The sequence below is a fragment of the Neoarius graeffei genome, chromosome 1 (assembly GCF_027579695.1).
Source record: "Neoarius graeffei isolate fNeoGra1 chromosome 1, fNeoGra1.pri, whole genome shotgun sequence".
NCBI lineage: Eukaryota > Metazoa > Chordata > Actinopteri > Siluriformes > Ariidae > Neoarius > Neoarius graeffei.
This window is the reverse complement of record NC_083569.1, coordinates 120,619,858-120,691,946: the sequence shown is the minus strand read 5'-3', so window position 1 is coordinate 120,691,946 and position 72,089 is coordinate 120,619,858. Positions and strand designations below refer to the sequence as shown.

Below are 72,089 nucleotides of genomic sequence, written 5' to 3'. Positions count from 1 at the left end.
TTTTGGATTTGCCTGCCTGTGATTAATAAACTTCTAGCTGCATTTGCATCCTCCTATAGTCTGATTTCCTGACACAGAGTTACTGTAACCACCCTGAAGATGATCCTGAAGCATGTCCTAAATGTGTTTTTACTCTTATACTACAGCAGTTTGCCGAGAATTGTAATTTCATATTTATTCAATATTGATATACAATTCTTGTTGATAATTGCAGTTCAATGCATATATGTACTGCATGTAGCTATGAACAAATTAAACATAATTTGGCAGATAAACAGGAGCCGATATATACGAGAAAATAATATGGAAGAATTAAAAATACTGATTAGCAAAGAAAAAAAAGGTCTTTTTGTATTTCAAATGTTGCTATCAAAGATGAGATTAACAATAAAATACCATGGAATGTGACCATCAGTTTAATTTGGGTCATTCAATCAAAAGGGTTTCTTTTTTTTTTAAATGGATATACAATGAAAGCTTTAGTCATTCTGTCTAAATACATATATTTAACAGAGAACACCATCACCTACACGACATGTATATCGATATGGGGTAATCATGCGTAACCTCGGCGCTATGGCGTTAGCCATGCTAAGGTATGCTACATAGCATTATATCAAGAGCATGCTAAATCACAACAAAGGTGAAAGAATTATGTACGAGTTCTTTGTCAGATGGGAGACTGGAAAAGACGTGTTTTAGAGATACCAACAACGATTCACTTCGTATAATGTAGCCGGTGACTGGAGATGGAGATGGTTGCACGCATAGCAGCTAACTGCTAGGTGAATAGTGAAACATACATTGCATCATAGAACTCAAACAACCAGAATAAAATAACACATTACCTGATCGCACGTACTGTAAATCCAGATAACGTACACTGGTGCTGGTAGTTCTAAATCCAACAAGGAGACTCGGTGAAATTTTCAAATAGCTAAATAAAAGGGCTATCGTAACATCCATTAAGTCCGCCATTTTGTTATTTGCCTTAGAGCTGTTTGAAAGCACAGAGAATTCTGGGTAATGTGCATCGTATAGTTCTCAGAACAACAAAAAAAACAACCAAACATAATGTTGTGTGGAGGTTATAGTGTAACCAAATGATAACGTTTCAGTTGGTTAGTTACCTCAACGTTTCGGGGACGTTTGGCTTCGTTAGGTTTCTGCATAACCATGAGGAAACGTTCTCTAAATGTTAGTTGTTGGTTAAGTTCTAACAAACCTTTAGAGAACCATAGGCTAATGGTACATTAACGTTCTGTGTTACTATGAGCTTCTTTTTGACACTAACAGTAAAGACACGGAAGATGAGTAGTACACTGACCACAGCATTATCATCACACCTTCCTGTTTTAGCTTTAGTCTCTTCCTTTTCTTTACATGAGAACACACATTTCTTACTCTATATTCCTTTATTTTCTGCTCTAAAAAGTGCATCTTTATCTTCATTTTTTTCTAAACCTATAGTTAAAGATGTTCTGTGTCCTGATTTTAGTTGTTGCCTCTCTTTTGTTTTATCTTTTATTCAGTTTGCTCAGACTGTCTGCTTCTGAAATTCTGAAGCTTGATTTAACCAGTATGTAGTGGAAGTTCATTATGTCCGACTGTTTAAGTATTTTTAAGTTCGTTTCTTAGCCAAGGATTTTAAGATCGTTACCTTGTTGACGGTTTCAGCGTGAATCTTCCGCCTTCCTGAGGAAGGCGGAAGATTCATGCTGAAACCGTCAACAAGGTAACGATCTTAAAATCCTTGGCTAAGAAACGAACTTAAAAAAACTTGATTTAACCAGATCTGGATCCAGAGCCTTTATTCACAGACATGAGGGATTGAATTTGACCTCACAGCTCTGTATGCTTTTAGTAGTTTGTGAGGGTTTTTTCTTAAGAAGCACTTTGACACTTCTGACAACACACACTTCCTTTCTGCAAGAGGAACTTGACCACATCAACCAAGTCTGTTTTAGAATTAATGACATTCTGATGCTCAACACACACCACTTTAACACACATTTTCATGACCTTTCATTCGTGTTTTAATGACCTTTTATTCCAGGGTCACTCCGATAACTGTTTGAAAATTCAATAATAATAATAAAACAGTTTCCTCATCATTCTCAGGTAATAACAGTAACTTTAGACAGGTTATTTATTGAGGAATTCACCTGCAGTGTTCAGGTTACAGCACTCATGTGCTGATGAGGACCTCATAACTGATGTTGTCGTGTCTAAACCCGCTCAAGACTCCAAATCCCAGAGTTCACTGCGGCCTTCAAACATGGCCACCGCGGACTACAATAACTAACATGCACCGCTCCTCCCTCCATCTCCGGAATTCTGATTCGCGCCAAACCTGTTCCACATTTCCCACAATCACAGCTGAAGTATATCAGGACTCTCAGAACACATGTGTGGTGTGAAGTAAACGCTCAGTGTTCCAGGGCTTTACCCAAAGCACGGATACGCGGCGCTCCGCCCCGCTGTGTGACGTCAGCACCACGCTGTCAGTTGCAATCAATCAAGGGAGAAAAAACAATTCGGAGTATTTTCCGCACCTAAATATCTCCTATTCCCTTCTGAAAATTAGTAATAACTATAGAAAGAGGAAGATATTGTAATATATAGGTCTAGACCAGCGGTTCCCAAACTTTTTTGGCCGCGCACCCCCTTCTATACTCCAACCAGGTTGACGCACCCCCAGTTCCCCAGTTTCAAAAAAACACACGCTTTCTTATAAGGGAAGCATCTTTAATTGTGCTAAATGATGATAAACATCGTTTGCCACACCTGCAGGAAACCACAAAAGTGGAAAAAAAACCCACCAAAGCTTTCTTACAAAGGCAGCACGTCATGCTCGAATGAGAACATTGAATCACATTAACATATTGTGCACTCGTATTTGAATTAGATAGAATTTGATTGAAATGTAACAGCTTTAAAACGTTGCAACACGGTAAATGCGCAAATTCATTACAAAGGGAGATCACATCAAGGCATGTCTACCAGCCAGATATGGGGAAAATATATGATTTTCATCCGTGTTTAAAACACTAGCAACACAACCCTGTCATTACAAGGTTATGAAAATGAATTGAGAATGAATTTAATTTGCAAAAAAAGTTAACATATAATAACAGTAAAAATAGCAATGATAATTATGAACATATGTATTTTAAAGAGATACAACAATTAAGGAGCATATCAGGAACAGATAAAGAAGAGGATCCATCTGATTGTGAAGTGCAGCGCTGGCGGCTCAGTCTGCAGCGAGAGAGAGAGAGACAGACAGACAGACAGACGGTGGGTGGGTCAGTAGCAGTGGCGGCTGCTGGTTTTTAAAACAGGGGAAGCCCATTTTACGTATTCATTGTAAAACCTGTAGGCCGGATATCAAAGCATAGAAAGGTGTGCCCCATTAGCATAGTGAACTAGACAACCCCACCTAGTGGCAGAAAGTATTTTTGCTTGTACATTTCATGTTATAGTCTGGCTTGCCAGGCTAGTGCCTCATATCCTTGATCAAAAATATCAAACATCCAAAAATCACTGGCTATTCAACAAAGAGCCTTGAACATCATACCCTGATATGCAACACAGAGTCTTTAACACAACACCCAGCTGTGCAACACATCCTTGAACATCTTCTGCAACACAGTCTGGAAATTCATAACCAGGTAGGCTATGCAACACACAGAACCTTGAATATTATACCCAGGTATAACCTATAACACAGAGCCCACACTGCAAAAACCTGGCTTACAAAAATGAAAAAAAAAATAAAATTAGGAATATTTTTACTTAAAATAAGCAAAATTATCTGCCAACAGAACAAGAAAATTTGACTTGGCAAGATTTTTAAAAAACAAGTAAATATATCTACACTGCAAAAAATAGGGGTCTACAAACAAGATAAAAACTAAAACTAAGGGAAAAGGTACTCAAAACAAGTGAAATAATCTGTCCATGCAGCAAGATAATTTCACTTGGCAAGATTTCTTAAATTAAGATTGTAGGAATACTTGTTTCTAGATTTAACAAAGGTATTTGGAAGGCTTAAAATAAGACAAATATGCTGATTATAAGATGAAATTACTTGAAATTCAACTTTTTATAGCCCTAAATGAAGTGAAATATACTAAATACAACCATAAAAAATGCTGGTTTTTAGATGAAATTGCTTAAAAAGTCAAATTTTACAGCCTCATAATACGTGTAATATACTGAATACAAGCGTAAAATACTGGTTTTAAGATGAAATCTCTTAAAAAAGTAACTTTTTACAACCTCAAAATGAGTTAAAAATACTGAATATAAGCAATCACATTTTTTTCTTTTAGCAAATTAAGCTCAATATTAGTTAGGGATAATATTAAATGTAGAGAAAAATATTATACTATTAGTTGATAATGACAACGCTGTCTTAAACCAAGCATGTTTATCTTGAAACAAGGCTGACTTCATTTTAAAACTAAACCTTAAAACCCAAGCCTGTCCTTATTTTTCAATATAGACATTACAGAAAAACAACCAGAATGACTTGAAAACATGTTAAACATTTATTAACATTCAGTATGTCAGAGTTGCCATGCATTCTTGAAAGCATTGTTCAATCATGTTAACACAAAACATTTGAATATTTTTTCACATTCCACAAAAAAACACTGTATCCTGAAATACAGGCTTTGATTGCGTAAAACTTAAAGGGATACCCAGGTGAAATTGAGCCACTCCCGAGTTACATAAGTGAGCAGAAGCAGATTTGCACACCTGCACTGGAGTTAATTGAATTTAAGCTCGGCCGATGCCATAATTCTTGAGAGCAGTGATGACCTATAATGTTTTTGTTTATTTGTTCAACAAATACACAGAACAAAAACAACAAATAAACAAAAACATTATAGTTTCATGACATGACTAAACATTTTTTAGATGTGCACACCTGCACTGGAGTTGTCCTCACTGAAGTCATCACTGCTCTCAAGAATTACGGTATCAGCCGAGCTGATGCTTGTGTCTGTCAAATCCGTCTCCATGTCTTGCTTGTCTGCACTGAAGAGAGTCCTGGCTGCTCCTTTCTGTGGAACGGAGCCCTGCCTCCTTCTTGGGGATCTCAGTCCCTAGAGTTACATAAGTGAGCAGAAGCATTTTCCAGGCGACCCAGCCACTGCCTGAATCTGGCAGCACAGAATTTTGAAACGGTGCCCTTAGAGTACAGCAACTACTCTAAAATAATTTAATTTAGGTGGCGTTAGCTTTGCTGACTAGTTGTTGTGATGGTGGTTGATCCATCAAAAAGCAGAACTGGGGAGCAGAGAGGACGCTTCTGCAGGTACAGGACAGGGTCTTCGTCTGTCTTCGTGCTGCCAGATTCAGGCAGTGGCTGGGTTGCCTGAAAAACGCTTCTGCTCACCTATCCAACTCGAGGGACTGTGCGGAGTGACTCAAATCTCGCTTGGGGGTATCTGTTTCAGACTAACAACTTAAATTACTCACATGGGTCCCAGTAGATCTTAAGCAAGTAACACTAATAAACTTGTGGAATACACAAAACTTTTCAACTGACAACTGACATACAACTGACATACAACTACTTCTCTATAGACCCCTTTCACTGACATCACCCGAAACCGGAAGTAAACAGACCCTGCGCCATTTTGGAAGACCAACAAACTCGTGATTAGGGGGAAATAACGGCAGCGGTATGTGAACCCACGAGAATAAAGTGGAGTGGCAAACGACTTAAAAGCATTTTGTAAAAAAAAAAGAAATAATTGGTTATTACTGGAGAGGATTTATTCACTCAGCTGAGTTTAAGACAGGATTGTAAACTAGAGCTGGTCAACTAATTTCATGATGTTCTTCACCCACTCGTCTTCAGGATCTGCACACACCTGATGGCCGTTCTTTAGAGTAAAGCTGCAGAGGAGAGAGAAGATTTACATCAGTGTGAAACTGCAATAAAATCAGAAAATCAAACACTCTCACACGTCCCAAACCTCCAACATCATTTAAAATGATAATCTATTAAAGTTAATATTATATTATACACAACCATAAAGCAATGACTGACATGGAAATAAACTTTTTAATATTAACTGAAATTAATAAAATATAAATGAGGGGCTGAAAGCTTACATGACTCCTGGTTTTTTACAGCCAATGAGAATTACTTTATACGCTGTAATGATTTTTGCAGGGATTGGTTTCTGATGGTACCTGTAACAGCATTGCTTTGGTCCATTCACATCTGTGTGAAAACATTTATACATTTAGTTCTGTGATTAAAGGCTCAAAAAACACCATCAAATGGTTTTACGTATATCGACTAAAAGATTCTGCTTGTAGTGTTTATTAAATTGTCCCACAGCGCTGTGGAGTTCTGGATTGTGATTGGTCAGAAGGTGTTGATTAGTTTTCTATAACAGCAGCTCTGACAGTAGTGCAGCTGCCAATCACAGGTTTATATTAATGCCCTCGTTCTAATACGTTATCGTTTCTATGGTAACAGCTGGTGAGTGAACGACTGTTTATCGCTGCTCTAATGTCAGTGAGAACAGTTGCTCAGTGGTTTAAATGTTGGACGACCGATCAGAGGCTCATGATTTCAGATCTCACCACCACCAAGCTGCTACTGCTGGGCCCCTGAGCAAGGCCCTTACTCCTCTTATGGTGTAATGTTGGAACAGTTTGTAAACTGGTTTGGTTTCAGAGGAATGAAACACTTGGGGATGCACTATTACAGGAAAATAATCAACTTCAGGGTGGGAACAGGAGCTCTGCTTCATCACACCACCGTGTCACTCAGTAATTTACTGTAACAGTGTGACAAACACACAGTGGTTTATTAACGCTGGTTATTTTCAGCAGCCTGGTTGTCTTTTCAGGAAATTCAGTACCATTATAAAGCAGGGGAGTGGTGGCGAGTAACAACACCAGTCTAGTTTATTTTAAAGAAGTCAAAGTACACAAGGACCTCAATTAATGAAAATATCTTAAACATTTATTATTATTATTATTATTATTAAATACTGATCAGGTCACAGTCTCTCTGTAATTGACTGGTCTGTTCTTACTGTTGCATCTCCATCAGGTCTCCAGATCGACAGCACCTTCCACAAGATGTTTGCAGTTCTGAGCAATGCAGATTTCTGAATAAACCCCAACATTATATTTGATCCAAGAATTGTGGGGGTTTGTGAGGAATTGAGCCCAGTGCTCCGATTACTCCAAGGATTACTATAGTTTTCCTCTTCCACATCCTTTCAATCTCCACTCTCAGGTCAGCATAGCTGTTGATCTTTCAAATTCTTTCTGGCCAGCATTACTGTCTCCAGGCACTGCAACATCAATATGGAAACAACGATCTGCCTTCTTGTCCACCAAAGTGATGTCTGACCTGTTATGTTCATTTTTCTGATCTGTCTGTATAGTGAAGTCCCAGAGGATTTTTGCATGCTCCTTCTTTAATATCTTATCTGGTTCATGGAGATACCACCATGATTTGGCTTGAAAACCATATTTCTGCCACTGGCTCCAATGAAGATTTAAGCATACCTTGGCATGCCGTCTCTTGTAATCTTTTTGTGTGAACATTTTGCAAGAGCTTACTACGTGAGTAATGTTCTCAACTCTTTCTCCACATTTGTCACAGTGTTCTTGTTGATATATGGCCTTCTTAACTACGCTAGTATTTTGAGCTCGAGTCCTGTCTGAGACTGAGACAAGACCCAGTAAAAATACGGTCAATTAAGAGACAAGACTGAGACTTTCAAAAAATGGTCTTGAGACCAGCTTAAATTGAATATATTAAAACCTGCATGAGATTTTTGGGTGGGTGGCACGGTGGTGTAGTGGTTAGCGCTGTCGCCTCACAGCAAGAAGGTCCAGGTTCGAGCCCCGTGGCCGGCGAGGGCCTTTCTGTGCAGAGTTTGCATGTTCTCCCCGTGTCCGCGTGGGTTTCCTCTGGGTGCTCCGGTTTCCCCCACAGTCCAAAGACATGCAGGTTAGGTTAACTGGTGACTCTAAATTGACCGTAGGTGTGAGTGTGAATGGTTGTCTGTGTCTATGTGTCAGCCCTGTGATGACCTGGCAACTTGTCCAGGGTGTACCCCGCCTTTCACCCGTAGTCAGCTGGGATGGGATCCAGCTTGCCTCCGACCCTGTAGAAGGATAAAGCGGCTAGAGATAATGAGATGAGATATTTACATGATGATAGGATTGGATTTCTGTGGAAGTGATTTCTCTTGTGCTCTGTGTGTGTGTGATCACATTTGATTTGATCTGAAATACTCAATGAACAGATGTACAAACACACTTTCACTGGTAACATTATGCCTTTTAAGCAACCTGGTATGTTTTTACAGAATTCAACAACAGACTCCTGAATGAGCAAGAAAAATGCATCCTACCCTAAAGATTAGTGATTTTTTTTTATAATTCTGCTTTCTGCATTGTGACACAGAAGAACAAAACTGGGAATTTTATGAATCAGAATTTACAACAATCCCAAATAAGTGCAAAGCAATTATGCGCCAATTTTTGTTGGATTTAGCAAATACAGAATATAATACAAATTAAAAGAGATAAGAAATTCAAAAGATGGACTTTATCTTACTGTCGGCCATTGTGAATGACTGAAGGCAGGCAAGACCCAGCAGGAGAAAAGGGAAGATCATGACTGCTGCTGCTGCTGATGATGATGATGATAAGGATGATGATCACGATGTGAACAGAATCGTATGAATGCAAATGTCACCTCGGCAGTGGTTTTATTAGCTGCTTAGAGGCGTGGGAGTATGTGGTTTCAGTGCATGTGTGTGTGTCAGTTTGTTGGCAATGAAATGTCCTCAGAGGGGTAAAAAGCACCTCTTCCACTGGAAACCCGGCTGTTGTTTTCACCTTAACTAACACAGAAATGAGCAGCGTTTAACGCTTCATAGCCAAACTCACATACCATGGATAAGAATAGTTTCAGTTTTCTTTGAATAACGAGCATCATTAAGTTTATAATCAACACTGCAAACAATCTCACACAATAAATACATAGAGACAATTCATTATTTTAACCAAACACACAAGCAAGTCTTAATACTTCTTAAAATTGTGTTCTTAGAATTGTTTTAAATGAAAGTAGGTGAAAAAGTAAATCAGAAAAACCTGATAGTTTAACTTCATGGATTGCAAATCAGCAATTCGAATAAAAAATAATGAAGTGATCAGCATTTACAAAGCAGAAGCGTGTGTGTGTAGCTCATGTGTAAACACCTCTGTTTTTTTACTTCGGACATTCACCTGTTCATCAGCTGCAGGCCTCAGGCCTGTATACTTCAGGGTGTGTGTCGGAGTTCAAAAGTCCCTCGGTGACCCTGTACTTCAGTTGCACACACACTCCTGTTCAGTGGTGGAAATTTGTCACGGTATGCCCCTGTCTAAAAATGACATTTGACCCCGACTCACTGCCTTTGAAAATAAAGTATTTGCATGTTCATTTTCCCAAACTCTGAATATTTCATATTAAGTAACCCAGTAGCCTGAATTTGGCCAGTCGTACGATCAGGCTTGTAGTACTCGAGTCTGACTCATGCCCTAATTTGAAGGACTCATGACTCGACTCAGACTTGAGCACTGACCACTCAGACTTGGACTCGTGCATTAACTACATTAGGACTCCGTAAATGGAGATGAGAACTCTGATTTTTTTCTTTCTTTTTTGTAACATGCCATCATAATTTGATAAAAGACATTTATATCTACATTAATTTTGTACTAATTTCATGCAAGAGTGTCACACCTGAGCACCTTGGTGCATATATCAGGTAGACTCTCAGGTGCGCTCTGGATAGCGCGTGCGCCAAGCGGACTCTTGCACATGCGCCATAAACGACTCGCACCTGCACAGGATTAAGGCACAATCAGCGTGCCGATATAAAAACTGTGAAAACACACTTACTTTGTGAAGTATTGAGTTGCGTTGCTGACACATTACTGAGCTTTATTTCCTTGTTTGGTTTCCTGATCCCTGATTTCCTGTTTCTCGTCTTTGATTCTGCCGAGTCTACGATAACCTGTTTGTTCCTCGCTTGACCTGTTGCCTGTTTCACCATTTTACAATTTTGCCTGCCGTTCTGGATTGTTTACCATCTTCACTTGTATTAATAAACACACCTTCTGCACTTGCATCCGTCTCCCAACCATCTCTGACAGAATACTTCACACTCCCTGACAAAGAGAAGCACATTCACCTGTTCATACACCATGTTCAGGAACAAACTAATGTTAAAGGAGATACGCAGAACCTTTATTTTTAAATACATTTCTGAGTGGATAGTATTTCAATCCTTGAGACGTCTATGCTGCATAAATGGGAATTAAAAAAATATATATTTTTGAGAGTTAAAATCGACTGCAAAGTTGGCATTGGCACTGCCCCGCTGAGCCAGCCAGCCTTGAGTGCATGACGTCACAGCGGTAATGGGTTTTAAGGCCAAGGCCTTTTACAGCTATAGACCAAAGTCATATAAATAAAACTTTATAGTGAAAGTAAGAAATACCGTTACCGACTTGCTCAACTAAGACTGATTTGACTCCATTGATTGTGGGTTGACTCTCATTAAAACAGGATGGGTGTTATAACTCATGCAACATACATGTACATGCATGCATTTTCACTGATAAAACATAAAATGCTAATTAAATAATCAAATGAACTAAGAATCACATTCTGAAGCAAATTAAATAATCTTATACTGCTAACTTAAACACACAATTCAAGTTACATGTATTAATCTAAATGCAGGTAAACAACATGTTGTTTTGTATCCAAATGAGAGTTGGAGCTTATCCATCTGTGTTCTCGCTTCTTGAAGGCTGATTGTTTCAAAACAATCTGACTTTCAGTTGTTCATTCAGTTCTCTGTTCATTCACTTCTTCCACGTAAGGGCAAGATGGCAGCAATATCCAGTGGAGAAATCAAACAGCTGCTCCACTCATTCTCCATTTTTTCCATACTGTGTATTCCGCCATTACTGCTCAACTCAGGCAATCACTAAAACCTGGGATGGGATGGAATGTCACTGGTTTTAGCAACAACCACAGGGAGGTCACTGCCCAAGTGATGATATGTGACGTCCCGCTCCATCTCGGGTTCCATCCCATGAATGCAATGTAAATCCACCTTCTGTTGTGTTGCTGCACCGGCCAGCAACACATCTACGTGGCATAGCGATAAAATTAGCTCAAAATGGAGGATCAGAGTTGCAGTCAGCTCTGTGTTTTAGTATAGCAGAAATGGTGATGAGACTGATAGACTTCCTGCTGTGATGTTACAGACATCAAGGTCATTCACTCAGACTGCTACCTATATAAAATCACTTTAATCATAAAAATTACTATATTAGATTTATTGTTAACGCTTAAAACTATTCCTGTGCCATTCTTGAGGCCTCAAGGCATTTGTCAACAAAAGTGAGGCCAGGGCTCTGCATATTTCCTTTAATGGCACTAAAACAGCCACTGTCAAATGGTGCAGTTGGAGTCTTGGACTCAACTAGGACTCAACTTGAATCAATACTGGACTTGACTTGGACTCAACTCTTTTTTTTCATGACTTGGACTTGACTTAGATTTGAACACTGGGGACTCAAGACTGGACTCGGACTCGAGGTTTAGTGACTCAACTACAACACTGCTGTGTACATCTGCTTAAGAACTAACACAATCATTGCAATGCAGTAAATAAATCAGGGCTTTGAACTGGTTCAAGGAACGAAAACGAAAACTGGGAACTTTTTCTATTTCACATGGAACAGAAACGAAACCAGAAACTTTATTATTTTTTATGTTCCGGAACAGAAACGCTTATTAAAAATAATGGTAACCAGTTAAAACCGGCTTTTATTTCGTTCCTCAAAGTTTCCGTAGCCTACAAATAAAAAAGTAATTCTTCTCCTGCGCAAGTTTCTATGACCCGCTGGGGTTCACTTCCTGTGTGACGTTCGCTGACTGAATGGAGAGAGCGGGAGGGTGGACTACTATCACATCTCCACATTTTAAATAAGAGGTAAATATTGCAGTCTATCATTATTCAAAAACGTCAATTTCAAACACGATATCAATATATTTGTCCACGTTAATGAGAGGCTCGCAAACATTAAATGACGTTAACCTCTGTTAGCCTATCAATGCATAGGGCCTGACTAGCCTTTGGTAACACACTAAACAAATTATCTTTCATTTTTGGCACTTTTTCTGTTTGTGTAGATGGGAAGACATACTGAGAATCCAAATCGCCAACATTTGAAATAATAATTGTTTTGAATTATTTCTTGTCTTATTTAATGAAAGTTGTAATAGAATTAGCCTACATTTGGCTTAAGCTGGATGAGACAGAGACATAATTTTATAGCCATTTGTTAAACAGCTGACAGGGAACGTAATTAACCGTTCCGGGAACGAATTTTTTTTTGTTCTAACTGGTTCGGGAACGTCTATTTAATGGTGGAACCCAAAACCAGAAATGTTAAAATTCTGTTTCTGTTCGGAACAAACCAATAGGAAAAAAATTCTGGTTCAAAGCCCTGAAATAAATATGTGGAAACAAATAATGTCATTTGCATTCATTGCACTCATTGGCACTGCTGTCTGAGTTTAGAGAATGATGGCCATGATCCAAACTGCTAGAAACAAATACCTTCAAATAAATGAAGTGATGAGTGACCTCTAAATCATCTGATTTGCTCATGAGATATCCAATAATATCCTGCAATAAGTAGTATCATATTGGATGGAATGCATGTTTTCAGACATCCTGAATCTCTACAATAATAATAATAATAATAATAATAATGTTTATTACTTATATTGCACATTTTAACATTTGGTGATTGTCGTGGGGTGCATATTCACATTCTTTCTCCCCTCCACTAGGAGGAGTCAAGTCTCGGTCTTAACACAGGAACTAATTTTGGGCACTCTGGACTATTTAAGGGACGGCACGGTGGTGTAGTGGTTAGCACTGTCGCCTCACAGCAAGAAGGTTCTGGGTTCGAGCTCCGTGGCCGGCGAGGGCCTTTCTGTGCGGAGTTTGCATGTTCTCCCCGTGTCCGCGTGGGTTTCCTCCGGGTGCTCCGGTTTCCCCCACAGTCCAAAGACATGCAGGTTAGGTTAACTGGTGACTCTAAATTGACCGTAGGTGTGAATGTGAGTGTGAATGGTTGTCTGTGTCTATGTGTCAGCCCTGTGATGACCTGGCGACTTGTCCAGGGTGTACCCCGCCTTTTGCCCGTAGTCAGTTGGGATAGGCTCCAGCTTGCCTGCGACCCTGTAGAAGGATAAAGCGGCTACAGATAATGAGATGAGATGGACTATTTAAGGAAGTGGTGTGTGTTGTGGTGGTAGGGGGTCGTTAATTCCTGGTTGATGTGGTGGGACGTGCGGAGCAGCCTTGTTTAACTTGCAGTTGCTGCTGTGCTTACATTAGTTACTCTACAACAGGAGTACGCACTGGCTCTGGAGGTTGCTTTTTAGCGGAAGTTGTTTTCTTTCTCTCTGGTCTAGTGGAGTGTGGAGCACTGTTCATGTGGTATGTATCTGTAAATCTTCCTATCATCTTATGAGACTTAGTGATTTAATATCCATTCTTTTCGCTTTGTTAGCCTGTCCGATTTAGTCGGAGTATGTGTTGGCTCAGAGTTTTTCTTCCGGGTCCGTAGTGGAGTGTGAAGCACTGTTCATGTGGTATGTATCTGCTAATTTTCTTATCGTTTTATATGGGATTTATAGTGATCTAGTAATCGTTCTTCTTGCTTTGTCAGCTGGTCTGATTTAGTTGGAGCCGGTCTGATTTAGTTCGAGCACGTATTGGCTTCAGAGGTTTTTTTTCTTCCTGGTCTGTAGCGGAGTGGAAGTATTGTTGGCGTGGTATGTACTGTATGTACATTTTTTTTTTTAATCTTGCTATGTGTGGCTTATAAAGCAATTTAGTATTTTAAGTTTCATTTTGTTTTTCAGAATTGCACGTGCTGGAAGCTGCTCGCCTACTGTTCCCATAGCTTTCACTGCTGCTGTTTTGTCTCCCGTTTGATTTTCCACTTACAAATGGTGGTTGTTCGGCTTGCTTGCGGCTGCTTCACAGTTGCTGTTAGCCTGTAGGCTACTGTACACTTGGGGGCTTGGTGCAAAGCGGCTAAGTTGTAGTAATTAAGTGCCTGTTGTGTGTGGTTTTCTTTTTGGTTTTGCTTATTTGTTTTGTTTGTGAAATGTACTACAGAGTGGGCTAATGTAGCTGTGCCTGTGGTGTTTTTTTTTTTTTGTCTTGTGTTTGTGGGTGGATGTGTATGTGTGGGCATGATTCCAATTAAGTACATGTAGAAAGAGTGTATGTATGCTTGTGGATCTGTATGACCTGTCTAAGTTTGTCTCCTGTGACCAGAGTAGCTGTACTTTTTTTCCGTCCAGTGGGAGCGCTTCGGGACAATGTTCAGCCCTAGCTGTGAGGAAAGTTAAGTCACATTACTGTGCTCTAAGTATATTTAACTTTTAAGAATGCCAGTAGCTGCTGTAGGTATTTGCCTGATTTTGTGTATTTTTCTCTCCCTTTTTGGACAGGAGTGTAGCAATCCAGGCAGGTCCTTGGCTGACCTAGAGGTGGTGGAGCCTTCTCACTTTTTCCTTTGTTGTGTCCACAACGGGTGATTTTTGTTGTCTTAGTTGTGTGCTGTGATTTTGTTTGTTGTTTCTTTTCTGGGCCTCTGCCCCTTTTCTCTTGTTTGTCAGCCTGGCGCGCTTGGTAAGCCCTAGCTCTGTCCTAGTTCCATTTATTAAAGTAAGCAGTAGGTACTATGGCTATTATGTATGTGCAGTGTCCTGGGTTGTCTGGAGTGTTTAAGTGAGGTGTGAGTGGTTGTTTTAAAATTTGTATTTGTTTTATCAGTGGTTATCTATGTGCTGTAATATATTTTTTTGTGTGGAACATATCTCCCTGGCCTAAGAGTGTTTGAACCTAAGTGTGTCTATTTGCTTGTTATGGTTAATGTCCTAGTAACTGGTTAATGGTGTCTGGGAACATAATCCCCAGACTGGCGTAGTCAACTACCAAAATTTACATTTATTGCCTGGCCTTCGCTACAGTAATATGATCAAATGCGCATATTTGTGTGCAACACTATGGATTACTTTTTTCATTCTCAAACTTAACTTACAAATGTAAAATTTTTGCACAAAATAATGCAGCGCTTAATTATATTTGAGGAAAGTCTCAGTTAAATGTTGTAATAGATCAAGAAGAATTTGGTATAATTGAAAAATAAATTCTGTAAGTAAGTCACCATAAAGTGCAGTGATTACACTTTCATTATCTACATTGAAAAGGTGAAAACACTTAAAGCCAACAAAACCCAAAGAATAAATGCTGTTTGCCAAGTGCCCTTGAGCACGGTACCTAAGCCCCAATCTCAACGTTTTTCATAATTATTTAGGTTCACACTCAGTAACTTAGTTTGACACTAAATATGTTAAGACACACACACACACACACACACACACACACAAAAAAAGAAAATCTGGGGGCTAGTTTGAGGTTTTGCTTATTATTGTCAGTAACTGTGTGGAGAGCGACAGCTTGAAGCAGACTTCAAACATGGCCTCTCGAAACTACAACTCCCAAGAATCACAGCACCTTCTGTCTCCTGCATATTAATTACACCTGTCTCTCATTTCCCAGTCAATCAGCTCAGCTAGTTAAACCCCTCTCACTGTAGTTGTGAAGTGTACAGGGATGTTGTGTTTTGTAGAAGAGCCTCCTGAGTGGCTCGCATGGTCCTGAAATGTAGGAAATGACAATGTTCTTGTGTTTTGTTACTGTTTTCTTCCTGTGCCCTGTACTACGAAGTGGGTTTTCTGGCTTACCAGGGTAACTTCGAGAGTAACTTGATCACGTGCAGCGTAACTTCCCGATTAACCCATACTACGAAAGTTGGCTATGTTCAAACTGAGGTATGCTGCCATGGCAATTTACGCTGCATCTCAAACCTGCTCATCTCAGGTTATGTTCTTGGTTAACCCGAGGTTTCCGATTAACCACACCCTTCTTAAACACCACCTCTCCACCGACATTTCCTCTAGACACTGCCAGCGTACCTGGATGACCCGTGCGATATCGGAGCGCAGATTGTGAGGGGCTCTCTCCGGAGGGCGAGGGTATTTAGAGACCGCCAGAATCCGCTGGCATACCCGGACGATGTTCTTCATGAACGATATAGATTCTCAGCTGAGGGAATTCGTTACCTTTGCCAGCTGATCGAGGCAGATGTCTGCAATGTAACCCGCCGAAGCCAGGCCCTCACAATCGAGCAAATTATGTACTTGTCATTGCGTTACTTTGCCAGTGGACAATATATGTATTCCATCGGTGATGCTGAAAACCTCAGTAAGAACACTGTATGTCGTATGATTCGCAAAGTGGTACTTGCCCTAACCAAACTGATGAATGCATTTGTCGTGTTCCCTGGGCATTTAACCGCACTTCAGATCAAAGAAGGGTTTTATGCAATCGCAGGTAATTACTAATATCAAATTGTGTCTGTTTGCCTACTCTCAGAGACAATTGTGACTGACAATTGATATGACTAACAAAATATACAGGATTCCCAAGAGTAATAGGAGCCATTGACTGCACTCACATCCGAATTAGTGCACCCCTGGGAGAGCATGAGGGGGATTATGTGAATAGAAAATCCTTCCATAGCATCAACTTACAGGTAAAAGGTCTACTTCATATAGGCCCACATTCAAATGGGTCGTGTCCATACCTCAAATCAACCTGTCAGTACTGTTCCCATTTTGCGTTAGGTGATGTTTTGTCCTCCACATGGGTTGGTGTTGTTCCTCATTTGCAGGGGTAACAGTGTGCTTGTACCTCAGTCATGTCCCCTGTCCTTGCACAAATGCTTGATGTTCTTAGATGACATGTGACCACCAGTTGATGATAACCAGCCTGGATGCAAGATGGCCAGGGTCTGGCCACGATTCCCGCATATTTAGAGAATCCTCACTAGCTGTGGGATTCGAGGAAGGTAAGATAATCCTACATCTAATCTTTAAAACACAAATCATCCTGCATCAAAAAGATATTGGGACAATACAGAAACAAGAGCTAAAATACCACAGACGTCCCTACTCAAACTTCATGGTATTCCTTAAGTAAAGAATAGTGAGCATCTTACAGTTGTTTGACACTAACTACATTTCTCTCCATTTCATACAAGGGTGATTTGATGGTATCCTGCTCGGGGACCGTGGATACCCATGTTTGAAACACCTCCTGACACCATTCGCAGACCCTCAAACAAGGGCCCAGAGAGCCTTCAATCATGCCCACAGTGTTACAAGAGCACGAATCGAGATCACGTTCGGCATATTGAAGGCTCGGTTTGCCTGCCTAAAAGGCCTGCGTGTGAGGCCAGAGAAGGCCTGTCAGATAACAGTGGCATGTGTGGTACTACATAACATAGCCACCATTAGAAAAGAAAGGGTTCCCAATCATGTTCCCTCACCCCCCGATGTTGTTGACCCCATGACCCTGGACCATCCCACAGGCCGTTCAGTGAGAGGCTATCACAAACCAATTTTTCAGGCAGTAACACAAAATAAAGAAAAGCCAAAATCACCACTCATTCCTACTGTATTTATTTATTCAAGTTCTCCCGTTCCTGAAAAGAAAAGACAGAAAAGCCAAATGAATGCTTCCTTGCACGCGCACACACACACACACAATGTACTAATACCTTCTTCTCATGCTCCAACTTTTCAATTTCTAGTTCGAGCTTCCAAATTTACAGCCTCTTTTTTTGCAGTCTAGCTGTAACATTTTCTTGTACAGGCTGCGCACATTGTCCACTCCGGCCTACAGAACCCCCACCCCAGAATGAACATATTAGCCTAGTATGCATAACAGTCGGCAATGATGGACCGAAGAGGAAGAAACTGTACTTTGTGACGTCCCTGGCAGGGAAGCCTCAGGAGGGGACAGGGGCAGCTCCAACTCCTCCTACAAAGGAACACAAGCACACAGACTGATTGCATCATTGATACAAGTCACACTTCAAATGCAGCACTGCTGAAGAGTAATGGGGCACCCTCCTAGAATATTGACACAGCATATAGTAGCAGTGGTAGAGTCTTTCAATCTGCATGTGGGTGTCGGATTTGGCCGTGAGGGTCTCGTCATCTTCCTCCTGAGAGAACATACATAAATCATAGGCTGCACCTACATAATTTCTGAACACGACATAATGCATGCAATGTTAGCTATTACAGGTACCTCGGCCGGAGGATCACTGGAGCCGTTGCCTGTCTTCCTCCGTGAAGTATGGCGACCGTGCCATTGTGAACAGTGGTGATTTGCGCTGATAACCTCCCTTTTAATGTGAACGCGCATTAACCCTGATTAGGTTAACACAGGTTCAACAAATCAACTTCATAATTGGCGGCGTAGTACCTTTAACCCCAAACAAGATAACCAGGTTTTGTCAACCCCGGTTTAGCGGGGGAACCCTGGGTTACTTCTGGGTAGGTTGACCTCCGTTCGTAGTACAGGCTCCAGAACTTTCAGCCAAGTTATTTTCTGTTGATTACTGAGATGAAACCGTAGTGCAGCTAAAGATCCCAACTGGGTTTTGTCAAGACCAGGAGCCTGTACTACGAACGGAGGTCAACCTACCCAGAAGTAACCCAAGGTTCCCCCGCTAAACTGGGGTTGACAAAACCTGGTTATCTTGTTTGGGGTTAAACGGTACTACGACGCCAATTATGAAGTTGATTTGTTGAACCTGTGTTAACCTAATCAGGGTTAATGCGCGTTCACATTAAAAGGGAGGTTATCAGCGCAAATCACCACTGTTCACAATGGCACGGTCGCCGTACTTCACGGAGGAAGAATGTGCTGTCATAATGCAAAGCTACGAGGAGTTCAAAACAACATTAAGAGCAAAATCTAACACAGCGGCTGCCAATAAGGAGCGGCAAGTATGTTGGCAACGAATTGCCGATCGGGTAAATGCGTAAGTACATTCTCCCTTCTACATGTTCCAGAACAGAAGTATAGGATGAGAGAAAGCTTCATGATCAATCACAAGTCACAGAAAATGGTCCTTCGACGTGGCCCCAGTCATATATAGCTTGTTTAATGTCTGAAAAATCCTGAATAAAATTTGGTATGGTAAATTCATGGAGTAGCCTACTTAAGCTGATATGTGCACATGAGTCACATGAATTAGGATGACTGACTGTTCAGTCCCTTTGACTAAGTTGGTGTATGTCCTGTGAACATTTCAGAGGCAACAGCAGTGCCAAATGCACCTGGCAACAGGTGAAAATGAAATATAAAAACATCATTCATAATGGTAAGTGTGTGTGTGTGTGAGGCATATATAATGAAAAGATGCTTGTCTTTCACAGCCAACAAGAAAAAGGTGGCCGCCAGGTGCACGGGAGGAGGGAGGGCACCAGAAGCCCTTACCGTGGCCGAGGAGTTGGTGCTCGCCAACAATAGCGGTAGGCCAAACATGGAGGGGGTAGAAGGAGGCCTACAATCCACCCCTGGTGCTGTGGAAATGTCCACCCTCTACGTGCGGGGTAATATGGCATTCAAGTTCCATGTAAGAAGTGTGTTTTCTCGTTCATCAGTGGCATGTCTTATGTGTTGTGTGTACAATTGAAGGAAGCAATCTGGAGACCATCCAGCCACCACAGCCCATACCCGGCTCCAGTGATCCTCCGGCCGAGGTACCTGTAATAGCTAACATTGCATGCATTATGTCGTGTTCAGAAATTATGTAGGTGCAGCCTATGGTTTATGTATGTTCTCTCAGGAGGTTAGATGACGAGACCCTCACGGCCAAATCCGACACCCACATGCAGATTGAAAGACTCTACCACTGCTACTATATGCTGTGTCAATATTCTAGGAGGGTGCCCCATTACTCTTCAGCAGTACTGCATTTGAAGTGTGACTTGTATCAATGATGCAATCAGTCTGTGTGCTTGTGTTCCTTTGTAGGAGGAGTTGGAGCTGCCCCTGTCCCCTCCTGAGGCTTCCCTGCCAGGGACGTCACAATGTCACAAAGTACAGTTTCTTCCTCTTCGGTCCATCATTGCCGACTGTTATGCATACTAGGCTAATATGTTCATTCTGGGGTGGGGGTTCTGTAGGCCGGAGTGGACAATGTGCGCAGCCTGTACAAGAAAATGTTACAGCTAGACTGCAAAAAAAGAGGCTGCAAATTCGGAAGCTCGAACTAGAAATTGAAAAGTTGGAGGATGAGAAGAAGGTATTAGTACATTGTGTGTGTGTGTGTGTGTGTGTGTGTGTGTGTGTGTGTGTGTGTGTGTGTGTGTGTGTGTGCACGTGCAAGAAAGCATTCATTTGGCTTTTCTGTTTTTTCTTTTCAGGAACGGGAGAACTTGAATAAATAAATACAGTAGGAATGAGTGGTGATTTTGGCTTTTCATTATTTTGTGTTACTGCCTGAAAAATTGGTTTGTGATGGCCTCTCTCACTGAATGGCCTGTGGGATGGTCCAGGGTCATGGGGTCAACAACATCGGGGGGTGAGGGAACATGATTGGGAACCCTTTCTTTTCTAATGGTGGCTATGTTATGTAGTACCACACATGCCGCTGTTATTTGACAGGGCTTCTCTGGCCTCACACGCAGGCCTTTTAGGCAGGCAAACCGAGCCTTCAATATGCCGAACGTGATCTCGATTCGTGCTCTTGTAACACTGTGGGCATGATTGAAGGCTCTCTGGGCCCTTGTTTGAGGGTCTGCGAATGGTGTCAGGAGGTGTTTCAAACATGGGTATCCACGGTCCCCGAGCAGGATACCATCAAATCACCCTTGTATGAAATGGAGAGAAATGTAGTTAGTGTCAAACAACTGTAAGATGCTCACTATTCTTTACTTAAGGAATACCATGAAGTTTGAGTAGGGACGTCTGTGGTATTTTAGCTCTTGTTTCTGTATTGTCCCAATATCTTTTTGATGCAGGATGATTTGTGTTTTAAGGATTAGATGTAGGATTATCTTACCTTCCTCGAATCCCACAGCTAGTGAGGATTCTCTAAATATGCGGGAATCGTGGCCAGACCCTGGCCATCTTGCATCCAGGCTGGTTATCATCAACTGGTGGTCACATGTCATCTAAGAACATCAAGCATTTGTGCAAGGACAGGGGACATGACTGAGGTACAAGCACACTGTTACCCCTGCAAATGAGGAACAACACCAACCCATGTGGAGGACAAAACATCACTTAACACAAAATGGGACCAGTACTGACAGGTTGATTTAAGGTATGGACATGACCTATTTGAATGTGGGCCTATATGAAGTAGACCTTTTACCTGTAAGTTGATGCTATGGAAGGATTTTCTATTCACATAATCCCCCTCATACTCTCCCAGGGGTGCACTGATTCGGATGTGAGTGCAGTCAATGGCTCCTATTACTCTTGGGAAACCTGTATATTTTGTTAGTCATATCAATTGTCAGTCACAATTGTCTCTATGAGAGTAGGCAAACAGACAATTTGATATTAGTAATTACCTGCGATTGCATAAAACCCTTCTTTGATCTGAAGTGCGGTTAAATGCCCAGGGAACACGACAAATGCATTCATCAGTTTGGTTAGGGCAAGTACCACTTTGCGAATCATACGACATACAGTGTTCTTACTGAGGTTTTCAGCATCACCGATGGAATACATATATTGTCCACTGGCAAAGTAACGCAATGACAAGCACATAATTTGCTCGATTGTGAGGGCCTGGCTTCGGCGGCTTACATTGCAGACATCTGTCTCGATCAGCTGGCAAAGGTAACGAATTCCCTCAGCTGAGAATCTATATCGTTCATGAAGAACATCATCTGGGTATGCCAGCGGATTCTGGCGGTCTCTAAATACCCTCGCCTTCCGGAGAGAGCCCCTCACAATCTGCGCTCCGATATTGCACGGGTCATCCAGGTACGCTGAAATTGTCTCTAGAGGAAATGTCGGTGGAGAGGTGGTGTTTAAAAAGGGTGTGGTTAATCGGAAACCTCGGGTTAAGCATACCTCAGTTTGAACATAGCCAACTTTTGTAGTATGGGTTAATCGGAAAGTGATCAAGTTACTCTCGAAGTTACCCTGGTAAGCCAGAAAACCCGCTTCGTAGTACAGGGCACTGGAAGGAGATGTTGATTTAACATTCATGAAAAGAGTAAAACACACACACACACACGCGCTTTCCTAATTATAAAAGGTGTGAATTTTTCTGATTAGGGTAAGGTACTGTAACTGACATATTCAAGAGGTAAGAAGGGATTTTCACAAATACAACACACCACTATGGTTTTGCATTTTTCCATTAACATATTTAAGTGGAGATGATTGATTTGTTGGTTGACTAAACTGATTTTTCTGTTTCCCTGAAGAGTTTGACACCTGATGTAGACGGAGCTGTAAGCCGACCTAAACATATAATGAGCTCCATGTGGATGACACATTTAAAGGTAAAAGCAGTGGTTCTGTTTTCCTGTTGGTGGTTTTTGCTCCACTTGTTGCCTCAGAGGTAAATCCAAATCAACACAAAGGTTTTCTGACTGCTCACCTTTATCATATAATGGGTGTGGTCAATTCTAGGGTGACTCCACCCCCATCCACAAGGCAAGAGGACTCAATGAATGGTTTGATGAGAAACATTAAATGAAAATGAGAGAAATCAAAAGATCTCAGTTCTATGAGAGATTTTTGGACTGATTGTTTATTCAGTACTCTTTACCACCATCATCACAACACCAATTGATTAAAGAATGGCGTTCACCGCTCCAGTATTATACTTCAAGAGATGTGTAGAATCAATGCCAAGGTGAATTGATGCTGAATCTGTTCTCATGGCTCGTGGTGGTTTAAAACCTTAGTAACACCCTTTTATATAGGTTTCTCCTTTAATTATCACTTGTCTGTATGGGTTTAATTAATGGAGGCCAATTATGACATTTTTTTTCCTCATACCAAGATGTAACCTATGTGTGTTTAAATAAATAAAACCTGGGTGACTGCGTTTCATTCTTATCATGTCACATGGTTTGAATGACACCAAGTCTGAGTCTGAACCTGTAGCATTCATATCAATGGACAGCAGGTGGGGCAGTTTAACTCAAATAAAAAGGTCTACATTGATAGATCAACAGAACTCTTAGAGTAAATGAGTCAAATATATTTTTACATCTTTTGAAATGTTGATATAAGGATAAACACTTAAAATAAATACCTGAATGCATTGACGTGTTCAACCAATCTAGACCCATGTGTTCCATTATAATAGAGTCTGGGCTACTTAATATCTGATAGAGTGTGTGGTTCTATTATCAGTAAAATAATCAATAATGAAGCAGAGTGTCACGTCTGCACTGGAATCCATTGACTACGACTCCCAGCAACCATACTCTTACTTTCAGTCGTCTAATAACCCTAACCCCTGATCATGTCATCACTTGTTTACCACAATGCATTGTGGGCAATACCTGGGGTCAGCTCCGCCATATTGTTTACTTTCGCCTTTGTTAAAGACTGCATTGTTCTGTCTAACCAGTTTTAACCGTACCTAAAGTGAATTGCTGTGTGCCTAACTGTGTCTCCACAACAAAGAGAACACCTATTTTGAGCTTTTATCAGCTGCCAGTCGAGGAATAGAGAAGAAAGAAATAGATAAGTTTAATCTGCAACGAAAACCTTCAAAACAAATCAAAATGGACAAGTGTTTGTAGCTTACATTTCTCTGGTGGGGAAAAAGACGTACTTAAACTGTGACCTGGAAATATTACCATGGTCTGTGGAATGGCCTTCGGTCATAGAAGATTATCACAATCGACACTGTTCATCGTCTGAAACTAGCAATATTCCAAAGCCTGTAAAACTCAGAAGCATTCTTTGGCCTTTGCCTCTCGACGTACCCAAGCACTCGGCTGCCAAATGAGCCTGTCGGACCAATAAAACTCCCAAACCATAAAGGGTTCTCTTTCAGGTATGGATAATGTTCTGTGTACCTCACTAGTGACATTTGATTTATTGAAGTAAATGCCTTTATACTGAACATGACACAGTAGATCAGCAGGTTTACAAAAAAAAAAAATATATATATATATATATATATATATATATATATATATATATATATATTTATTTCAAGATATCAAGTTTTTTTTATTAATCACTCATGTTTTGATAAGACATGCTGAGCTTTGATGTTGTACAGTGTGGCGGACTCAATGTCTAGGATGTACAAATTGTCACTTATGTCTTACCTTCTCACCAAGTTTGAATTGGATTCATATTTTCCTGATTTAAACCCTTGACAGGATATCCACCTCTTTAAATCATCATGGCAAAATTGCAGATCTCATCACCACCAAACTGCTACTGCTGGGCCCCTGAGCAAGGCCCTTAACCCTCTTATGATGTAATGTTGGAACAGTTTGTAAACTGGTTTGGTTTCAGAGGAATGAAACACTTGGGGATGCACTATTACAGGAAAATAATCAACTTCAGGGTGGGAACAGGAGCTCTGCTTCATCACACCACCCTGTCACTCAGTAATTTACTGTAACAGTGTGACAAACACACAGTGGTTTATTAACGCTGGTTATTTTCAGCAGCCTGGTCGTCTTTTTAGGAAATTCAGTACCATTATAAAGCAGGGGAGTGGTGGTGAGTAACAACACCAGTCTAGTTTATTTTAAAGAAGTCAAAGTACACAAGGACCTCAATTAATGAAAATATCTTAAACAAATAAGAATAACCTGCGATGACCTGCCGATTTGTCCAGGGTGTACCCTGCCTCTCACCCATAGTCAGCTGGGATGGGCTCCAGCTTGCCTGCGACCCTGTAGAACAGGATAAGCGGCTACAGATGATGGATGGATGGATAAGAATAAGATGAATAAGAACAACTTATGAACATTTTAATCAATCTAATGCAATAAATGTGATCAAAATTATCTTACGCTGGGCTGATGTGAAGGACTGAAGACAGACAAGAACCAGCAGGAGAGAATGAGAGAACATGACTGCTGATGGTGATGAGGATGAAGGTCACGATGCAAACAGAATGGTATTAATGCAGATATCACCTGACTCTTGAGTTTATATAAGCTGGTAAGAGGGTGAGGGTGTGGTTTGGGTGTTTGATGTCACAAAAAAGTTCCACTTTTACGAAGAGAAAAAGAAACGCCCCTCTTCTACAGAACAGCCTGCTGTGGTTTTCAATTACAATGAGAACCATCTGAGCAGAATTTAATGCTTCCACACCAAAATCATCTCCCTGCATTAACCTCTTAAAATACAGATGAATAAGCCCAGCTTTGTTGGAGTTAAACTATAACACTGTAGAGTCAGATCTTATGATAACCAACACATCACACACACAATGCACTGAGATAATAAATCATTATTATTAAATAAAGTTTTTCTCCATGTTTCAGACAGTAAAGCATATAAAGGTTCATTTCAATACAATACACCATGAAACTGCACATGTAAAGTTAAGCAAATACATTTGACGTGAATAATTAAGTTCTAAAACAAAATTCAAATTAAAAAAAAAAACTTCATGCAATACATATGAAATTCCATGAATTGTGCTGCGAAATTAGATGTGAAAATAAATGATGAAAAATTAAATGTGAAAATGAATTAATCTTTAAAAAGCTCAGATGTGAAAATAAAAATACATGCATTACATCCATTTGAAAAATTTGTAAACCAGAACATGAAATGTCTTAAAACCACATCTGTAAATTCCACATGCGAGTTGTGTGATTGTTCATGTGATTTTGCACTAAGGGTTGATTTGAGGCATTTGAAAAAAAAAAAAATTGATGACAGGAATAAGCGAACTTGTGAGAGAGACAGAGTGCAGAGCATTGTGGGAAAATACTTTCAATAGAGAATATGCAGTTTGTGGTCTACAGAATCTAGAGGTGGAGGGGAAGTGGTTCGGTGAGGATGAGACAGCGATTAGCACGCTGATAATGATTAGAAGTTGTTTGGTGGATGGTCAACAACATTAAATGTCGCTATACTTATATAAAAGGTATGTGTTGTCTTTTAATAAATAAAAAGCGTTCTTGTTTTCAAATTGCTGTGGCTGTTTGTGCTGTTTACACTGTTGACTCATGACTGTGCTACCAAGTACAACTCTAATCACATCATCAAGTTTGGTGAAGATACTACAGTTTTGGGCCTCAGCAGCAACAATGATGAGTCTGAGTTCAGGAAGGAGGTGGAGCAGTTCGCAAAATAGTGTAGAGATAAGAATCTACACTATATGGCCAAAAGGTTGTAGACACCTGTCCATCACAACCATATGTACTTGTTGAAAGTCTCATTCTAGATTTATTCCCCTTTTGCTGTTATAATTAGCTCCACTCTTTTGGGAAGACTTTCCACTAGATTTTGGGGTGTGTCTATGGAGATTTGTGTTCGTTCAGCAACAATAGTATTAATGAGGTTTGACTCTAATGTTGGGTGAGGAGGTCCGGGGTGAAGTTAATGTTCCAGTTCATCACAAAGCTGTTCAGTGGGGTTGAGGTCAGGGCTCTGTGCAGGACACTTGAGTTCTTCCTCTCCAACCTTAAGACACCATGTCTTCATGGAGCTCGCTTTGTACACAGGGGGTTCAAATTTCACATTTATTATCATATACTTTATATTAATGCAAACATCAATCCAGGTAATAAAACTCTAAGAGCTGACTCAACTTACATAATGCATAAATTAATTACAACCCCAAATTCAAAAAAGTTGGGACACTGTGTAATACAAATAAAAACAATGTGAAGATTTGCAAATCATGGAAACCCAATATTTCAATGAAAATAGTACAAAGACAGCATATGTTGAAACTGAGAAATGCCATTGTTTTCTGAAAAATATAAGGTCATTCTGAATTTGATGTCAGCAAAACATTTCAGAAAAGTTGGGACAGGGGCAACAAAAGACTGAAAAAGTTGCGTAATGCTAAAAAAAAAAAACTGGTTAATTGGCAACAGGTTAGTAACATGAATGTGTATTAAAAGAGTACCCTAGAGATGGGGAGTCTCTCAGAAGTAAAGATGGGGAGGGGTTCACCGCTCTGTGAAAGCCTTAGATTGTTTCAAGTCCAACCTCTTTAGTCACTCCTTCCAGGTGACCTTGTCTGGTTCTGTATCAGCACCATGCCCTCTTACCACTGGTGTCCCTCAAGGTTTGGTCCTTGGTCTGCTTCTCTTCTCATGGTCTATCTTACCACTGCTATGCTGATGACACCCAACTGTTTCTCTCTTTTCCTCCTTCCGACACACAGGTCTCCACTTGCATCTCTGCTTGCCTGCATGACATCCAGAGTTGGATGGACAACCATCACCTGAAGCTCAACCCAGGCAACATGGTGGTGATCTACATTCCTGTTCAATCCTCTCCATCCCTGGACATTTTCCTCTCCATGAGGGACATATCTAGGTCTCCTTCACCCAGTGTGAAGAACCTAGGGCTTGTGTTCGACAACAAACTCTCCTCCTCAGAGAACATCACTGCAGTGACCCAGACATGTAGATTCCTCCTCTACAACATCTGAAGGATCTGCCCTTTTCTTACCACCTACTCTATTCAGCTCCTGATCCAAGTGCTGATCCTCTCCCGCTTGGACTACTGCAAGTCTTGTCTTGCTGGCCTTCCAGCTTCTGCCAACAGACCCCTATAGCTCATCCAGAATGCTGCAGCTCACCTGGTGTACAACCTCCCTCATTCTCCCCATGTCACTCCTAGGCTTGCCAAACTGCACTGGTTACCTATTGCAGCTTGCATCAAATTTAAGACATTGGTGCTAGCTTACCAAGCTGTCAAGGGCCAGCATACCTCCAGAGTCTGTTCCACCCTTACATGCCAGCCAGATCCCTATGCTCTGCTGCTACTGGCCACCTGGCCCCTCCTCCTCTCAACTTCTGCCCAGCCTGCTCAAGACTACTGTCTGTCCTGGTTCCCCATTGGTGGAATGACCTTCCCAGTGAGGTCAGAACTGCCGACTCCTTGACCACCTTCAAGTGCAGACTGAAGACTCACCTCTTCAGGCTGCACTTCTCCCCTGCTTCCTTGCCCACTGTGTAACTGTGTTTCCATCTAAACCAACCCAGGCTGTGTATGGCCTAGCCTGGGGTTAGCTGTTTTGAGTTCTCTATTTAGTTGTACTTCATATGGTTGGTTTGTTTCCTTGGCTGTTTGGGTTTGGCATTTCAACAGCATATTACATGAGGTATTGCTGTCACTTGTTCAGTTGGCACGAGAAGTTCAGCACGTCATGTACCTGACTTTTGCACTCATTTTCACAATCAGGGTAATGAAGGATCTTGTTTGTAGGACTCACATTTCATGACACATGAACAAAAACGTAAAACCCCATGCTCTGGGGCCAATATTAGGCTTTTCATAATGATTTCATTTTACACTCAATAACTTAGTTGGATATTTAATATGTGAAGATACGTAAAAAAAAATCGTAGGGTTAGTTTTAGATTTTACATGTTATGTGAATTAGGTAAAAATATAAGTGGGTGGTACTAAATGCTTCTCGATGATTTTTATTTGTTTGTTTTGTTTTTTTGTTTCTGGAATCCCCGCAAACAGGGTAATGAAGAATTTTGTTTGTAGGACTCACGTTTCATGACACATGAAACAAAACATACAGTAAAACCCTACAGTCTGGGGCCAATACTAGGTTGATTGGGTTACCTGAAATTTCCTTTGGTTATTGTTTCTCTGTGAAATCCTGTTGAAGTGCAGAACTTGTGACTAAATAAGAGAAAACACAGGACATTTACATGGATTAAATTATCACCAAATTATTACTAAATTAAGTCTCGTCTCGTCTTCTTCCGCTTATCCAGGACCGGGTCGCGGAGGCAGCAGTCTAAGCATGGAAGCCCAAACTTCCCTTTCCCCAGACACCTCGGCCAGCTCCTCGGGAAGAACACCGAGGCGTTCCCAGGCCGGCCGAGAGACATAGTCCCTCCAGCGTGTCCTGGGTCTTCCCCGGGGCCTCCTCCCGGGGGGACATGCCTGGAACACCTCCCCAGGGAGGCGTCCAGGAGGCATCCGAAAAAGATGCCCGAGCCACCTCAGCTGGTTCCTCTCGATGTGGAGGAGCAGCGGCTCTACTCCGAGCTCCTCCCGAGTGACTGTGCTTCTCACCCTATCTCTAAGGGAGCGCCCAGCCACCCTGCGAAGGAAACTCATTTCAGCCGCTTGTATCCACGATCTTGTTCTTTCTGTCATTACCCAAAGCTCATGACCATAGGTGAGAGTCGGAACATAGATCGACCGGTAAATTGAGAGCTTCGCCTTTTGGCTCAGCTCCTTCTTCACCACGACAGACCGGTAAAGCGACCGCATCACTGCGGAGGCTGCACCGATCCGCCTGTCGATCTCACGCTCCATCCTTCCCTCACTCGTGAACAAGATCCCGAGATACTTAAACTCCTCCACTTGAGGCAGGACTTCTCCACCAACCTGGAGAGGGCAAGCCACCCTTTTCCGGTCGAGAACCATGGCCTCGGACTTGGAGGTGCTGATTCTCATCCCAGCCGCTTCACACTCGACTGCAAACCGCCCCAGTGCATGCTGAAGGTCCTGGTTTGAAGAAGCCAACAGGACAACATCATCCGCAAAAAGCAGAGATGAAATCCTGTGGTTCCCAAACAGGATTCCTTCCGGCCCCTGGCTGCGCCTAGAAATTCTGTCCATAAAAATTATGAACAGAACCGGTGACAAAGGGCAGCCCTGACGGAGTCCAACATGCACTGGGAACACGTCTGACTTACTGCCGGCAATGCGAACCAGACTCCTGCTCCGTTCGTACAGGGACTGGACAGCCCTTAGCAAAGAGCCCCGAACCCCATACTCCCAAAGCACCCCCCACAGAATACCACGGGGGACACGGTCGAATGCCTTCTCCAGATCCACAAAGCACATGTGGACTGGTTGGGCAAACTCCCATGAACCCTCGAGCACCCTATGAAGGGTATAGAGCTGGTCCAGTGTTCCGCGACCAGGACGAAAACCGCATTGTTCCTCCTGGATCCGAGGTTCGACTATTGGTCGAATTCTCCTCTCCAGTACCCTGGAGTAAACTTTCCCTGGGAGGCTGAGAAGTGTGATTCCCCTATAATTGGAGCACACTCTCCGGTCCCCTTTCTTAAAAAGAGGGACCACCACCCCAGTCTGCCACTCCAGAGGCACTGTCCCCGACCGCCACGCGATGTTGCAGAGGCGTGTCAACCAAGACAGCCCCACAACATCCAGAGACTTGAGATACTCAGGCCGGCTCTCATCCACCCCCGGTGCCTTGCCACCGAGGAGCTTGCAAACCACCTCAGTGACTTCGGCTTGGGTAATGGACGAGTCCACCTCTGAGTCATCAGCCTCAGTCTCCTCAGTGGAAGACATGACGGTGGGATTGAGGAGATCCTCAAAGTATTCCTTCCACCGCCCGACAATGTCCCCAGTCGAGGTCAACAGCTCCCCACCCGCACTGTAAACAGTGTTGGCAGAGTACTGCTTCCCCCTCCTGAGGCGCCAGACGGTTTGCCAGAATTTCTTCGAGGCCGACCGATAGTCCTTCTCCATGGCCTCCCCGAACTCCTCCCAGTTCCGAGTTTTTGCCTCCGCAACTGCCCGAGCTGCAGCACGCCTGGCCTGCCGATACCCGTCGGCTGCCTCAGGAGTCCCGGAGGTCAACATGGCCCGATAGGACTCCTTCTTCAGCTTGACAGCATCCCTTACTTCCGGTGTCCACCACCGGGTTTGGGGATTGCCGCGACAACAGGCACCGGAGACCTTGCGGCCACAGCTCCGAACAGCTGCGTCCACAATGGAGGTAGAGAACATGGTCCACTCAGACTCAATGTCCCCCACCTCCCTCGGAAGCTGGGAAAAGCTCTCCCGGAGGTGGGAGTTAAAGACCTCCCCAACAGAGTGCTCGGCCAGACGTTCCCAGCAGACCCTCACCATACGTTTGGGCCTGCCAGGTCTGTCCAGCTTCCTCCTCCGCCAGCGGATCCAACTCACCACCAGGTGGTGATCAGTTGACAACTCAGCCCCTCTCTTCACCCGAGTGTCCAAGACATAGGGTCGGAGATCAGATGACACGACTACAAAGTCGATCATCGACCTCTGACCTAAGGTGTCCTGGTGCCACGTGCACTTATGGACACCCCTATGCTCGAACATGGTGTTCGTTATGGACAAACTGTGACTAGCACAGAAGTCCAATAACAAAACACCACTCGGGTTCAGATCGGGGAGGCCGTTCCTCCCAACCACGCCCCTCCAGGTGTCACTGTAATCGCCCACGTGAGCATTGAAGTCCCCCAGTAGCACAATGGAGTCCCCAGTCTGAGCACCCCTCAGTACCTCTCCCAGGGACTCCAAGAAGGCCGGATACTCTATACTGCTATTTGGGCCGTAGGCACAAACAACAGCAAGAGCCCTCTCCCCAATCCGAAGGCGCAGAGAGGCGACCCTCTCGTTCACTGGGGTAAACTCCAACACATGGCGGCTGAGCTGGGGAGCTATAAGGAAGCCCACACCAGCCCGCCGCCGCTCACCACGGGCAACTCCAGAGAAGTGGAAAGTCCAGCCCCTCTCGAGGAGCTGGGTTCCAGAGCCCAAGCTGTGCGTGGAGGTGAGCCCGACTATCTCTAGCCGGTACCTCTCAACCTCCCGCACAAGCTCAGGCTCCTTCCCCCCCAGCGAAGTGACATTCCATGTCCCAACAGCCAGCCGCTGTGTCCGGGGATCAGGTCGTCGAGGCCCCTGCCTTCGACTGCCACCCAATCCACACTGCACCAAACCCCTACTGCTACCTCTGTGGGTGGTGAACCCACAGGAGGACTAAATTAAGTAATCAACTTTATTTATATAGCACTTTAACAACAGTGCTTGATGCCCAAAGTGCTTTACATAGATCATTAAATAACAAGATGATAAAAGGCACAAAACCAACATACAACACATGTACACAACCTGCTCTGGAATAAATTTAAGTCTCTTCAAATGCAAATGAAAATAAATGAGGTTTAAGTGCAGATTTAAAGATGAAAATAAAAGAACACCACATACGCAATGGCAAACTATTCCAGAGCTGGTCAGAGGACCTCAGCAATCTTGACACAGCATCTGCACTTAGCTAATCAGAAATATAAGACAGAGATAACCCACTTTACCAAGCTGTATAAAAAAAAAATCCTCTACAGGAATCTGTTCACTTGTCACCTTAAGTGTACCAAAAAGCTACTTTCCAGGAGCCCTGTTGTTATTACACAGCTATCAGATGGGGACAAAGGGGACACACCCACTTCTTGACACAGCTATGCTTTTGTAATGTGTGCAGAATGTGGTTTTGCATTGTCTTGTTGAAATCTCCCTGGAAAAGATGTCATCTTCAATGAAGAATATGTTGCTCCAAAATCTCAGTGTACTTTTCTGCATTAATGTTCCATCACAGAAGTGTAAGTTACCTTTGCCAAGGTATTTGCACAACCCCATACCATGACACTGCCTGGCTTTTGGACTTGTTCCTAGTAACAGTCTAGATGGTCCTTTTCGTCTTTGGTCCAGAGCACACAGCATCCATTTCTTCCTAAAAAGGCCTGGAATACTGATTCATCTGACCACAATACATGTTTCCACTGTGTAATGGTCCATCCCAAATGCCTCAGAACCCAGACAATCAACAGCGCTTCTGGATGCAGTTAACATAAGGCTTCCTTTTGCACAGTCAAGTTGTAACTGGTGTTTGTGGATGTAATTCTGAATAGTTGCTTGACAAAGGTTTGCCAAAATAATCCTGAGCCCCTGTAGTTCTATCAGTTGTAGATGAATGACGGTTCTTAATTCAGTGCCGTCTGAGGGATCGAAGATACACGGGTGTTCGGATTAGGCTTGAGCCCTTGTCCTGTACACAAATTTCTCCAGATTCCTTGAATTGTTTAATGATGTTATGCACTGTCTGGAGTGAAATATTAAAATCTCTTCCTATCCTTCTTTGAGGAACAATGTTTTTAAACATTTCAATAAATTTCTCACACATTTCTTGTCAAACTGGAAATCCTCAGCCCATCTTTGCTGCTCAAAGACTAGGCCTTTCCTGGACACTGTTTTTGTCCCAAATCATGAATTCGATCACCTGTTTCAAATCACATCATTATTTGTTTTACCTCATTACTCGCTACAAATTGCCCCATTACAACTTTTTTTGGAATGTGTTGCAGGCCTGAAAGTCAAGAATTTATGTTCATTAACAAATGAAATAAAGTTGACCAGACAACACATGAAATATTTTGGGTTCATTCTGTCTGCAATTAAATCCAAGTCAAAGTAAATTTAGAAATCACTGTCTGTCTGTCACTGTCCTCATAGTTGAGGGTTGGCAATCCAGGAAGCCATCAACTCACTTCCCTGAATTCTCTTGGGTGATTATAGCACATCGGAGGGACCCAAACCTTCATCTGATGGTGGGTACACATATGCCGCTTTTCCACTACCAACGCGGCTGAGTTGGGCTGAGTTGAGCTGAGTGGGGCTGTTGGAGTTGCATTTCGACTACAACCGCGCTGAACTGTGCTGGCTGGAAGTGGGTGGACACATTGGGTGGAGTTAGCGAAAGTGGGTGGACATCACGTGATGTCGTTAGGCGGCACAAACAGTGACATCAGTGACCTTTTAAGCGGTAGTCTCACGACCCGGAGAGTAAACAATAAACATGGAGGACATGGAGTCGTTAGTATTGCTGGTCTTGGTGCTGTGGCTTGTTGTCACAGACAACGCCAACAGATACTGGCAAGAGCGTATAGATGAGGCGAGGCGCATAAGGCTTCAGAAATTCTCGTAATTCGTAATTATTATTCTTCCGGGTTTACGATGTTTACAGATCCCAGCGTGCTCGCGGGGCGTGTGTGGGCATGTGAGGACACTCCTTCTCACCAATCAGTGCACAGGGGAGTGTCTCCTCATGCCCCTAGCCCCACTCAGCTCGGTTTGGCTCGCTTCAGCCCCACTCCAAAACCGTGCGAGTTTTGGGTGCTGAGTAGGGCTGAAGCGAGCTGAGTCGTGCTGCTCTGAGGTAGTCGAAACGCGAGCCGTGTCGGGCTGAAGTAAGCTGAAAAAGGGTAGTGGAAAAGGGCCAAAACACACCTATGGGCAATTTAGAAAAGTTAATCAACCTAACCTGCCTGTCTTTGAACTGTGGGGGAAACCAGAGCATCCAGAGGAAACCCATGCAGACACAGGGAGAACATGCAAACTGCACACAGAAAGGCCCCCATCGCCCACTGGGCTCAAACCCAGAACCTTCTTGCTGTGAGGCGACAGTGCTAGACATTCCACCACCATGCTGCCCTTAAAAACCACTGCTTTTTTTTTTTTTATTTGTATTTTCCCTACGGTCCCAACTTTTTCTGATCTGGGGTTGTAGTTTATCATGAAAAATCCACTAAAAATTAGCGCAGAAACGCATCATACCAAATTTCAGCTCAATCAGACTCATGGTTCCTGAGAAACCATTATCTGACCTTAGCCCCACCCCTAGGTATGGCCACGCCCAAGAATTTGAATATAGTCTCACAACCTTGTCCTGTGTCTGCCTTTCAAGTTTTTGTGTGAAGTCATGAAGGCAATCAAGATTTATAGCTTTTTGAGTGAATTAGGCTCCTCCTCCTTAAAATTATAGACATGTGGCAGCTATATTGTTCAGAAATGTCAACAGGTTTTTCATCATTATTTCGTTTCACACTCACTGACTTAGTTGGATACTAAATATGTGAAGATACATAAAAAAACCCAAAAAAATCCTAGGGCTAGTTTGAGGTTTTACATGTTATGTGAATTAACTAAAAATATAAGTGGGTGGAGCTAAATGGTTCTTGACAATTTTTTTTGTTTGTTTCTGTAAACCCCAAAATTAGGGTAATAAAGGAATTTTTTTTTTGGTAGGAGTCACGTTTCATGCTACATGAATCAAAATGTAAAACCCCATGCTCTGGGCAATATTAGGACAATTGGGTTACCTGAAATTTCCTTTTGTTGTCCCTCTGTGGAAACCTGTTGAGGTGCAGAACTTGTGGCTAAATGAGAGAAAACATCACATTACACAGGATGTTTACATGGATTAAATTATCACCAAATTAGTCATCAACTTTATTTATATAGCACTTTAACCACAATGCTTGCTGCCTGAAATGCTTTACATAGATCATTAAATAAGAAGATAAGAAAAGGCATAAAACCAACATACAACACACGTCCACAATCTGCTCTGGAATAAATTTAAGTCTCTTCAAGTGCTAAGGGAAATAGATGAATTTTCAGTGCAGATGAAAATAATAGAATAACATCACATATGCAATGGCTAACTATTTCAGAGCTTTGGTGCTGCCACTGTGAATGCGCAGCCACCCTTTGTTTTTAACAGGTGCCTTGCAGGTGACAAAAGAAGCTGGTCAGAGGACCTCAACGATCTTGACACAGCATCTGCACTTAGCTAATCAGAAATATAAGACAGAGATAACCCATTTTACCAAGCTATATCAAACAAACAAACAAACAAAAAGAAACCTACAGGAATCTGTTCACTTGTCACCCTAAGAGTACAAAAAAGATGCTTTTCCAGGAACCCCATTGTAATCACACAGATATCCGATGGGGACAGAGGGGACATGCCCTCTTCTCCCACAGCCATGCCTTTGTAATGTGTGCAGAATATTGTTTACATTGTCTTCTTGAAATCTCCCTGGAAAAGATGTCATCTTGAAAGCAACATATATTGCTCCAAAATCTCAGTGTACTTTTCTGCATTAATGATCCATCACAGAAGTGTAAGTTACCATTGCCAAGGGCATTGACACAATCCCATATGATGACACACCCTGGCTTTTGGACTTGTTCCTGGTAACAGTCTGGATGGTCCTTTTTGTCTTTGGTAGGGTGCACATGGCGTCCATTTCTCCAAAAAAGACCTGGAATTCTGATTCATCTGATGACAATACATGTTTCCACTGTGTGTTGGTCCATCCCAGATGCCTCTGAGCCCAGAAAAGTCGATGGTGCATCTGGATACAGTTAACATTCCTTTTTGCCCAGTAAAGTTTTAACTGGCGTTTGTGCATGTAAATCCATATTGTAGCTTGATAAGGTTTTGCCAAAGGAATCCAGAGTCCATGTGGTTCTATCACCTGTAGATGAATAACTGTTCTTTATGCAGTGCTGTCAGAGGGATTGGAGATCACTGGGGTTCAGATTAGGCTTGAGCCTTTGCTCTGTATACAATTAAATTTCTCTTGATTCCTTGAATTTTTTAAGGATATTATGCAGTGTAGAGGGTCAAATACCAAAATCCTTTCCTAACTTTCTTTGAGGAATATTGTTTTTAAATATTTCAATAATTTTTTCATGCATTTGTTGTCAAACTAGAGATCCTCAGCCCATCTTTACTCCTCAAAGTCTAGGCTTTTCCTGGAGACAGATTTTGTTCCAAATCATGAATATAGTCACCTGTTGACATCAACTGTTTCAAATCACATCATTATTGAATTATTTTATCTCATTGTTAGCCCTAAATTTCCCCCATTCAAGCTTTATTTGGAATGTGTTGCAGGTCTGAAATGCATGAATGGATGTATATTAAGAAGTGAAATTAAGTTCTCATCTCATCTCATTGTCTTTAGCCGCTTTATCCTGTTCTCCAGGGTCGCAGGCATGCTGGAGCCTATCCCAGCTGACTACAGGCGAAAGGCGAGGTACACCCTGGACAAGTCGCCAGGTCATCACAGGGCTGACACATAGACACAGACAACCATTCACACTCACATTCACACCTACGGTCAATTTAGAGTCACCAGTTAACCTAACCTGCATGTCTTTGGACTGTGGGGGAAACTGGAGCACCCGGAGGAAACCCACGCGGACACGGGGAGAACATGCAAACTCCGCACAGAAAGGCCCTCGCCGGCCACGGGGCTCGAACCCGGACGTTCTTGCTGTGAGGCGACAGCACTAACCACTACACCACCAGCCCATATTATTATTATTATTAATTTGCATTTTCCAGACAGTCCCAACTTTTTCTGATCTGGGGTTGTATTTCATCATAAAAAAAAAAAGAAATTAGCACAGAGGAGCATCGTACTGAATTTCAGCTCAATCAGACTCATGGTTCCTGAGAAACAGTTATCTGACCTTAGCGTCACCCCTCGGTATGGCCACGCCCCAGAATTTATATATAGTCTCAGAATCTTGTCCTGTATATGCCTTTCAAGTTTTTGTGTGAAGTCATGAAGGCAATCAAGATTTATAGCTGTGAGTAAATTAGGGTCCTCCTCCTTAAAAGTGATTGACATGTGGCAGCCATATTGTTCAGAAATGTCAACAGGTTTTTCATATTGATTTAGTTTCGCACCCAGTAACTTAGCTGGATAAAAAAAAAAAAATCCAAGGCTAGTTAGAGACTGTACATGTTATGTGAATTAGCTAAAAATAAGTGTGTGGCACTACATGGTTCTGATTTTTTTTGTTTTGTTTCTGGAAACCCCACAATTAAGTTAATGAAGGATTTTGTTTGTAGGACTCATGTTTCATGACACATGAACCAAAACATAAAACCCCACGATCTGGAGACCATATTAGACTGATTGGGTTACCTGCAATTTCCTTTTGTTGTTGTCTCTCTGTGAAATCCTTTTGAGGTGCAGAACTTGTGGCTAAATAAGAGAAAATACACCACATTACACAGGATGTTTACATGGATTAAATTATCACCAAATTATTGCCAAATAAAGTAATCAATTTTATTTATATAAAACTTTTACAACAGCGCTTGCTACCCAAAGTGCTTTCCATAGATCATTAAATAACAAGATGATAAAAGGCATAAAACCAACATACAACACGTGTACACAACCTACTCTGGAATAAATTTAAGTCTCTTCAAATGCGAATGAAAATAGATGAGTTGAGTTTTCAGTGCAGATTTAAAGATGAAAATAAGAGAACACCTCATATGCAATGGGAAACTATTCCAGAGCTTTGGTGCTGCCCCTGTGAATGCGCAGTCACCCTTTATTTTCAACTGGGACATTGCAAATGGACAAAAGAAGCTGGTCAGAGGACCTCAGCGATCATGATACAGCATCTGGACATAGTTACCCAGAAATATAAGACAGAGATAACCCACTTTACCAAGCTGTATGAAAAAAAGTAAATAAATAAATAAATGAAAAAAACTCGACATGAATCTGTATACTTGTCACACTAACAGCATATAAAAAGCTGCTTTTCCAGGAAACCTTTTGTTATCACTCAGTTATTGGATGGGGACACAGGGGACACACCCTCTTCTTCCACAGCCACACCTTTGTAATGTGTGTAGAATATGGTTTTGCATTGTCTTCTTAAAATCTCCCTGGAAAAGATGTCATCTTGAAGGCAGCAGATGCTGCTCCAAAATCTCAATGTACTTTTCTGCATTAATGCCCATTATAGAAGTGCAAGTTACCTTTGCTAAGGGCACTGACCCAACCCCATACGATGACACACCCTGGTTTTTGGACTTGTTCCTGGTAACAGTCTGGATGGTCCTTTTCGTCTTTGGTCCGGAGCACACGGCATCCATTTCTTCCGAAAAAAGGCCTGGAATACTGATTCATCTGACCACAATACCCATTTCCACTGTGTGATGGTCCATCCTAAATACCTCTGAGCCCAGAAAATCGACAGCGCTTCTGGATGCAGTTAACATAAGGCTTCCTTTTTGCACAGTAAATTTTAACTGGTGTTTGTGGATGTAACCCCATATTGTTGCTTGACAAAGGTTTGCCAAAGTAATCCAGAGTCCATGTGGTTCTATCAGCTGTAGATAAATGATGGTTCTTGATTTAGTGCCATCTGAGGGATCAGAGATCACTGGGGTTCAGATTAGGCTTGAGCCCTTGTCCTGTACACGATTAAATTTCTCCAGATTCCTTGAATTGTTGAATGACATTATGCACTGTCTGGAGTGAAATGTCAAAATCCTTTCCGATCTTTCTTTAAGGAACATTGTTTTTAAACATTTCTTTTTTTCTTTTTTTTTAATGCTTTATTAACAAAACAAAAACAAAAACATATGTACATACATTCCATTAATACAAACAAGGATTACAACAATGAAAAGATCAGATAAAAAAGAAAGAAAGAAAGAAAGAAAGAAAGAAAGAAAGAAAGAAAGAAAGAGAAAAATAAATGCTAATTATCTGAATGGGGAATTGCAAAATCCTTATTGTAATATTTCAGCATCGTAGATGCTTTATTATTGTCCAGAGATTTACAAGTTGTAATGAGTGATTCAAATTCAGCACAAAAATGAGTAATATTGGGGGTGGCTGATGCACATTTTTGTTTGTGAATATAAAATTTGCTCATCAAAATAACAAGATTACAGATAAACTCAAGACTAGGATCTTCCTTATAATTACAAAAAACAATAACATCTTTCAGAGATCTCTGAAGATCTGGATAATTCTTAGAAAACAAAGAACTCACAATATCATCCCATAGCTTAGATACCACAGGACAACTGTAAAACAAATGTGTCAAGGTTTCACTGTGTTTTTTTTTACAAAATGTGCATAAGTCTTCTGTGTCAACATATTTTGAGATCCAAAAGTTAACAGGATAGATGGTATGTAGTATTTTACTGTAAAGTGCACCTCCTTTACCTTGTTGTTTATGCAATACTTAAAGGGGGTTAACCAACTTTTACGCCAATTGATGGGCCCTATAATTGCCTCCCAGAAGAATTTCCCTCTGGGAGAAATCTTATTTCTTTCCTGCAGCATAAGGTGAATATGTTTGTTTGTACATTTCTTGTCAAATATTGGAATACCATTTAATGACAGTGTAGGGGCTGCCACATTAGGAGTACTGTAGCACAGGTGACCTTTAAGCAACTGTAGCAACCCAGCTGGGATAGCATTGGTAACTTTTCTGAATTCTTTAAAAGGAACTGGAAAACAATGTTGTGACATGAATTGCTCATATGACAGTAGATTACCTTTACTATCCAACATATCCAGAACAAGATTAATGTCCCTGTCATACCACTTCTGAAGAAAAATAGACTTATTTTGGCTAACAATTTTACAATTATTCCAAAGAATTGAGCTGTGTGGCGAGAAATTGTGAAGGTAACAGATTTTCCAAGATAGAAGTGCCTGTTGGTGAAACTTGGATAACTTAATTGGAAGTTTAGGAATAGCGTAATCACAAAGTAGCAAGAAACGTATACCACCAATTTGATTAAAGATATTGTACGGGATGAAATTCCAAATAGATCACCTAAAAGTCACTTAATCCAATTAACTTTGAAAGTGTGGTTGAGATCAAAAAAATTCACAGCCTCAAGCCCACCTTCTGCCCTACAATTTGTAACAACCCCCTTTTTAAGCTTAGCTGTTCTATTTTTTCAAATGAAATTAAAAAAATATATTATCTCTTTACAAGCAACGTCATTAATAAATAAGCTAGAGAAGGATATACAAAACGTGACAGCCCTTCTGCCTTAGATAAAAGAATCCTTCCAAAAATGGACACATCTCTTAATAACCAGCTATTCAGTTTCATTTTAGCTGTCTTTAACCTAGAAGATAAATTAAGATGTTGTCTATCTGTAGTATCTTTGGAGATGTGTATACCTAAATATTTAACTGAGGAGTGCACAGCAATATTACAAATAGAAGTTTCTGTGATGTTGTGTAAAGGAAGCAAATCACATTTGTTCAAATTAATAGTTAAGCCAGAGGACTTAGAGAAAACATCGAGTAAAGCAATAACCTTAGGAATGTCGTCTTTGCTTTTCAGAAATAAAGTGGTGTCGTCAGCTAACTGTGAGATTTTAAGTTGCATCCCAAAGATTTCTATACCAGCGATGTTGTTCTCTGTCCGAATACTTATGGACAGCAATTCAACAACCAATAAAAACAGAAAGGGTGAAAAAAGGCATCCCTGTCGCACACCACGATTAATACAAAATCTCTGTGAAGTATTATTCCCAAGAATAACAGAACTGTTAATATTATGATAAAACATTTTAACCACATTCATAAAACTGTCACCAAAACCAAAAACTTTGAGTGTATCAAAAAGAAAATTGTGTTTGACAGTGTCAAATGCTTTATAAAAATCCAGAAAAAGTATAAGGCTTTCTTCCTCCACTAAGTGGGCATAATCTACTAAATCAAGTATTAACCTAATATTGTTGCTAATGTGTCTGTTTTTCATAAATCCGGATTGAGTTTCATGGATAATATGATCAAGACCCTGTTTTAATCTACTTGCATAGGCACTTGCTATTATTTTATACTCAATCGTTAATAGGCTAATTGGTCTCCAATTGTCAATTAATAAACTATCCTTGCCAGGTTTAGGTATTAAAGTTATGACATCCTGCTTCATTGTGTCTGTCATTTCTCCATCATGTAAACATTCATTTATCAAGGCACAGAGAGGTTTTTCCAGTATGTCCCAAAAATGCACATAAAACTCTGTGGTAAGTCCATCTACACCAGGCGATTTCCCTTTTTTCATATTCATAATTGCACTTTTGATTTCTGAGGGAGATAAGGGGGAATCACACATATTTTGGAACTCATTGTCTATCACTGGTGTTTTACCTCAAACTAACTGAATGAAGCTATTAGAGTCCGTTTGAGTAGACAGATAGAGGCTGGTATAGAACTCAGTAACGTGTTTTGATATTTGCTTTGGGTCGGCACAATAATTTCCATTAATATTCAGTGCGGAGATTGAGTTTCTTTTGGCATTTATTTTTTCAAGTGAGAAAAAGTAACTAGAATTTATTTCACCTTCCTCCATCCACTTGACTCTAGATCTAATATATGCACCTTTGGCTAGGCCCAAATAATGTTTATCCAATTCAGATTGTACGTTAGCTAACTCTTTCACCTCCCCTTCAGTCAATAGGGGCTTTTGAAGAATTGCATTGAGTTTACCCAAGAGATTAATTTCTGTTTGAGTTTTACATTTCTTTATCTCTTTACTTCTTTGTATAGCTACAGTTCTTACATTGTATTTGAAGAATTCCCACTGACTTTTCATTTTTGCAGAGGCATCATTTAAATACTCACCCACCATTTTTTTTTTAATTTAAAGATTAAATAGTGAGTCTTTAAGAAGTAAATTATTAAATTTCCAGTAACCTCTTTGCCTAGATAGTTTGGAGTCTTCCAACATCAACTGTATGAGTTTGTGATCAGACATGGGTGAAGGTTTGTGTGAAACATCTCATCTCATTATCTCTAGCCGCTTTATCCTTCTACAGGGTCACAGGCAAGCTGGAGCCTATCCCAGCTGACTACGGGCGAAAGGCGGGGTACACCCTGGACAAGTCGCCAGGTCATCACAGGGCTGACACATAGACACAGACAACCATTCACACTCACATTCACACCTACGGTCAATTTAGAGTTGCCAGTTAACCTAACCTGCATGTCTTTGGACTGTGGGGGAAACCGGAGCACCCGGAGGAAACCCACACGGACACGGGGAGAACATGCAAACTCCACACAGAAAGGCCCTCGCCGGCCCCGGGGCTCGAACCCAGGACCTTCTTGCTGTGAGGTGACAGCGCTAACCACTTGTGTGAAACATCCTTCATATATTGCAAAACAGAGTTAGAGATCAAAAACATATCAATTCTGGATTGCAAGGTTGTATCCTTATTAGACCAAGTGAAATCCTCCTTTCCTGGATTAATAAAACGCCAAGCATCAGTTAGACTACTGTCAGTTTTCCCTACTGTCCCAAATTTTTCTGATCTGGGTTGTAGTTCATCATGAAAAATCCACTAAAAATGAGCACAGAGAAGCATCATACCAAATTTCAGCTCAATCAGGCTCATGGTTCCTGAGAAACCGTTATCTGACCTTAGCCCCATCCCTAGGTATGGCCACACCCCAGAATTTATATATAGTCTCAGAATCTTGTCCTGTATATGCCTTTCAAGTTTTTGTGTGAATTCATGAAGGCAATAAAGATTTATAGCTGTGAGTAAATTAGGCTCCTCCTCCTTAAAAGTAATTGGCATGTGGCAGCCATATTGTTTAGAAATGTCAACTGGTTTTTCATAATTATTTCGTTTCACACTCAATAACTTAGTTGGATACTTATTATGTGAAGATATATATATAAATAAATCCTAGGGCTAGTTTGAGATTTTACATGTTATGTGAATTAACTAAAAATATAAGTGGGTGGAGCTAAATTGTTCTTGTTGATCTTTTTGTTTCTGGAAACCACAGGATCAGGGTTATGAAGGATTTTGTTTGTAAGACTCACGTTTCATGCTACATGAACCAAAACATAAAACCCCACACTCTGGAGCCAATATTAGTCTGATTGGGTTACCTGAAATTTCCTTTTGTTGTTGTTGTCCCTCTGTGAAATCCTGTTGAGGGGCAGAACTTGTAGCTAAATCAGAGAAAACACATCACATTATACAGGTTGTTTACATGGATTAAATTATCATCAAATTATTGCCAAATAAAGTCATCAACTTTATTTATATAGCATTAAAACTACAGTGGTTACTTCCCACACAGCTTTATATAGATCATTAAATACGATGATAAACGGCATAAAACTAAAATACAACACACAGACACAGTCTGTTCTGGAATAAATTTAATTCTCTTCAAATGCTAATGAAAAGAAATGAGTTCTCAGGGCAGATTTAAAGATGAAAATAAGAGAACACCTCACATGCAATGGTAAACTATTCCAGAGCTTTGGTGCTGCCACTGAGAATGTGCAATCACCCTTTGTTTTCAACTGAAACCTTGCACTGGACAAAAGAAGCTGGTCAGAGGACCTCAGCGATCATGATACAGCATCTGGACATAGCTAATCAAAATATAAGACAGAGATAACCCATTTTACCAAGCTCATATATATCCTCCTGAGAACCAACCTATAGACTTGTGTCCTCTGTAGTTGACATTTGTTTTACAGATATACTCTATTACTCTTTCAAGCTATTCACTTGAATCCTGGTGTCTTGTAAAGAGTACATCTTGGGCTTTTCAAATGATATATCATGTGACTAGGAGGGTTGCTGGGAAATTCCTCGTAAGGAAATCACAACAAAAGAGAAATTGAGAGACGTTTTTTCTTGGTTCTCAGGAGGTTACATATATATATATATATATATATATATATATATATATATATATATATATATATATATAAAATATATATCTCGTGGGGCAAAAAAAGTATTTCGTCAGCCACCAATTGTGCAAGTTCTCCCACTTAAAAAGATGAAAGGCCTGTAATTTTCATCATAGGTACATTTCAACTATGAGAGACAGAATGGGGGGGAAAGAATCCAGAAATCACATAGGATTTTTAATGAATTAATTGGTAAATTCCTCGGTAAAATAAGTATTTGGTCACCTACAAACAAGCAAGATTTCTGGTTCTCACAGACCTGTAACAACTTCTTTAAGAGGCTCCTCTGTCCTCCACTCGTTACCTGTATTAATGCCACCTGTTTGAACTCGTGATCAGTATAAAAGACACCTGTCCACAACCTCAAACAGTCACACTCCAAACTCCACTATGGCCAAGACCAAAGAGCTGTCAAAGGACACCAGAAACAAAATTGTAGACCTGCACCAGGCTGGGAAGACTGAATCTGCAATAGGTAAGCAGCTTGGTGTGAAGAAATCAACTGTGGGAGCAATTATTAGAAAATGGAAGACATACAAGACCACTGATAATCTCCCTCGATCTGGGGCTCCACGCAAAATCTCACCCTGTGGGGTCAAAATGATCACAAGAACGGTGAGCAAAAATCCCAGAACCACACGGGGGGACCTAGTGAATGACCTGCAGAGAGCTGGGACCAAAGTAACAAAGGCTACGATCAGTAACACACTACGCCGCCAGGGACTCAAATCCTGCAGTGCCAGACGTGTCCCCCTGCTTAAGCCAGTACATGTCCAGGCCCGTCTGAAGTTTGCTAGAGAGCATTTGGATGATCCAGAAGAGGATTGGGAGAATGTCATATGGTCAGATGAAACCAAAATAGAACTTTTTGGTAAAAAATCAACTTGTCATGTTTGGAGGAGAAAGAATGCTGAGTTGCATCCAAAGAACACCATACCTACTGTGAAGCATGGGGGTGGAAACATCATGCTTTGGGGCTGTTTTTTCTGCAAAGGGACCAGGACGACTGATCCGTATAAAGGAAAGAATGAATGGGGCCATGTATCGTGAGATTTTGAGTGAAAACCTCCTTCCATCAGCAAGGGCATTGAAGATGAAACGTGGCTGGGTCTTTCAGCATGACAATGATCCCAAACACACCGCCCAGGCAACGAAGGAGTGGCTTCGTAAGAAGCATTTCAAGGTCCTGGAGTGGCCTAGCCAGTCTCCAGATCTCAACCCCATAGAAAATCTTTGGAGGGAGTTGAAAGTCCGTGTTGCCCAGCGACAGCCCCAAAACATCACTGCTCTAGAGGAGATCTGCATGGAGGAATGGGCCAAAATACCAGCAACAGTGTGTGAAAACCTTGTGAAGACTTACAGAAAATGTTTGACCTCTGTCATTGCCAACAAAGGATATATAACAAAGTATTGAGATGAACTTTTGTTATTGACCAAATACTTATTTTCCAGCATAATTTGCAAATAAATTCTTTAAAAATCAGACAATGTGATTTTCTGGATTTTTTTTTCTCATTTTGTCTCTCATAGTTGAAGTGTACCTATGATGAAAATTACAGGCCTCTCTCATCTTTTTAAGTGGGAGAACTTGCACAATTGGTGACTGACTAAATACTTTTTTGCCCCACTGTGTGTGTGTATACACACACACACACACACACACACACACACACAACCCCGATTCCAAAAAAGTTGGGACAAAGTGCAAATTGTAAATAAAAACGGAATGCAATGATGTGGAAGTTTCAAAATTCCATATTTTATTCAGAATAGAACATAGATGACATATCAAATGTTTAAACTGAGAAAATGTATCATTTAAAGAGAAAAATTAGGTGATTTTAAATTTCATGACAACAACACATCTCAAAAAAGTTGGGACAAGGCCATGTTTACCACTGTGAGACATCCCCTTTTCTCTTTACAACAGTCTGTAAACGTATGGGGACTGAGGAGACAAGTTGCTCAAGTTTAGGGATAGGAATGTTAACCCATTCTTGTCTAATGTAGGATTATAGTTGCTCAACTGTCTAAGGTCTTTTTTGTCGTATCTTCCGTTTTATGATGTGCCAAATGTTTTCTATGGGTGAAAGATCTGGACTGCAGGCTGGCCAGTTCAGTACCCGGACCCTTCTTCTACGCAGCCATGATGCTGTAATTGATGCAGTATGTGGTTTGGCATTGTCGTGTTGGAAAATGCAAGGTCTTCCCTGAAAGAGACGTCGTCTGGATGGGAGCAGATGTTGCTCTAGAACCTGGATATACCTTTCAGCATTGATGGTGTCTTTCCAGATGTGTAAGCTGCCCATGCTACATGCACTAATGCAACCCCATACCATCAGAGATGCAGGCTTCTGAACTGAGCCCTGATAACAACTCAGGTCATCCTTCTCCTCTTTAGTCCGAATGACACGGCGTCCCTGATTTCCATAAAGAACTTCAAATTTTGATTCGTCTGACCACAGAACAGTTTTCCACTTTGCCACAGTCCATTTTAAATGAGCCTTGGCCCAGAGATGTCTGCACTTCTGGATCACATTTAGATACGGCTTCTTCTTTGAACTATAGAGTTTTAGCTGGCAACGACGGATGGCACAGTGAATTGTGTTCACAGATAATTTTCTCTGGAAATATTCCTGAGCCCATTTTGTGATTTCCAATACAGAAACATGCCTGTATGTGATGCAGTGCTGTCTAAGGGCCCGAAGATCACAGGCACCCAGTATGGTTTTCCGGCCTTGACCCTTACGCACAGAGATTCTTCTCTGAATCTTTTGATGATATTATGCACTGTAGATGATGATATGTTCAAACTCTTTGCAATTTTACACTGTCGAACTCCTTTCTGATATTGCTCCACTGTTTGTCGGCGCAGAATTAGGGGGATTGGTGATCCTCTTCCCATCTTTACTTCTGAGAGCCGCTGCCACTCCAAGATGCTCTTTTTATACCCAGTCATGTTAATGACCTATTGCCAATTGACCTAATGAGTTGCAATTTGGTCCTCCAGCTGTTCCTTTTTTGTACCTTTAACTTTTCCAGACTCTTATTGCTCCTGTCCCAACTTTTTTGAGATGTGTTGCTGTCATGAAATTTCAAATGAGCCAATATTTGGCATGAAATTTCAAAATGTCTCACTTTCAACATTTGATATGTTGTCTATGTTCTATTGTGAATACAATATCAGTTTTTGATATTTGTAAATTATTGCATTCTGTTTTTATTTACAATTTGTACTTTGTCCCAACTTTTTTGGAATAGGGGTTGTATAATATAAATCTATTCACTTGTCACCCTGAGTACAAAAAAAGCTGCTTTTCCCAGAACCCTGTTATCACATAGCTCTTGGATAGAAACAGAGGGGACACACCCTCTTCTTCCACAGCCACACCTTTGTAATGTGTGCAGAATGTGGTTTTGCATTGTCTTGTTGAAATCTCCCTGGAAAAGATGTCGTCTTCAATGACAAATCTGTTGCTCCAAAATCTCAGTGTACTGTACTTTTCTGCATTAATGTTCCATCACAGAAGTGTAAGGTATTGACAACCTCATACCATGACACACCCTGGCTTTTGGACTTGTTTCTGGTAACAGTCTGGATGATCCTTTTTTTCTTTGGTCCGGAGCACACGGCATCCATTTCTTCAAAAAAAAAAAACTGGAATACTGATTCATCTTACCACATTACCCATTTTCACTGTGTGATGGTCCATCCCAAATGCTTCTGAGCCCAAAAAAATCGACAATGCTTCTGGACACAGTTAACCTAAGGCTTCCTCTTTGCACAGTAAAGTTTTTAACTGGATGTAACTCTGTATTGTAGCTTGATAAAGGTTTTCCAAAGTAATCTGGAGCCCATGTTGTTCTATCAGCTGTAGACAAATAACTGTTATTTATGCAGTGCCATCTGAGGGATCAGAGATCACGGGGGTTCAGATTAGGCTTGAGCCCTTGTCCTGTACACAATTTAATTTCTCCTGATTTCTTGAATTATTTAATGATATTATACACTGTAAAGGATCAAATATCAAAATCCTTTCCTAACTTTCTTTGAGGAACATTGTTTTTAAACATTTCAATAATTTTCTCATGCATTTTTTGACAAACTGGAGATCCTCAGCCCATCTTTGCTCCTCAAAGACTAGGTCTTTCCTGGATACTGATTTTGTCCCAAATCATGATTACAATCACCTGTTGACATCACTGGTTTCAAATCATATCATTATTTATTTGTTGCACCTCATTACTAGCCCTAAATTGCCCCGTTTCAACATTTTTTGGAATGTGTTTCAGGACTAAAATGCAGGAATGGATGTATAATAAAAAATGCAATGAAGTTGACCAACAACATATGAAATATCATGGGTTCATTCTGTCTGCAATGAAATACAAATCAAAGTAAATTAGAAATCACTGCTTTCTTTTTTTTTAATTTGCATTTTCCAGACAGTCCCAACTTTATCTGATCTGGGGTTGTAGTTCATCATGAAAAACCCACTAAAAATTAGCACAGGGAAGAGAAGCATCATACCAAATTTCAGCTCAATCAGACTCATGGTTCCTGAGAAACAGTTATCTGACCTTAGCACCACTCCTATTTATGGCCATGCCCCAAACTTTGTACATGGTCCCAGAATCTTGTCCTATATATGCCTTTCAAGTTTTTGTGTGAATTCATGAAGGCAATCAAGATTTATAGTTGGTTGAGTAAATTAGGCTCTTCCTCCTTAAAAATGATTGACATGTGGCAGCCATATTGTTCAGAAATGTCAACAGGTTTTTCATAATTATTTTGTTTTACACATTAACTTATCTGGATACGAAATATGTGAAGATACGTAAAAAATCCTAGGGCTAGTTTGAGTGTTTACATGTTATGTGATTTAGCTAAAAATATAAGTTGGAGCTAAATGGTTCTTGGTTATTTTTTGTTTCTGGAAACCCCACAATCAGGGTAATGAATGATTTTCTTTGTAGGATTCATGTTTCATGACACATGAACCAAAACCCCACGCTCTGGAGCCAATATTAGGAAGATTGGGTTACCTGAAAATTCTGTGTTTCTTTCTTCGTCTGTGAAATCATGTTGAGGTGCAGAAATTGTGTCTAAATGAAAGAAAATAGACCACATTTCAAAGGATGTTTACCTTGATTAAATTATCAGCAAATTATCATCAAATAAGTCAGCAACTTTATTTATAAAGCACTTTAACAACAGCACTTGCTGCCCGAAGTGATTTACATGGATCATGAAATAACAAGATGATAACAATATGATCTGAAGCTACGCAAAACATCTTTGAGTTAGTCTGAGAAGCTGCATATTATGTGAATTAGCTAAAAATATAAGTGGGTGGAGCTAAATCATTCTTGATTTTTTGTTTTGGGGAACCACACAATCAGGGTTTTGTTTATAGGATTTATATTTCACTACACATGAACCAAAACAAACAAACAAACAAACAAACAAAAAACAAACAAACAAAAAAAACCACACTCTGTGGCCAATATTAGGCCAATTGGGTTACCTGAAATTTCCTTGTGTTGTCGTTCCTCTGTGAAATCCTGTAATGTTCAAAGATGATATTTATACCTCTATGCAAAGCAACAAACTATAGGTGGATGAAAGATGCATTGCAGAAAATATAATTAAGATTTAATCACTAGTAGAGTTGACTTTTTAAACTGGCGTTGGTCGATTTTTTTCATTGCTTGTTGCACCCACATGTGACTGGGGTTGGCACACGCCCTGCGACCTTTAAATAAGGAAAAACTGTAGGAGATGAGAAAATCTGGGTTAGCAACAACACAATGTAGATTTTCAGAATATCCAGAAGAACTGCAGTTCTGAGGATCAGGACACTAAGTTACAATTTCAAACAAATGTTATTCTGAAATTAATAAAAATAAAGATTATGTGGTGAAAGCTTACATGACTCCACGATATGTACAGTCAGTCCTTGTTTCCCTGTAGCTTTTAATGATTCTCATAGGGATTGCAACCTTGGGAAATCCATAACAGCATTCCTTTGCTGCTTTCGCATCTGTGTGAAAACATTGATTCATGTATTTATCAGTATGGACTTACCTTATCTTATCTGATCTTATCTTTGTTTGTACCCTGATTTTTGTACCTTTACTATGTATATTTTTCCTGGAAAGGATGCACGTGATAAACCTTTAATCCACCTTTGAGAGTAAAACTTTACTTTATCAGTGATCCTGAAAGACTGATTATGTACACTGTATTAACATTTCCAGGTGAAACATAGGGCGGCACGGTGGTGTAGTGGTTAGCGCTGTCGCCTCACAGCAAGAAGGTCCTGGGTTCGAGCCCCGGGGCCGGCGGGGGCCTTTCTGTGCGGAGTTTGCATGTTCTCCCCGTGTCCGCGTGGGTTTCCTCCGGGTGCTCCGGTTTCCCCCACAGTCCAAAGACATGCAGGTTAGGTTAACTGGTGACTCTAAATTGACCGTAGGTGTGAATGAGAGTGTGAATGGTTGTCTGTGTCTATGTGTCAGCCCTGTGATGACCTGGCGACTTGTCCAGGGTGTACCCCGCCTTTCGCCCGTAGTCAGCTGGGATAGGCTCCAGCTTGCCTGCGACCCTGTAGAAGGATAAAGCGGCTAGAGATAATGAGATGAGATGAGGTGAAACATACGCTTAAAGGTCAACCTGATTGTAAAAATAATCAATGGCAATATATGAGTATATATATGCCCCCCCCCCAAAAAAAAAAAATAGTGGTCAGTTAGATAAGGATTTCTATTTCATGAAACATGAACCAAAACATAAAACCCCACACTCTGGGGCCAATATTAGGCCGATTGGGTTACCTGAAATTTTCTTGTGTTGTCGTTCCTCTGTGAAATCCTGTAATGTTCAAAGATGATATTTATACCTCTGTGCAAAGCAACAAACTATAGGTGGATGAAAGATGCATTGCAGAAAATATAATTAAGATTTAATCACTAGTAGAGTTGACTTTTTAAACTGGCGTTGGTCGATTTTTTTCATTGCTTGTTGCACCCACATGTGACTGGGGTTGCCACACACCCTGCGACCTTTAAATAAGGAAAAACTGTAGGAGATGAGAAAATCTGGGTTAGCAACAACACAATGTAGATTTTCAGAATATCCAGAAGAACTGCAGTTCTGAGGATCAGGACACTAAGTTACAATTTCAAACAAATGTTATTCTGAAATGAATAAAAATAAAGATTATGTGGTGAATGCTTACATGACTCCACGATATGTACAGTCAGTCCTTGTTTCCCTGTAGCCTTTAATGATTCTCATAGAGATTGCAACCTTGGGAAATCCATAACAGCATTCCTCTGCTGCTTTCGCATCTGTGTGAAAACATTGATTCATGTATTTATCAGTATGGACTAACCTTATCTTATCTGATCTTATCTTTGTTTGTGCCCTGATTTTTGTACCTTTACTATGTATATTTTTCCTGGAAAGGATGCACGTGATAAACCTTTAATCCGCCTTTGAGAGTAAAACTTTACTTTATCAGTGATCCTGAAAGACTGATTATGTACACTGTATTAACATTTCCAGGTGAAACATATGCTAAAAGGTCAACCTGATTGTAAAAATAATCAATCAAAAAAATAATCAAATGAGTACATTTATGCCCCATCCCCCCACCCCCACCCAAAAAATAGTGGTCAGTTAGATAAGCTTTACTATCTGTGCATAATAATATGAACTAAGTCAAGTCAAGTTTATTTGTATAGTGCTTTTAACAATAAACATTGTCGCAAAGCAGCTTTACAGAATTTGAACGACTTAAAACATGAGCTAATTTTATCCCTAATCTCTCCCCAATGAGCAAGCCTGTGGCGACGGTGGCAAGGAAAAACTCCCTCAGACGACATGAGGTAGAAACCTCGAGAGGAACCAGACTCAAAAGGGAACCCATCCTCATTTGGGCAACAACAGACTATACAGCCTGACTATAATATTAACAGTTTTAACATGAGGACAGTTTTGTTGATGTTATAACTCTTCATTGATGGAAACTTGAGTGCAAAACTGTTCATGATAACTGCAGTCCTAAAGTTAGCAAGACAACTGTAGTCCTCAGCCATAAAAGCATTACTGTAAGAGTCCAGAGCATCCTCCAGGTATAACCCTCAACTGTCCTCATGGGGCTGTCCTTCACAGGAGTGGTGCGATGAAACTCCGACCAGACACAGGGCACCAGGATGGACCAAGCAGGTCCGAGGGGCAGAAGAGGCCAGCATCTCAATCCCAGGACCAACATGTAACTCAGATTGGGGGGGGTGGGGAAGAAAGAGAGAAAGAAAACACATGTTGTTAGGTACAGGGATGAGAATGAGAAATTGTATTTTCAGCTGAAAATTTAATCGGGGATCTGGGGGTCATCGGCCCCCAGCCAGGTCCAGGGCGGAGCCTGGTCGGGGGTCCAGGGGTCCAGGGGGTCCAGGGGGCCGAAGGCCCCCGGAAGATAATGAGTTTTATACATTTTAGACCACTAGAAATGGTCTCAGATTGCTCAGTTGAATAATATTTTCAGTCCAAAGAAGCTTGAGTTTTGGACACTAATAAACAAAAATAGTCTCAATAATGCTCAGCTAAAAATAATTTTTAACTTCATGCTAGAATGAAAGGAATGATGAATATAAATTAAACACATAAAGACAGAATATCTGACATAATCCTGTAAATGTTTCAGTTACTTTATTAAAGAATGCAGTTACCTCTTTTGCAGTGAACTTGTCTCAACAGAAACACAATTTCCCTGTTGAACAGTTCTCTCAGCTCCCAAAGTCACAATCACATATAACTAGCAACACTACTCTAAGTTTTCAACATATTTACAAAGTACTTGTTCTTTTTCTAGGAATGCTTCATTGCAGAGATGTTTTTTTCCTTTTAGCAGCTAATCTGAATAAGCGATTCATTTTCTTTTGTGATAATTTTCACCATTTTGAAGCTCTTATTCGCTGTTACATCCTCAATCTCCGGCCTCGTGGAGCGCCATGTTGAATGAGTAAGAAAGCAAAATGCGAAGAACCAATCAGAACGAAACTTACATGTGACATTTTGGCCTTTCCTATCTATGCTCGTTTACCATTGGTCAAATCGCGATATTTCTCTCTCAACGGCCAATCAAATACAGTGTACGTTCTGAACTGCCGATGTAAACAGAGCCTTGTTCCCGATGGTTGACCGGGTCAACACATACCTAACCCCCCCTAAATATTTTCTCCTCGGATTTAGACGATTCACAAAAATGACCCCTGGGTTGATAAAATCCGCGGAATTCCGCGGATCCGCGGAAAATGCCCATCCCTGTAGGTATGCCCTAAAAACGACAAGTATTAAATCTGAGTGGTAGGCTCACAGAGATGAGAGTCTTTACATCAGGCATAACACACAACAATGGCATGTTAATATGGTAAAAAATATATCATGACCTGCTCTGGCTGGATGCTTGATTGGGTGATGGGAGCACACTCCTCAGCAATGATGAGATGCAGATGGGACCCTTAGGGCTGGCCAAGACAATTCAGTTACATTTCACCGGGTCTGGGACATGTGACAGAAAGTCTGACAGCCGATTCCCTGCAGGCTACGATAGCCAGTCGAGGTCTCCACCCTCTCCACCAAAAGATTTCCTGTTGACTCCATGTAACTCAGAGGGACAGATTTGGGGGGGGAGGGAAAGAAAACACAGGTTGTTAGGTATGCCCAATGTCACCTGAATAAGTAGGAGTAGTATACATATTGCACCGAGTACAAGCAGGGACTCCGGCAACTAACTATGACAGCATAACTAAAAGGAGAGAGCCAGAAGGTAACACAGGCATGAGGGAGCCCTGGGACATAAAGCAGACAGTCACTACACCGTCAACAAACTCGAGTGAGCAAGCGAGTGGGGACTGACAGCATCCATACATCCCAGTTTACCAAAACACTATGTCTGAGGACCCTCTAGATCTACACCTTTACCTCATAAACACCATTAACAAAAGGCTTGACTAAACAGATATGTTTTCAGCCTAGACTTAAATGCTGAGACTGTGTCTGATTCCCAAACATTACTTGGAAGGCTGTTCCATAACTGTGGGGCTTTGTAAGAAAAGGCTCTGCCCCCTGATGTAGCCTTCACTATACGAGGTACCAGCAGATAGCCTGCACCTTTTGATCTAAGTAGGCGTGGCGGGTCATAGAGGAGCAGAAGTTCACTCAGGTACTGTGGTGCGAGACCATTTAGTGCTTTAAAGGTCAATAGTAGTATTTTATAGTCAATACGAAATTTGATTGGGAGCCAATGCAGTGTGGATAAGACAGGCGTGATGTGGTCATATTTTCTAGTTCTAGTAAGGACTCTTGCTGCTGCATTTTGAACTAACTGGAGCTTATTTATGCACTTATTGGAACATCCAGACAGTAAGGCATTACAATAATCCAACCTGGAGGTAACGAAAGCATGGACTAGTTTTTCTGCGTCATGCAATGACATTAAATTTCTTATCTTTGCAATATTTCTGAGATGAAAGAAAGCTATCCGGGTGATGTTATCAATGTGAGTTTCGAATGAAAGACTGGGGTCAATAATCACTCCGAGGTCTTTTACTGCTGCACGTGAAGAAACAGAAAGGCCTTCCAGAGTTACTGTGTAATCAGAAAACTTACTTCTAGCTGTATGTGGTTCTAGCACAAGTACTTCAGTCTTGTCAGAGTTAAGCAGAAAGAAATTAATAAGCATCCAGTGTCTAATGTCCTTAACACATTCCTCAATTCTATTAAGCTGGTGTCTCTCATCAGGTTTTGCAGAGACATACAACTGTGTGTCATCAGCATAACAGTGGAAACTAATACAATGTTTATGAATAATATCACCCAGAGGTAACATATATAGAGAAAAAAGCAGTGGACCCAAGACAGAACTTTGTGGAACACCAAACTTTACCTCGGTATGTCTAGAAATATCACCATTTACATCAACATACTGATAACGATCAGTTAGATAAGACCTGAGCCAGGAGAGGGCCATTCCCTTAACTCCCACAACATTTTCTAGTCTATCCAGAAGAATGGAATGATCAATGGTATCAAATGCTGCACTAAGGTCAAGCAACACAAGCAGTGAGACACAGCCCTGATCAGACGCCAACAGTAGGTCATTTACTACTTTAACCAGTGCTGTCTCTGTGCTATGATGAGATCTAAATCCTGACTGATACATTTCATGGATGTTATTCCTATGTAAATATGAGCATAACTGCTGTGCCACAGCTTTTTCAAGGATCTTGGAGATAAAGGGGAGGTTTGATATTGGCCGATAATTGGACAGCTGACAGGGATCAAGGTCAGGTTTTTTAATCAGGGGTTTGATAACTGCTAGTTTAAAGGATTTGGGTACATAGCCAATCCTAAGAGAAGAATTTAATATTTTTAGTAGCGGTTCAATTACTCCAGGCATTATCTGTTTGAATAGACATGTAGGCAAGGGATCTAGTACGCAAGTTGAGGCTTTTGATGTAGAGATTAATGAAAGTAATTCAGTTTCTTTAAGGGGAGTAAAACATTCTAACTGATGATCTGATACAGTTATATAGTTAACTACAAGGTCACTTTCATTGTCTGACCTTAAATTAGTAGTTTGAATTTTTTGTCAGATATTCTCAATTTTGTCATAAAAAAAAAATTCATGAAGTCGTTGCTACTACATACTGCAGGTGTGCATGTGTCGATAGTGGACTTACAGTGGTGCTTGAAAGTTTGTGAACCCTTTATAATTTTCTATATTTCTGCATAAATATGACCTAAAACATCATCAGATTTTCACACAAATCCTAAAAGTAGATAAAGAGAACCCAGTTAAACAAATGAGACAAAAATATTCTGCTTGGTCATTTATTCATTGAGGAAAATGATCCAATATTACATATCTGTGAGTGGCAAAAGTATGTGAACCTCTAGGATGAACCAGTGATTTCAAGGTGAAAATAGAGTCAGGTGTTTTCAGTCAATGGGATGACAATCAGGTGTGAGTGGGCACCCTGTTTTATTTAAAGAACAGGGATCTATCAAAGTCTGATCTTAACAACACATGTTTGTGGAAGTTTATCATGGGACGAACAAAGGAGATTTCTGAGGACCTCAGAAAAAGTGTTGTTGATGCTCATCAGGCTGGAAAAGATGACCAAACCCTCTCTAAAGAGTTTGGACTCCACCAATCCACAGTCAGACAGATTGTGTACAAATGGAGGAAATTCAAGACCATTGTTACCCTCCCCAGGATTGGTCGACGAACAAAGATCACTCCAAGAGCAAGGCGTGTAATAGTCGGCGAGGTCATAAAGGACCCCAGGGCAACTTCCAAGCAACTGAAGGCCTCTCTCACATTGGCTAATGTTAATGTTCATGAGTCCACCATCAGGAGAACACTGAACAACAATGGTGTGCATGGCAGGGTTGCAAGGAGAAAGCCACTGCTCTCCAAAAAGAACATTGCTGCTTGTCTGCAGTTTGCTAAAGATCACGTGGACAAACCAGAAGGCTATTGGAAAAATGTTTTGTGGACGGATGAGACCAAAATAGAACTTTTTGGTTTAAATGAGAAGCGTTATGTTTGCAGAAGGGAAAACACTGCATTCCAGCATAAGAACCTTACCCCATCTGTGAAACATGGTGGTGGTAGTATCATGGTTTGAGCCTGTTTTGTTGCATCTGGGCCAGGACGGCTTGCCATCATTGATGGAACAATGAATTCTGAGATATACCAGCGAATTCAACAGGAAAATGTCAGGACATCTGTCCATGAACTGAATCTCAAGAGAAGGTGGGTCATGCAGCAAGACAACGACCCTAAGCACACAAGTCGTTCTACCAAAGAATGGTTAAAGAAGAATAAAGTTAATGTTTTGGAATGGCCAAGTCAAAGTCCTGACCTTAATCCAATCGAAATGTTGTGGAAGGACCTGAAGCAAGCAGTTTATGTGAGGAAACCCACCAACTTCCCAGATTTGAAGCTGTTCTGTACAGAGGAATGGGCTAAAATTCCTCCAAGCCGGTGTGCAGGACTGATCAACAGTTACCGGAAACGTTTAGTTGCAGTTATTGCTGCACAAGGGGGTCACACCAGATACTGAAAGCAAAGGTTCACATACTTTTGCCACTCAAAGATATGTAATATTGGATAATTTTCCTCAATAAATGACCAGGTATAATATTTTTGTCTCATTTGTTTAGCTTGGTTTTCTTTATCTACGTACTTGTAGGACTTCTGTGAAAATCTGATGATGTTTTAGGTCATATTTATGCAGAAATTTAGAAAATTCTAAAGGGTTCACAAACTTTCAAGCACCACTGTATTCCTGGTTAATTTTTCTACAGTATTAAATAGGAATCTAGGATTATTTTTGTTATCTTCTATTAGGGAGGAGAAATATGTTGATCTCGCAGCACTAAGAGCTTTTCTATACTTCAGGAAGCTCTCCTTCCAAGCTAATTTGAACACTACCAATTTTGTTTGACGCCATTTACGTTCCAATTTTCGAGTGGTCTGTTTTAATGTGCGAGTGTCATCATTATACCAGGGTGCTAATTTTTTGTCTCTGACCATTTTCCTTTTTAGAGGAGCTACATTATCTAAAGTATGGCGGAATGTTGACTCTAAGCATTCAGTTGCCTGATCAAGTTCTGCAGGGGCTGACATTGACCCAGTCAAAGTTGATAACTCTGGGAGATCATTTATAAAGCTCTGTGCAGTAGTTGACGTGAATGTACGTTTAATACAGTAGCGTGGTGAGGTGCATACATTATTACTCAGTCATAGTTTGAATGAGATGAGATAATGATCTGAGATAACTTCAGACTGTGGAAGTATGACTATATTGTCTACATTTAATCTGAATGTTAGTATTAGATCAAGGGTGTGACCACCATTATGGGTCAGTCCTATGACATTCTGCTTAATCCCGACTGAATCTAAGATGGACACAAACGCTGTTTTTAAAGGGTCTTCTGGGTTATCGAAGTGAATATTAAAATCTCCAACAACTAAAGCTTTGTCTAAGGAAATAACCAGATCTGAGATAAAATCTGCAAATTCAGAAAGAAACTCAGAATATGGCCCCGGGGGCCTGTAAATAATAAGCAATTAAATTAACTGGGTAGACTTATTTTTCGAGGCTACATACATTATATGAGTATGAAGAACTTCAAATGTATTAAATTTATAACCAGGTTTTTGTGTTACACCTAGATAATCGTTATTAACCGCAACGCTTCCTCCTCTGCCAGTCAGACGAGGCTGGTGAATATAACTGTATCCAGGAGGACTCGCTTCATTTAATGCTATATATTCATTTGGCTTAATCCATGTTTCTGTTAAACGCAGTACATTAAACTCCTGATCAGTAATGAGTTCATTAACCATTAGCGCTTTAGATGCAAGAGATCTAATATTTAATAGCCCCACCTTTAGATCAAAGGTGCTGGCAGCGGCTGTACAGTCAATATGATCTAATTTTATATTGATTAGGTTACTGGAACAAACTCTCTGAAAATTTCTACCTTTTTGAGCTCGGGGAACAGACACAGTCTCGATGTAGTGGACCCTGAGTGACGACTCGGTGCAGCTAGCAGACAGTCGGTTTAGCCTGTTCGTCTGCTCCCTGGCCTTGGCTCTGGATTGTCAGAAATTAACTAGGCCTGTTCTGAGACTATGACCTATGCTGCAGGAAATGAGAGCAGCATCTTCCCGAGTGGGATGGATACCGTCCCGCCCTAACAGGCCAGCAGTGCCCTCAAAATTAGCCCAACTGTCTATAAAGCCCACACTGTTTTCAGAGCACCACCTGGACAGCCAGCAGTTCAGCGACCATAACCTGCTGTAAGCTACATCGCCACGCCGCATTGGGATGGGGCCAGAGCTGACTACAGCATCGGACATCGCCTTTGCTAATTTAAACACCTCTACAAAGTTACTCTTAGTAACCTCAGACTGACGAAGGCATATATCATTAGCTCCTGCATGGATAACTATCTTTGAGAACCTGTGCTTGCCTAGGACCCGAAGATTACCTGCTATGTCCAGCACCCTGGCTCCCGGTATACACATGACTAAAGCTGCTGGTGCCCCTAAAGGCTGAGCTAATTTCACATGCCGTATGATAGAGTCCCCTATAACCAGAGCTCTTTCAGGTTTCTCAGCGGGTGCATCATTAAGGAAAGCAAACCTGTTTGACACGTGACGCGGAGAGAAGTGGTGCTCCCGTGGGCGAGGCTCAGCGGTAGCTTTGGCTCTACGCTTATGCCGCCGAGCCGTCACCCATTCGCCCCGCTGTAAGGGCTCTAATGCCGGAGTTGGGGGATTACTAACTCCACCTAGGGCATCTAGACTTTCCCCTACAGAAACTACACTGTTCTCACACTCACTAACCTGCTCTAAAGCCTGGACACGTGCTTCTAGCACTGTAATCTTCTCCGTCAGAGAGCTAACTAATCTGCACTTATCACAAATAAAGCTAATAAAGCTATTGCTAGTGACGGAGTAAGAATGACTAAACATTCTGCACTCACAGGGGCGCAGATAGGATTTTTGAACTGGGGGGGGACTGAGCTGTCAGCAAATGATTCCATTTTGTGTGTGTGTGTGTATATATATATATATATATATATATATATATATATATGTGTGTGTGTGTGTGTGTGTGTGTGTGTGTATATATAATATATATATATATATATATATATATATATATATATATATATATATATATATATATATACACACACTACCGTTCAAAAGTTTGGGGTCACTTTGAAATGTCCTAATTTTTTAATGAAAAGCACTGTTCTTTTCAATGAAGATCACTTTAAACTAATCAGAAATACACTCTATACATTGCTAATGTGGTAAATGACTATTCTAGCTGCAAATGTCTGGTTTTTGGTGCAATATCTCCATAGGTGTATAGAGGCCCATTTCCAGCAACTATCACTCCAGTGTTCTAATGGTACAGTGTGTTTGCTCATTGCCTCAGAAGGCTAATGGATGATTAGAAAACCCTTGTACAATCATGTTAGCACAGCTGAAAACAGTTTAGCTCTTTAGAGAAGCTATAAAACTGACCTTCCTTTGAGCAGATTGAGTTTCTGGAGCATCACATTTGTGGGGTCGATTAAATGCTCAAAATGGCCAGAAAAATGTCTTGACTATATTTTCTATTCATTTTACAACTTATGGTGGTAAATAAAAGTGTGACTTTTCATGGAAAACACAAAATTGTCTGGGTGACCCCAAACTTTTGAACGGTAGTGTGTATACATGTTATTTCGCCTCCCTCACTGCCATCACCAGGAACTACCTGCAGGCCAGGACAATGATAACATTTTAACATAGCCTATGGAAATCCAAAGTTTACACATTATCATCACGCACAGAAACTGCAAAACTAGTTTTAAAACTGTTAAGTTCCAACTGTTAAACATAGCGAGAGGCTGGGCTACGTGTGTGTGTGTGTGTGTGTGTGTGTGTGTGTGTGTGTGTGTGTGTGTGTGTGTGTGTAAAGTGTAAACCAGTGCATCCTGACTTTCTAACTATGCCTGTGTGTTGCGTGAGCGGCAGTCAGTCAACAACTCTTCGCAAAGTTTCCTTATGAAACAATATGCTCGCTGAAATTATGGGAGGGAACGCCAGATTAAACATTAAAACTGCCTTCTGAGCACTGTATCTACAGGCTGCCACCGAAAGAAGGAGGCTACCAGAAAGGCATCTCTACTCCGTACGATTTTACTTTCACTATGACATTACTTTGAACAGACTATCAAAAAACTGCAAGGTGATATGATAAAGTAAGGCACAGTTTACTTACAGTCTTTTTTTTTTTGAAAAAACGATGCAATCGTTTTCTGCCTTTTGGCACCCTTCATCATGCCGTGTTGGGGTCCTGAACTAGGAGGAGCTGTCCCCGATATGCCTGTCAAACTTGTTGTGGGTAACCATAGCAACCAAGCTCGAACTCGCAACCTGTGCAGTCTGCGCAGTTGCAATTATGTATACACTGCTGTGCACCTCAATAAACTGAATGGTAATTAGTCTTTTGATTTTTCCGTGAGGTTTGCCTTATGCAAAGAAAGACAGCATAGACGTTTTTTCCTCCCTATAAGTGGGGGGGACCGAATGAGGTGAATTTAAATCTGGGTGGGACGAATCCCCCCCGTCCCCCCCCCTCTATCTGCACCTGTGTGCACTCAGCACACTGAACAGGCTGAAGGTGTGCCATGATGAAAAGATTCACGTACCTTAAACGAAGATCTGTTGATATTAAAGCAGATCCGATGTGGCTGGCCTCCACTTGTGGTCTTTAGGAGGAGAAAAAAAGAAAGCTTCCGGTCTCAGCGTTCTTCCGAAAAAAGAAAGAAAAAAACGGAAAAAAGAAAGCGAAAGTGAAAAGTACAAAAAGGAAAGCGACAGTACAATAAAAATGAAGCGGATACTGGAAATTTATTTGTAGAAAAAAGTTAAAAAAGGAGGCGGCACAGTGGTGTAGTGGTTAGCGCTGTTGCCTCACAGCAAGAAGGTCCTGGGTTCGAGCCCTGGGGCCGGCGAGGGCCTTTCTGTGCGGAGTTTGCATGTTCTCCCCGTGTCCGCGTGGGTTTCCTCCGGGTGCTCCGGTTTCCCCCACAGTCCAAAGACATGCAGGTTAGGTTAACTGGTGACTCTAAATTGACCGTAGGTGTGAATGTGAGTGTGAATGGTTGTCTGTGTCTATGTGTCAGCCCTGTGATGACCTGGCGACTTGTCCAGGGTGTACCCCGCCTTTCGCCCGTAGTCAGCTGGGATAGGCTCCAGCTTGCCTGCGACCCTGTAGAAGGATAAAGCGGCTAGAGATAATGAGATGAGATATTAAAACCAGCAGGAGATATTTGGATGTATGCCATTTTTAAAAAAGTCATGTGTGAAAAAATGTGCATCGTTTGCTGAACTATGGAGAAATTGATCAATACAATTATACCCTTCTAACTTTTACATCTTTTACACTTACATGATTGTAGTATTATATTTCTGTGATTAGTGTGTGTGTGTGTGTGTGTGTGTGTGTGTGTGTGAGACCAGGAACATTTGATTTGATCTGAAATACTCAATGAACAGATGTACAAACACACTTTCATTGGTAACGTTATGCCTTTTAAGCAACCTGGTATGTTTTGACAGAATTCAACAACAGACACCTGAATGAGCAAGAAAAAAAAAGTCATGCCTGAAAGATTAGTGATTTTTTAAAAATAATTCTGTGCTTAATATTGTGACACAAAAGAACAAAACTGGAAGTTTTATAAATCAGAATTCACAACAATCCCAATTAAGTGCAAAGTAATTATGAATGAATTGAAGTTGGATTCAGCAAATACAGACAATAATAGAAATGAAAATAGATAAGAAATTCAAAAGATGGACTTTATCTTACTCTGGGCCATTGTGAATGACTGAAGGCAGGCAAGACCCAGCAGGAGAAAAGGGAAGATCATGACTGCTGATGGTGATGATAAGGATGATGATCACGATGTGAACAGAATCGTATGAATGCAAATATCACCTCGGCAGTGGTTTTATTAGCTGATTAGAGGCGTGGGAGTATGTGGTTTCAGTGTGTGTGTGTGTGTGTGTGTGTGTGGTCAGTTTGTTGGCAATGAAATGTGACTCAGAAGGGTAAAAAGCACCTCTTCCACAGGAAACCCAGCTGTGGTTTTCATCATAATTGGTAGAGAACTGAGCAGCGTTTAACACTTCATAGCCAAACACACATACCATGGATAAGAATATTTTCAGTTTTCTTTGAATAATGAGCATCATGAGGTTTATAATCAACACTGTAAACAATCACACACAATAAATACATGGAGACAATTCATTATTTTCATCAAAAAATTAATTCTTAATACTTCTTAGAATTGGTGAAAATTATGTTCTTAGAATTTTTTTAAAATATTAAAGTAGGTAAAAGAAGTAAATAAGAATAACCTGATTCATTGTTCCAGAAACGGAACCGCTTCTGTTTCCATTTCGGTTGAAAGTATGTCATACGCACTCTGGCTGCCGCTTCTTGTTATTTTTATTTTATTTTCTAGCCTTTTTTTTGTTCATTTTTTATTTTGAAATTTTTTTGTGTGAGTGTTTGTGTAGTTTGATGTTTGTTTTTGTCTGCCAGTTGTGGTGTAGCTCCGGACCCAGTTTTGGGCGTCGGTTCCCTCCAGGCCTTGGTTCACTGTGGGTGATGCCTGTGCTCCTCACTATGGACTGCAGTGAGCTCGTTGCTCATTTTAACATTGCTTGTGTTTGTCCAGCACTCTGTGCAGCGGTGCTTTAGTGCTTGGCGTGATGTTCCGAGCGATGTTGCTTGGTGGCATTGCGGCGGCTGTGCAGGCTGTTTGGGACATACCAGAGCTCTGCATGGTGGTGTGTCTGTGCTCGCTTTGGGGATCCATGATGTGGTGTTCCGAGTGATGTTGCCCGGCGGCATCACAATGGCTGTGCTGGCGGTGTGGGACTTGTTTTCATGCGTCTTTTGGTGGGACTGTGGCTGGTGCACCATTGGAATGACATCCTGACCTCTATTTGGTGAACTTTTTTGCCCCTATACTTGTAAAGCGACCTTGGGTTTTGAGAAAGGTGCGATATAAATTGAAATTATTAGTAGTATTATTTATTATGATAGTTTAACTTAATTGATTGGAAATCAGCGATTTGAATAAAATAAAAAGAAAGTAATCACAAACTTTTCACAGATTTACAAAATACAAGGGTAAGCCAAAAAGTTCTAATGCAGATGTTATAATTTCAAAAGGTGTGAAAGACATCTTCCAGAATTCTACAAAGAAGGAATTCTCTGATGGAAACATCACTTGCAGAAGTGTTTAGACTTAAATGGAGGATATGTTATTTATTATGTTATTTGTTATTTTCATAAATAAAGATTTTTTTTATTTGTCTTAGAAATTTTTGACTTACAGTAATCTTGTATTATAATTATATCCACTTCTATCACGTCTATGAATCACCTCCACATCAAGTTGGAGGGGTTTGAGTGCTCAAGTGATCCTAAAAGCTATGTTTTCAGTGGCAACTTGCCCAAGGCAAATTGGTCCGAGGTGAGGGGCCAGACTAAGTGTGATTCCTTGGATCACAGGAAGCAGGATACCTTGCCCACAACAGGGATACTGGGGCCCCACCCTGGAACCAGATTTGCCCTGAGTTCTTTAAGTCTCTGGATGTTTTGGGGCTAGCTTGGTTGACATGCCTCTTCAACATTGTGTGGAGGTCAGGTGTGTCCAACTTTAGAGGGATCACACTCCTCAGCCTACCTGGGAAGGTTGATGCCAGGGTGCTGGATAAAATAGTCCATCCATTAATTAAACCTCAGATTCAGGAGCAATGTGTTTTTTGTCCTGGTTGTGGAACATTGGACCAGCATTTTACCCTCACAAGGGTACTGGAGGGTGCATGGGAGTTTGTCTAACCAGTCTACATGTGTTTTATGGACTTGGAAAAGTACAACATTGCATACAACCATGTCTCTCATTGTGTCCTGTCAGGAGTGCTTTGGGAGTATGGTGTACTGGGCCTGTTGCTGCAGGCTAGTCAGTCCCTCTATATCCAGAATAAGAGCCTGGTTTGCTTTGCCAGCAATAAATCATACTAGTTCTCAGTGGGTGCTGGATGCTGCCAGAGCACGTCCAAGAACCTCCAAGTCTGAGGCCATGATTCTTAGCTGGAAAAGGGTGGATTGCTTTTTCTGGGATGGAGATGAGCCATTGCATCATGTAGAGAAGCTCAAGTATCTTGCACTCTTGTTCCTGAGTGGGGGAAGAATGGAGCGGCAGGTCAACAGGCAGATGAGTGCAACTTCTGCAGTGATGTAAATGCTGTACCAATCTGTGATAGTGAAGCTGAGCCAAAAGGTGAATCTCTTGATTTGAAGGTCAATCTATTGTGCTTGCCCTCACCTATGGCCACGAGCTTTGGGTATTGACTCAAAGAAAGCCAAAAGGTTGCAGATACAAGAAATGAGATTTCTCCGAAAGCTGTCTGGACTGACCCTGAGAGAAAGGGTGGGGAGCTCAGACATTTGGGAGGGGTTCAGAGTGAAAGTGGATGGATGGATGGATATAATTTCTATCAAGAACACAAATAAAACCATATAATTGTAGTGATGATCCAGGATGTAGACATAAAGGACATAGGTAAGATGGAATAATTTACTTTTGTTACTATATCTCCAAGAAGAGGGTTTAAAATGTAATACACCCTGCTCATCAGCAATAGATTACACTACAAGTTCTTTACACTCTAGGGATGATGCTCACTTATACAGAGGCCTGGGGTAAACTATGGAAATGTTTACAGTTGACTGCTGTGCTTCTATACAGCTATACTCTGAGCCCCCACTCTGATTACCCTCAGAGAATGACAATTTAACATATTTACACTATACCTATTGGAGACCATTAATTACCACGACATAGGAAAGTAAGATCAGGCATACAGCAGATTATATCAGAAGACAAGTAATAAACATTTATTATGAACCCATTACTGTGCTTAACCTTCTTCAAAAGTCGTTAATAATATTAAATAACAACAACACTGAACAAACCACACATTCAAAATAGAAAGGGGAAAAGAAAGAAAATACCCGGCCGGAGTTAAAACAGTAACGTATGGGTACCCAAGTTGGCACGCGTTGGAGCTCTAAACATCCGAGGGAAAAGAATCACTGTTTACTCACAAACAGCTGTGAGTTAGTTTCCCCAAGCTAACTGTAGCCACTCTAGGACGTTGACTCCAAATACCAACATTGACCGTCGTCCATACGACCCCACTACCATCCACAGCAGCTGAAAAGACTCTGTACCACGAACCTCCTCGGGCACCTCGAAGTAGTCCTCTTTTACGTGTTTAATCCCCAATAAAAAAAAAAACCCTGCTAGCCGAGACTCAACAGCTCATAGCAACAGCAGTAATTGAAAACAGCTGTGACTCCACCCCGTCCCGCTGAACCGACTCAAGTGGAAACAAAAAATACAACCGTGGATCACTGGTCTCAAAGTCCGTAACTTTCACGTAGTGTTACTATTAATCAAAATCACTAATGTCCGTGGAACCGCGGACAAGAGGATATTCACATAACCCCGTTACCTTAGCAACCCACACACCCTCTAGAACACAGGCTGCATAAGAAGTAACGTGTGTTACACTCGTGTAGTTTATCGGCCTACAGTCCGACAAACAAAATACAAAGCACATACTACAGTAGGATTGGACCTGAACAACCATTATAAACAATATATATTTAAACAATATTAGATATTAAAATCTCGTATTAGGAATGCATATTTTTTTTACACCCCAATATACAGTACATTGAAAGATTACATTACATATTGAACTCTCCTGTTAACACATACTAGTACACAATATACAATACATTAACATAAATTAGGCTTAACCTAATTTTCAGATGTGTTACACTCTCCCCCTACTAAAACAGGGTCATGTCCTCATGACAAAGGAAAATGAAGATGCGACTACCATATCACACACACACACACACACACACACACACACACCAAAGTTCGTCATATGTACTATTTTAACTTTTCTCGTGCCTGAGGCTAGGACCTATCCATGTAAACAGGTTACTAACATATCAAGGACCCATGTTTGGGGTGGTGTCTGACCTATTAGCTATTGGAGAGAGGGATAGTGTGGTTACTAAGGTGGGCTGCCCTAGGGAGTCATATGTCAATCTTGCCGGTGCCCTTCTCACCCTCTGGGGTCTTGGGGCTTCAGGTGCAGGATGGCTCTCCGTCCTTAAGTCACAGGAGGACATTTCATGCTGTCTCTGATCATCTTCAACACCAGATAGAGGTAAGGATTCACTTGAGTCAGCGGTGGACCTGTCCTCAACAGGAAGTGGGCTGAGACAAGAAAGACTGGGTGGATTGTCAGGGTATGGCAGAGACATATTTGTACAAGAATGACCAGGTGACTGATCAGGAGAATGCTTGTGTATTTCTAAACTAAGAAGATCTGGGGAGGCAGCCCCATGGGTCAAGACAGAAGAATGTGAACCGGACTGCCTTAGCAGAGAGTCAGAGCCATTGGGTACAACAGGCCAATCCCTTTCAAAGACCAACCCAAGAGGCACATCCGGATCATCTACATCCATCTGCTGGACCATCGATGGATAGTGGGGGGCATATACACCCAGCTCCTCTCCTTCTGACTCAGAGGTAGATGTTCCACTGCCACAGATGCTCTTCGCTTCCTCAGGCACTGGGGCTTGTTTCCTTCTAATCCGTCGGCTTGACCTTCTCTTGTGCTCTTTCCTCTCTGAAATGTCTTGTGGCCCTAGTTGTACATCTTCTCCTAGGGGTAACAACAGGTTACAATGTAGAACCTTGTCAGGACCTTCTCCATTCTCTGGTCTTAGCTTGTACACAGGTAAGCCAGGCAGTTGACTATGCACAATGAAGGGATCTGCACACCACCGGTCTGCTATCTTGTGTTTCCCCTGTAAACCAATGTTTTTAAGTAATACTCTGTCACCCGGAGCAAGTGGGCAGTATCGGACCCTCTGGTCATATCTGTGCTTATTCCCCTCATTCCTCTTCCCACACATGCTTTCAGCAGCCTGATAAGCAACTTGAAGATCTCGTCTCATGTTTGCAACATATCTTGCATACGACTTTTCAGATGAACTGTCACTGGACACGCCAAAGCACACATCAACTGGCAGCCGAGCTTCACGTCCAAACATCAAAAAGTAGGGACTATAACCAGTGCTGTCATTCTTTGTGCAATTGTAGGCATGGATAAGATAACTGATGTGCTGGCTCCATTTTCCCTTTTCCTCAGGTGACAGTGTGCCAAGCATATTAAGCAGTGTTCTATTAAAACGTTCAGGCTGTGGATCTCCCTGTGGGTGGTATGGGGTTGTTCTTGACTTCCTTACTCCCAGCATGCCCAGTAGTTCATGGATGAGACGACTCTCAAAGTCTCTACCTTGATCTGAATGCACTCTGTTTGGTAGGCCATAATGAACGAAGTACTTCTCCCACAACACTTTAGCAACCGTAGATGACTTCTGATCTTTTGTGGGAAAAGCTTGTGCATACCGGGTGTAGTGATCGGTGACAACCAGCACATTACAAATGTTCTTGGAGTCTGGCTCAAGGGACAGGAAGTCAATGCAGATAAGATCCATCGGTCCATTACTACTGAGATGGTAAAGTTCAGCAGCTCTGGTAGGCAAGGTCTTCCGTTGAATGCATCTAGCACAGTTCTTACAGTACTTATCAATCTCTGCTTTCATCCGGGGCCAGTAGAATCTCTCTCGCACAAGCCCGTAAGTCTTTTCAAATCCCAAGTGACCAGAATGATTGTGAAGAGACTGTAACACGGTCTCTCTAAACTCTTCTGGGAGTAATAACTGCTGGCGAAGTGGTGTATTAGGTGGCTTTGACACTCGGTAGAGGACAGAGTTCTTTAACTGTAACTTATCCCACTCTTTCAGCAACAGCGAGATGTCTGGATGCCTTGTTCTGTCAGCACAGCGGCAATCTTTTTGGGAAACAGCTTTCAGCACTTCACCAATGCATGGGTCTGCAAGCTGGGACTGTGCAATCTCGACTAAGCTCAACCGGGGGAGATAGTGCATGGTCACAGCTGAGACATTGCAAAAGGCTCGAGGTACAGCTTGTTTGGAAGCTCCGAGCAAGTCAATGGTTCTATGAGGCTGGAAATGTTTCGAACAGCAGACCTGGGACACTTGGCACATGGCTTTGACACCAGCTGGTGGAATCTGCTCCCACCCATCATCAAACGGGCCAAAGACACCAAGAGGAGCTGAGTGGGGACGGCGTGACAAAGCATCTGCATCCATGTTCTGCTTTCCAGGTCGGTACTTCAAGCTGAAGTCATAGGTTGCCAGTGCTGCTAGCCAGCGGTGTCCAGCGGCATCTAACTTGGCTGTTGTAAGGACATATGTGAGTGGGTTGTTGTCTGTATGGACCTCAAACTTCACTCCATACAGATAGTCATGCAGCTTCTCTGTAACAGCCCATTTGAGGGCCAAAAACTCCAGTTTGTGTGTGGGGTAGTTCTTTTCAGATGCAGACAGACTCCTGCTCACAAAGGCAACTGGACGTAGTCCACCTCCTTGATCCTGATACAGCACACCTCCCAAGTCTTCTCTACTGGCATCCACATGCAAGGTGTAAGGATACTGTGGGTCAGCAAAGGCTAGGACAGGTGCTTTGGACAGGCTCTGCTTCAACATCTCGAAGGCTGTGTCACATTCTGGGGTCCATCTGGATCCAAACGGCTCTGACGCAGAAAACAATTGCTTTGGCTCTTGGTGGATCTTGGCCAGTGGTGCACTTTTGTCTTCTTGGATCTTTGATCTGTGTGAACTAGTGGGCATGCAGCCCTTCAGCAGCTGGTTAAGTGGGTAGCAGATTCGTGAGTAGTCTTTCACAAAATGCCTGTAATACCCACTAAAACCCAGGAAAGAGCGGAGGGCAGATATATTATTCGGACGCGGCCAAGACTTCACAGCCTCCACTTTAGCAGGATCTGTGGAGACACCCTCCCTCGACACAATGTGCCCTAGGTAGTTCACAGACGTGCAGCAAAACTGGCATTTATCCAATGACAACTTGAGGCCCTCCTCTTTTAACCTATCTAAAACTTTCAACAGCCGTTGCTCATGTTCTTCTAGCGTCTTCCCAAACACAATGAGATCATCAAGGTACACAAGCACCTCCAACAGGTTCATATCTCCCACCGTTCTTTCCATTGCACGCTGAAATGTAGCCGGAGCACCCGAGATTCCCTGCGGCATCCGCTCAAACTGGTAAAATCCAGCGGGACAGATGAAAGCGGTCTTCTCTTTGTCAGCTTCACCTAGGGGTATCTGATAGTATCCACTCCTCAGATCAAGCACGCTGAACCACTGGCTTCCACTCAGGCAAGCAAGTGCATCTTCGATCCTTGGCACAGTGTATTGGTCAGGAACAGTCCGTCTGTTTAATGTCCTGTAGTCCACACACATACGGATGGTGCCATTTTTCTTCCGCACCACCACAATGGGAGAGGCATATGGACTTCGGGACTCTGAAATAATGCCAGCTTTAAGCAGTTGATCAAGATGTTGTCTCACATCAGCCACATCACCTGGAGGCAAACGTCTGGAGTGCTCTCGGAAAGGCTTCCCCTCCGTCACTCGTATGGTGTACTCGGTGGTCTTTGCACAACCCACATCAAACTCTCCTTGAGAGAAAACTTCTTTCCTTTGCAGCATCTTCTGGCACAGTCTCTCTTTCCATTCCTTTGGCACTGGTGAGTCTGCAAAATTGAATGTAGAGGGTGTCAGCTCATACAGGCCAAGGTTGTCATTAGGCTGTGTGGGACCTTTATCCACAATATCCACAGGGAACAGCTGAGCAATAGGCATTCTTCTAGAGAGCCTGACCTCCCGAGTGGACATATTTCTCACAGCAACTGTAATGCGACGATTCTGAATCTCCTCAGCACTCTTGATGATGGGCAGAACCATAAGTTCATCAGGCAAAGTTGATTCTTCAGCCTGCTCCACCAGCACAGTTTGAGTATTCAAAGGATGAGGGAACTTTGGAATACCGCTTACATTCACTATTGCCCCTGGGGGTATAATCTTGTGCTTCGCCTCAGCGAGCCAGACAGTGCCCATCTTCATGTCTGCTGCTTCATCGGGTACTTTCTGGAACCTCTTGTATGCCTCTTTAATCTCCGGGTGCACGGTCATAGTCATTAAAAAATCCTCTCCTCCGATTGATTTGCAGGTATTAAACAGACGTCTCACTACTGATGTGTTTGTTCCAACTATTATTGAGGCCTCCCCTTTGACTATCGGGTCTGGACACACAAGCACAAGTGTTTCAACTGTCTCAGTCACTCCCACTACGTCACTGTTGAACTCAAGCCTTAAGCATATGTAGCCATCATAGGGATATTCTTCCACACTAAGTCCCCATAACTCCAAGCAATGAATTGGAGTCAGTGGCATGTGCTTCAAGTACTTGTTGTAAAATGAGCGATAAAGGAGGGTAACTTGAGATCCACTGTCAAGTAAAGCTTTTGCATATATGTCCTCAATTCGTACTGAGACAACAGAGCTAGGGCCAACGAGGCCTGCTGGGAGTGCAGCTTTCTGTCCTTGTTGCGGTTTACACTTTGTGGAACGTATCATCACCGGGACACCAGTTCGTTCCCTTACTGGGTCCCTGGGGAGTTTCCCTTCGGCCATCTGAGCTTTATGAGGCGTTGATTGACTTTCCTGAGGTTCTCGGCATTCTGACACTCACGTTGAAAATGACCATCTTCCCCACACTTGTAACAGAAAACATCAGCTCTGTCTTGCCGTGCTCTGTGTGTATTTGCAGGTCTTCCCTCTACTCTTTGACTGCCTCTCTGTGAAGGAGTCACTGTGGCTTCTGAGGGCAGTGCAACAGACAATGAGAACAGGCGTGTAATCTCATTTTTCAAATCTTGCACCTCTTTACTCAGACTCTCAACTGAAGGAACAGTTACAGGCACTGAATTGTAGTCAGAAAACACAGCAGGGCTGGTGCTGTACTGAACAGGAGCTACCATGGCAGAGACCGCAACATGACCAACAGGCAGCCTGTCCAGTGTCATAGCCTCCTCTTCT

The 72,089-nt window shown here is 41.6% G+C and overlaps 2 protein-coding genes and 2 pseudogenes across 4 annotated transcripts; 1 reads left to right on the top strand and 3 right to left on the bottom strand.

Annotated features, from left to right (window-relative positions):
• Positions 1–5,828: 5,828 nt before the first annotated feature.
• LOC132886176 (C-C motif chemokine 3-like) lies at positions 5,829–8,675 on the bottom strand. The gene is made up of 3 exons (XM_060920746.1): positions 8,615–8,675; positions 6,136–6,247; positions 5,829–5,916 (listed from the first exon to the last, which is right to left on the bottom strand). Exons 1-3 carry the CDS (start codon positions 8,673–8,675, stop codon positions 5,829–5,831), a joined length of 261 nt encoding a protein of 86 aa, XP_060776729.1.
• Positions 8,674–20,171, top strand: LOC132886168 (putative nuclease HARBI1; annotated as a pseudogene).
• Positions 20,172–20,181: 10 nt separating this feature from the next.
• LOC132886159 (putative nuclease HARBI1) lies at positions 20,182–22,016 on the bottom strand (annotated as a pseudogene).
• A 3,734-nt stretch (positions 22,017–25,750) lies between these two features.
• Positions 25,751–62,827, bottom strand: LOC132882762 (fractalkine-like). 3 transcript variants are annotated; one of them, XM_060915882.1, is made up of 13 exons: positions 62,805–62,827; positions 51,581–51,692; positions 51,313–51,421; positions 51,177–51,213; positions 50,275–50,386; positions 50,007–50,115; positions 49,871–49,907; positions 49,389–49,448; positions 43,521–43,583; positions 37,760–37,819; positions 35,132–35,188; positions 28,800–28,859; positions 26,622–26,695 (listed from the first exon to the last, which is right to left on the bottom strand). In XM_060915882.1, exons 1-12 carry the CDS (start codon positions 62,812–62,814, stop codon positions 28,816–28,818), a joined length of 810 nt encoding a protein of 269 aa, XP_060771865.1. In that variant the 5' UTR covers positions 62,815–62,827; the 3' UTR covers positions 26,622–26,695; positions 28,800–28,815. The 3 variants fall into 3 exon arrangements, with proteins under 3 accessions (XP_060771856.1, XP_060771859.1, XP_060771865.1); XM_060915873.1 differs by lacking the exon at positions 28,800–28,859 and having other exon boundaries at positions 25,751–26,695; XM_060915876.1 differs by lacking the exons at positions 28,800–28,859; positions 62,805–62,827 and adding an exon at positions 52,454–52,536 and having other exon boundaries at positions 25,751–26,695.
• Positions 62,828–72,089: the final 9,262 nt, after the last annotated feature.

Bases quoted from the DNA above. Each gene is read 5' to 3' on its own strand.
- LOC132886176 (XM_060920746.1), bottom strand. From the start codon at position 8,675: ATGATCTTCCCTTTTCTCCTGCTGGGTCTTGCCTGCCTTCAGTCATTC. The intron at 6,248-8,614 runs GTAAGATAAAGT...GTTTTCACACAG, and splicing joins GTCATTCACAATGGCCGACA to ATGTGAATGGACCAAAGCAA. The intron at 5,917-6,135 runs GTAAGCTTTCAG...TCTCCTCTGCAG, and splicing joins TGTAAAAAACCAGGAGTCAT to CTTTACTCTAAAGAACGGCC.
- LOC132882762 (XM_060915873.1), bottom strand. The intron at 51,422-51,580 runs GTAAGCATTCAC...CATCTCCTACAG, and splicing joins TGTACATATCGTGGAGTCAT to TTTTTCCTTATTTAAAGGTC. The intron at 49,449-49,870 runs GTAACCCAATTG...TCTTTCATTTAG, and splicing joins ACAACACAAGGAAATTTCAG to ACACAATTTCTGCACCTCAA.